This window comes from Oncorhynchus mykiss, chromosome 23, assembly GCF_057628025.1.
Source record: "Oncorhynchus mykiss isolate SJ-2025 chromosome 23, ASM5762802v1, whole genome shotgun sequence".
NCBI classification, from domain to species: domain Eukaryota; kingdom Metazoa; phylum Chordata; class Actinopteri; order Salmoniformes; family Salmonidae; genus Oncorhynchus; species Oncorhynchus mykiss.
The window spans coordinates 54,296,442-54,367,028 of NC_143044.1; the positions used below are offsets into that span (position 1 = coordinate 54,296,442).

At 45.4% G+C, this 70,587-nt stretch overlaps 4 protein-coding genes across 12 annotated transcripts in view; 3 read left to right on the forward strand and 1 right to left on the reverse strand.

Moving 5' to 3' along the window:
• The first annotated feature begins 18,126 nt into the window (after positions 1–18,126).
• LOC149972634 (uncharacterized) lies at positions 18,127–29,108 on the forward strand. The gene is made up of 7 exons (XM_090217698.1): positions 18,127–18,370; positions 21,271–21,402; positions 23,006–23,181; positions 24,208–24,395; positions 25,930–25,990; positions 26,192–26,465; positions 26,667–29,108. The coding sequence occupies exons 1-7, from the start codon at positions 18,263–18,265 to the stop codon at positions 27,555–27,557; spliced, it is 1,830 nt and encodes a 609-aa protein (XP_090073824.1). The 5' UTR covers positions 18,127–18,262; the 3' UTR covers positions 27,558–29,108.
• Positions 28,396–36,336, reverse strand: LOC118936584 (uncharacterized). 2 transcript variants are annotated; one of them, XM_090217694.1, is made up of 4 exons: positions 36,076–36,336; positions 34,072–35,954; positions 32,493–33,784; positions 28,396–30,776 (listed from the first exon to the last, which is right to left on the reverse strand). In XM_090217694.1, exons 1-3 carry the CDS (start codon positions 36,266–36,268, stop codon positions 32,543–32,545), a joined length of 3,318 nt encoding a protein of 1,105 aa, XP_090073820.1. In that variant the 5' UTR covers positions 36,269–36,336; the 3' UTR covers positions 28,396–30,776; positions 32,493–32,542. The 2 variants fall into 2 exon arrangements, with proteins under 2 accessions (XP_090073820.1, XP_090073821.1); XM_090217695.1 differs by having other exon boundaries at positions 34,072–35,060; positions 36,076–36,268.
• Positions 36,320–44,991, forward strand: LOC110531516 (uncharacterized). Of its 2 annotated transcripts, none has more exons than XM_090217696.1 (4): positions 36,320–37,883; positions 38,740–39,461; positions 42,468–43,503; positions 43,871–44,991. In XM_090217696.1, the coding sequence occupies exons 1-4, from the start codon at positions 37,703–37,705 to the stop codon at positions 44,053–44,055; spliced, it is 2,124 nt and encodes a 707-aa protein (XP_090073822.1). In that variant the 5' UTR covers positions 36,320–37,702; the 3' UTR covers positions 44,056–44,991. The 2 variants fall into 2 exon arrangements, with proteins under 2 accessions (XP_090073822.1, XP_090073823.1); XM_090217697.1 differs by having other exon boundaries at positions 43,895–44,991.
• A 19,490-nt stretch (positions 44,992–64,481) lies between these two features.
• xpo1b (exportin 1 (CRM1 homolog, yeast) b) overlaps positions 64,482–70,587 on the forward strand; it is a 75,624-nt gene continuing 69,518 nt past the window's right edge. For 2 of the 7 annotated variants that reach the window (XM_090217699.1, XM_090217705.1), the window contains exons 1-2: positions 64,498–64,625; positions 67,595–67,726. In XM_090217699.1, coding sequence (XP_090073825.1) covers positions 64,623–64,625; positions 67,595–67,726 — 135 coding nt within the window. In that variant the 5' untranslated portion in view covers positions 64,498–64,622. Of the gene's footprint in view, positions 64,626–64,689; positions 65,623–67,594; positions 67,727–70,587 lie in introns of those variants that run through there. The other 5 variants (XM_090217701.1, XM_090217704.1, XM_090217700.1 and 2 more) reach the window with 3 other exon arrangements.

The following is a 70,587-nucleotide window of genomic DNA, read 5'->3' on the forward strand; positions in this document are numbered from 1 at the left end:
TTATCCTGTTGAACCTAAACCCATACAGGACAGTCCTAAGCCAGTGTTATCCTGTTGAACCTAAACCCATACAGGACAGTCCTAAGCTGTTGCACATATCAGGAGTCAGCCGTATACATGAATAAAGTAGAAACATATATTGTCTATATAGTCTGTCTGTCTACCTTCCCTTCTGTCTCTTCGTCTGCCTATCTGTCCGTCTGTCTGTCTGTCTACCTTCCCTTCTGTCTCTTCGTCCGTCCATCTGTCCGTCTGTCTGTCTACCTTCCATTCTGTCTCTTCGTCCGTCCATCTGTCCATCTGTCTGTCTGTCTGTCTGCCTGCCTGTTTGCCTGTCTGTAAGGCTGCGTTTACACAGGAACTCCAATTCTATATTTTTTTCCAACTAATTGGTCTTTTGACCAATCAGATCAGCCTCTTTTGCCAATAATTGGGCACCAGATCAAAGCTGAGCTGCCTGTGTAAACGCAGCCTGGGCTTCTAAGAAGAGAGGTATGGATCTGAGAAGAGTTACATGTTGTATTTAGTGCTCTGTAAAACACTGCTAGCGTTCTCAGTCCATGACACTTCTCTACCAGAGGAAAACAAGCAAGCTCATTCACGGTCAGTCTGGAGGAGCCGTGCATGTATTTTCCCCTTGTGACATCCAGACTGCATACTGCCTGTTAATTGTTTACTGTAGTCTGTGTTTTGGCTAAAGGCTGTTCCTGTACTAGACTACAGTAGTCTATAGGGCACCAGGCAGGAGCGCCACAAACTAAGACAACCTTTCTGACTCCAGAGTAGTGTGTGAGTGTTTGTGTGTGTGTGTGTGTGTGTGTGTGTGTGTGTGTGTGTGTGTGTGTGTGTGTGTGTGTGTGTGTGTGTGTGTGTGTGTGTGTGTGTGTGTGTGTGTGTTTGTGTGTGTGTATGTATTTAGGCATGTGTGTGTGTGTGTGTGTGTGTGTGTGTGTGTGTGTGTGTGTGTGTGTGTGTGTGTGTGTGTGTGTGTGTGTGTGTGTGTGTGTGTGTTTGTGTGTGTGTATGTATTTAGGCGTGTTTGTGTTTGTGTTTGTATGTGTGTATGTATTTAGGCGTGTGAGTGTTTGTGTTTGTATGTGTGTATGTATTTAGGCGTGTGTGTGTGTGTGTGTGTGTGTGTGTGTGTGTGTGTGTGTGTTTGTGTGTGTGTGTGTGTGTGTGTGTGTGTGTGTGTGTGTGTGTGTGTGTGTGTGTGTGTTTGTGTGTGTGTGTGTGTGTGTGTGTGTGTGTGTGTTTGTGTGTGTGTATGTATTTAGGCGTGTTTGTGTTTGTGTTTGTGTGTGTGTATGTATTTAGGCGTGTTTGTGTTTGTGTTTGTATGTGTGTATTTATTTAGGCGTGTGAGTGTTTGTGTTTGTATGTGTGTATGTATTTAGGCGTGTGTGTGTGTGTGTGTGTGTGTGTGTGTGTGTTTGTGTGTGTGTGTGTTTGTGTGTGTGTGTGTGTGTGTGTGTGTGTGTGTGTGTGTGTGTGTGTGTGTGTGTGTGTGTGTGTGTGTTTGTGTGTGTGTATGTATTTAGGCGTGTTTGTGTTTGTGTTTGTATGTGTGTATTTATTTAGGCGTGTGAGTGTTTGTGTTTGTATGTGTGTATGTATTTAGGCGTGTGTGTGTGTGTGTGTGTGTGTGTGTGTTTGTGTGTGTGTGTGTTTGTGTGTGTGTGTGTGTGTGTGTGTGTGTGTGTGTGTGTGTGTGTGTGTGTGTGTGTGTGTGTGTGTGTGTGTGTGTGTTTGTGTGTGTGTGTGTTTGTGTGTGTGTGTGTGTGTGTGTGTGTGTGTGTGTGTGTGTGTGTGTGTGTGTGTGTGTGTGTGTGTGTGTGTTTGTGTGTGTGTATGTATTTAGGCGTGTGAGTGTTTGTGTTTGTATGTGTGTATGTATTTAGGCGTGTGTGTGTTTGTGTGTGTGTATGTATTTAGGCGTGTGTGTGTATGTATTTAGGCGTGTATTTGTGTGTGTGTATGTCTTTAGGCATGTGTGTGTGTGTTTGTGTGTGTGAACTTGCGTGCATACATGCGTGTGTGTGCTTCCGTGTGCGTGTGTGGCTAGTAGTGTCCCATGCTAAGGTCAACAAGCTCTCACAGTCTCACTACACAATTAGACGTTTTTGCACTTTTCTCCAAACGTCACATTTCGAAGTTGAGAGTTAAGGTTTAGGATACGGTCAAAACATTCATTAGTCCTTCATTCCAAACACACGACCATCTGATCCGAGGTCATGGAATTACGCCCATCCACCACCCCCGTCTACAATGCCCTAGGAAAACCCAAACATACGTGATGGCAATAGTGCTCACTGTTGCCCCCTAGTGGCTGGTTCTGAAGGCATTTCCCGATGTTCTCAGGACATGGACAGACGTCCAATTTCGATGTCAATCTTGAGTGATCTGCCTGGCTTTGGCACACAGGCTTTATTTAGCCGATAATACAATCAGCCTCTCATTTCAACCCAGGCTCCGTCATGGAGCTTGTTCGAGGGAGTTAACAAGTCTGGCTTGTTGCTAAGCTACAGGCTGGATATAACAAACAAACATGGGTTACTGGGCTCCCGAGTGGCGCAGCAGTCTAAGGTACTGTATCTCACTACAAACCCCGGTTCAATTCCAGGCTGTATCACAACCAGCCCTGATTGGGAGTCCCATACGGCGGTGCACTATTGGCCCAGCGTCGTCCGGGTTAGGGTTTGGCCAGGAGAAGGCCGTCATTGCGAACAAGAATGTGTTCTTAACTGACTTGCCTAGTTCAATAAAAATGTAATTAAAAAAATGACTTACCTGGGAGGGGAGACACCTTGGTCACCTAGGAGATTCATCCAGGGTGAGGCTCGGCCATCACACTCGAATTCCCCAAATGTGGGAATCTAGACCGCATCATTTGTGGTGAAGGGCGGTAGGTAGCCTAGCTAGACGTTAGAGTATCGGGCCAGCAGTGAAACGTTGCTAGTTCCAATAGCCTAGCAGACAAATGGAAAATATCTATGTGCCCTTGAGCAAGGCACTTAACCCTAATTATTATGTACTATGTGTTTTTAAGCAGATTGATTGACCAATTGATGGGACGATCTAAACAGATTGTAACGTATAGAAGTAGTGGTAGGTAGTGCTGGGAGAGCATGTGGTGAGTCTGGGAGCTTGTTATACCGTAGGTTCCTATTATGCAAACATTTAGCAGACTTACAGGTGTTAACCACGTTCTCCAAACTGTGGTAGGTTTAACTATACAGCAGACATACAGGTGTTAACCAGCGTTCTCCAAACTGTGGTAGGTTTAACTATACAGCAGACACATATGCCTGCCAGCTGCAACCATCCATCCATCAATCAATCAAATGTATTTATAGAGCCCTTCTTTACAACAGCCGTTGTCACAAACTACAGAAACCAAGCCTCAAACCCCACAGAGCAAGCAATGCAGTTGTAGAGCCACAGTGGTTGAGAAAAGGTGGAACCTTGGAAGAAACCTAGAGAGGAACCAGGCTCTGAGGGGTGGCCAGTCCTCTTCTGGCTGTACTGGGTAGAGAGGAACCAGGCTCTGAGGGGTGGCCAGTCCTCTTCTGGCTGTACTGGGTAGAGAGGAACCAGGCTCTGAGGGGTGGCCAGTCCTCTCCTGACTGTACTGGGTAGAGAGGAACCAGGCTCTGAGGGGTGGCCAGTCCTCTCCTGGCTGTACAGGGTAGAGAGGAACCAGGCTCTGAGGGGTGGCCAGTCCTCTCCTGGCTGTACTGGGTAGAGAGGAACCAGGCTCTGAGGGGTGGCCAGTCCTCTTCTAGCTGTACTGGGTACAAAGGAACCAGGCTCTGAGGGGTGGCCAGTCCTCTCCTGGCTGTACTGGGTACAAAGGAACCAGGCTCTGAGGGGTGACCAGTCCTCTTCTGGCTGTACTGGGTAGAGAGGAACCAGGCTCTGAGGGGTGGCCAGTCCTCTTCTGGCTGTACTGGGTAGAGAGGAACCAGGCTCTGAGGGGTGGCCAGTCCTCTCCTGACTGTACTGGGTAGAGAGGAACCAGGCTCTGAGGGGTGGCCAGTCCTCTTCTGGCTGTACTGGGTAGAGAGGAACCAGGCTCTGAGGGGTGACCAGTCCTCTCCTAGCTGTACTGGGTAGAGAGGAACCAGGCTCTGAGGGGTGACCAGTCCTCCTCTGGCTGTACTGGGTAGAGAGGAACCAGGCTCTGAGGGGTGCCCAGTCCTCTCCTGGCTGTACTGGGTAGAGAGGAACCAGGCTCTGAGGGGTGCCCAGTCCTCTCCTGGCTGTACTGGGTAGAGAGGAACCAGGTTCTGAAGGGTGGTCCTCTTCTGGCTGTGCCGGAGATTATAAGACTAAATGGCCATTAAGGCCAGATCGTTCTTCAAGATGTTAAAACGTTCATAGAAAGACCAACGGGGTCAAAAAGTAATCACAGTGGCTGTAGAGGGTGTAAGAGGTCAGCACCTCGAGAGTTAATGTCAGTTGGCTGTTCATAGAAGAGCATATCTCATTAACACCTGCTCCTCTCTCTGAATCACTGTGTGTGTGTGTGTGTGTGTGTGTGTGTGTGTGTGTGTGTGTGTGTGTGTGTGTGTGTGTGTGGTTGAAGGGAGTTTCCTCTTCTTGAGAAACCGAAACATACTTGCTACCTAACGTCTACACACACACACACACACACACACACACACACACACACACACACACACACACACACACACACACACACACACACACAGCTAGATTCCCAGAAGTGGAGGCCAAGCTGAAGATGACTGTTTGCTCAGTCCGACCCAGATATACATTTGTTTGTCACCTTGGCTCTTTGTTCATATGTAAGTGATGTACACTGAGTGTACAAAACAATAGGAACACCTTCCTCATATTGAGTGGCGCCCCCTTTTGCCCTCAGAACAGCCTCAACGTGGACCAGCTTCACAGTGGAACGCCTTTGATAAAACTCAAAACTGACAACACTTGTAATGCTTATGTTGAGAACCATTGAATGACTCATTCACTCAGAACCAATGTTTTTAGTGAAATACCATGAGAACACTGGGAACCATGAGAACACTGAGAACCATGAGAGCCATGAGAACCCTGAGAACCATGAGAACCTGAGAACCATGAGAACACCGAGATCCATGAGAACACTGAGAACACTGAGAACACTGAGAACCATGAGAACACTGAGAACACTGAGAACCATGAGAACACTGAGAACACTGAGAACCATTAGAACACTGAGAACCATGAGAACACTGAGAACCATGAGAACACCGAGATCCATGAGAACACTGAGAACACTGAGAACACTGAGAACACTGAGAACCATGAGAACACTGAGAACACTGAGAACCATGAGAACACTGAGAACACTGAGAACCATGAGAACACTGTGAACCATGAGAACATTGAGAACACTGAGAACCATTAGAACACTGTGAACCATGAGAACATTGAAAACACTGAGAACCATTAGAACACTGAGAACCATGAGAACACTGAGAACCATGAGAACACTGAGAACACTGAGAACCATTAGAACACTGTGAACCATGAGAACATTGAGAACACTGAGAACCATTAGAACACTGAGAACCATGAGAACACTGAGAACCATGATTTAGGTGCAATCTTACTGGCAGCAATATCCTTGCCTGTGAAGCCGATGATGACGGCATGTGTTTCCTTACAGGTAACCATGGTTGACAGAGGCAGAACAATGAATCCAAGCACCAGCCTCCTTTTGTTCCAGCCTCCTTCAGTCTATTATTCGACCTCAATCAGCATGACAGAGTGATCTCCAGCCCTGTCCTCGTCAACACTCACACCTGTGTTAACGAGAGAATCACTGACATGATGTCAGCTAGTCCTTTTGTGGCAGCGTTGAAATGCAGTGGAAATGTTTTTTGGGGGATTCAGTTCATTTGCATTGTAAAGAGGGACTTTGCAATTAATTGCGATTCGTCTGATCACTCTTCATAACATTCTGGAGTATATGCAAATTGCCATCGTACAAACTGAGGCAGCAGACTTTCTGAAAATTAATATTTGTGTCATTCTCAAAACAATAGTTAGTCTGTTGGCTCGAGCACACTTTCCAATACAGTCTGTTGGCTCGAGCACACTTTCCAATACAGTCTGTTGGCTCGAGCACACTTTCCAATACAGTCTGTTGGCTCGAGCACACTTTCCAATACAGTCTGTTGGCTCGAGCACACTTTCCAATACAGTCTGTTGGCTCGAGCGCACTTTCCAATACAGTCTGTTGGCTCGAGCACACTTTCCAATACAGTCTGTTGGCTAGAGCACACTTTCCAATACAGTCTGTTGGCTAGAGCACACTTTCCAATACAGTCTGTTGGCTAGAGCACACTTTCCAATACAGTCTGTTGGCTCGAGCACACTTTCCAATACAGTCTGTTGGCTCGAGCACACTTTCCAATACAGTCTGTTGGCTCGAGCACACTTTCCAATACAGTCTGTTGGCTTGAGCACACTTTCCAATACAGTCTGTTGGCTCGAGCGCACTTTCCAATACAGTCTGTTGGCTCGAGCACACTTTCCAATACAGTATGTTGGCTCGAGCACACTTTCCAATACAGTCTGTTGGCTAGAGCACACTTTCCAATACAGTCTGTTGGCTCGAGCACACTTTCCAATACAGTCTGTTGGCTCGAGCACACTTTCCAATACAGTCTGTTGGCTCGAGCGCACTTTCTAATACAGTCTGTTGGCTCGAGCACACTTTCCAATACAGTCTGTTGGCTCGAGCACACTTTCCAATACAGTCTGTTGGCTCGAGCACACTTTCCAATACAGTCTGTTGGCTCGAGCGCACTTTCCAATACAGTCTGTTGGCTCGAGCACACTTTCCAATACAGTCTGTTGGCTCGAGCACACTTTCCAATACAGTCTGTTGGCTCGAGCACACTTTCCAATACAGTCTGTTGGCTAGAGCACACTTTCCAATACAGTCTGTTGGCTCGAGCACACTTTCCAATACAGTCTGTTGGCTCGAGCACACTTTCCAAGACCAGAGGAGGCACATTTGCTATTTAACACAACAGTTACTGTGACAAGATCAGTAGAGTTGAAAATACCATGGAAACACATTGAACTTTAACATTGAACTTTAACACTGAACTTTAACACTGAACTTTAACACTGAACTTTAACATTGAACTTTAACACTGAACTTTAACACTGAACTTTAACACTGAACTTTAACACTGAACTTTAACAATGAACTTTAACATTGAACTTTAACACTGAACTTTAACACTGAACTTTAACACTGAACTTTAACACTGAACTTTAACACTGAACTTTAACATTGAACTTTAACATTGAACTTTAACACTGAACTTTAACACTGAACTTTAACATTGAACTTTAACATTGAACTTTAACATTGAACTTTAACACTGAACTTTAACACTGAACTTTAACACTGAACTTTAACATTGAACTTTAACATTGAACTTTAACATTGAACTTTAACACTGAACTTTAACACTGAACTTTAACATTGAACTTTAACACTGAACTTTAACACTGAACTTTAACACTGAACTTTAACACTGAACTTTAACATTGAACTTTAACACTGAACTTTAACACTGAACTTTCTATTTTACTCAACTGGTGGAAACACACCACTGGTAGGAAAATTAGCATATTTATTTGTTTTGTGCAGATACTTTAATATTCACATGAAAATGTGTCCCCAGATGGATCCTGATTAGTAACCAGGTTTCCATCCCATCTTTTTATGTGAGTAAAGTAGCCAACATGTCGGTAGAAAAATGTCAAGACAAACCTGGTGGAGATAGAGCACGTCAGTAAACTCTCCGCATGTTGACAACAGTTACCGTGACAACTATCAGTAAGTTGAACGTGCAATGGTGCTTAAGATTGTTGGCTAGAGCGCACGTGCCAATACAGTCTGTTGGGTAGAGTGCACGTGCCAATACAGTCTTTTGGGTAGAGTGCACGTGCCAATACAGTCTGTTGGCTAGAGTGCACGTGCCAATACAGTCTGTTGGCTAGAGCGCACATGCAAATACAGTCTGTTAGCTAGAGTGCACGTGCCAATACAGTCTGCTAGCTAGTGTGCACGTGCAAATACAGTCTTTTGGCTAGAGCGCACGTGCCAATACAGTCTGTTGGCTAGAGTGCACGTGCCAATACAGTCTGTTGGCTAGAGTGCACGTGCCAATACATTCGGCACACTCAGTAGAGGTGCGTGGGTAAAATCACTGGGGAAACCAAGCCAGAAAAACAACCTATGTGTTGTGATAATTGTGTTGTTTACTCTATAACCTGTTATATCCCTTGCCACTCTGATATACAGGCCTAAAGGCCGAGACAATAAGAAGACACAGTGGCAGAATCTTGTCAGAATCATCTGACATGTAACAGACAGTTACATGACCTACAGCTTGGTCAAGCGACTTAATGTTTCTGACATTTTCAGACCACTGAACAACTATTGATTTAGAACCACAGAGAGTTACCGCAAGTCACAAAGAAAACAGGATCTGCCTCCACTATTCCAGCACCATTTCACACTGAAAGAGTTTAACATCATCAAACCACAGATCCTATCCGTGTCCTCAGAGCATGCGCAGACCAGCTGGCTGGTGTGTTTACGGACATATTCAATCAATCCTTATCCCAGTCTGCTGTATTGTTCCTGTTCCCAAGAAAGCTAAGGTAACTGAGCTAAACGACTACCGCCCCGTAGCACTCACTTCCGTCATCATGAAGTGCTTTGAGAGACTAGTCAAGGACCATATCACCTCCACCCTACCTGACACCCTAGACCCACTCCAATTTGCTTACCGCCCCAATAGGTCCACAGATGACGCAATCACCATCACACTGCCCTAACCCATCTGGACAAGAGGAATACCTATGTAAGAATGTTGTTCATCGACTACAGCTCAGCATCTAACACCACAGTACCCTCCAAACTAGTCATTAAGCTCTAGACCCTGGGTCTCAACCCCGCCCTGTGCAACTGGGTCCTGGACTTTCTGATGGGCCGACCCCAGGTGATGAGGGTAGGAAACAACATCTCCACCCCACTGATCCTCAACACTGGGGCCCCACAAGGGTGTGTTCTCAGCCCTCTCCTGTACTCCCTGTTCACCCATGACTGCGTGGCCATGCACGCCTCCAACTCAATCATCAAGTTTGCAGACGACACTACAGTGGTAGGCTTGATTACCAACAATGACGAGATGGCCTACAGGGAGGAGGTGAGGGCCTTCAGAGTGTGGAAAATAACCTCACACTCAACGTCAACAAAACAAAGGAGATGATCGTGGATTTCAGAAAACAGAAGAGGGAGCACCCACCTATCCACATCGACGGGACAGTAGTGGAGAGGCCCACAGAGGCCCAACAGCGCCTCTTCAACCTCAGGAGGCTGAAGAAATGTGGCTTGTCACCAAAAACACTCACAAACTTTTACAGATGCACAATCGAGAGCATTCTGTCCGGCTGTATCACCGCCTGGTACGGCATCTGCTCCGCCCACAACCGTAAGGCTCTCGAGAGGGTAGTGAGGTCTGCACAATGCATCACCGGGGGAAAACTACCTGCCCTTCAGGACACCTTCACCACCCGATGTCACAGGAAGGCCAAAAAGATCATCAAGGACAACAACCACCCGAGCCACTGCCTGTTCACCCCGCTATCATCCAGAAGGCGAGGTCAGTACAGGTGCATCAAAGCTGGGACCGAGAGACTGAAAAACAGCTTCTATCTCAAGGCCATCAGACTGTTAAACAGCCACCACTAACATTGAGGGGCTGCTGCCAACAAACTGACTCAATTCTAGCCACTTTAATAATGGAAAAATTGATGTAATAAATGTATCACTAGCCACTTTAAACAATGCCACTTTATATAATGTTTACTTACCCTACATTACTCATCTCATATGTATATACTGTCTAGCACATATGTATGAAACTGTCTATCACTCTGTCATACAGTACAGACAGTCTACCACTCTGTCATACAGTACAGACAGTCTATCACTCTGTCATATAGTACAGACTGTGAACTGTCTATCACTCTGTCATACAGTACAGACAGTCTATCACTCTGTCATACAGTACAGACTGTCTATCACTCTGTCATACAATACAGACAGTCTATCACTCTGTCATACAATACAGACTGTCTATCACTCTGTCATACAGTACAGACTGTCTATCACTCTGTCATACAGTACAGACAGTCTATCACTCTGTCATACAGTACAGACTGTCTATCACTCTGTCATACAGTACAGACTGTGAACTGTCTATCACTCTGTCATATAGTACAGACTGTCTATCACTCTGTCATACAATACAGACTGTGAACTGTCTATCACTCTGTCATACAGTACAGACAGTCTATCACTCTGTCATACAGTACAGACTGTCTATCACTCTGTCATACAATACAGACAGTCTATCACTCTGTCATACAATACAGACTGTCTATCACTCTGTCATACAGTACAGACTGTCTATCACTCTGTCATACAGTACAGACAGTCTATCACTCTGTCATACAGTACAGACTGTCTATCACTCTGTCATACAGTACAGACTGTGAACTGTCTATCACTCTGTCATATAGTACAGACTGTCTATCACTCTGTCATTTAGTACAGACTGTCTATCACTCTGTCATACAATACAGACTGTCTATCACTCTGTCATACAATACAGACTGTCTATCACTCTGTCATACAGTAGACAGTCTATCACTCTGTCATACAGTACAGACAGTCTATCACTCTGTCATACAATACAGACTGTGAACTGTCTATCACTCTGTCATACAGTACAGACTGTCTATCACTCTGTCATACAATACAGACAGTCTATCACTCTGTCATACAATACAGACTGTCTATCACTCTGTCATACAATACAGACTGTCTATCACTCTGTCATACAGTACAGACTGTCTATCACTCTGTCATACAATACAGACTGTCTATCACTCTGTCATACAGTACAGACTGTCTATCACTCTGTCATACAGTACAGACTGTCTATCACTCTGTCATACAATACAAACTGTCTATCACTCTGTCATACAATACAGACTGTCTATCACTCGGTCATACAGTACAGACTGTCTATCACTCTGTCATACAGTACAGACTGTCTATCACTCTGTCATACAGTACAGACTGTCTATCACTCTGTCATACTGTACAGACTGTCTATCACTCTGTCATACAGTACAGACTGTCTATCACTCTGTCATACAGTACAGATAGTCTATCACTCTGTCATACAGTACAGACTTGAATGTTTTGTTGTTCTACACTACCTGGCTAAAATGCTTGATTGTTAGCATAACTTCCTTTCATGGGCAACGTTAGCTAGTTTAACATTAGCCTTCTACGTCTAGCTACATATCGAACTTCCATCCTCTCAGTCCAGGGGCACAATGTACGAATTTATGGTCGGATCAGAATCGGCATTCTATAATCATTGGCCAATACGGAGAATTAATTCAAATCACACGTCAAAATCGCTATCTCCATCCATAGCTAATTCAGGAAAGGGACACTTTTAGCTAGCTAGCCACCAGAGGACAACAGCAACACAACAACAGGCAACAATTCAAGTTGTGTCTGTCGATTATGTATTTTTCTTGATGTGATGTGATGGGAGTGAAGACAAATCAAAAATGGGCTACAATTGACACTCAGTTTAGCTTAACACTGATTGGCTATTATTTTATACTATTTTTTAATGAAGGGAGGCCAAGTGCATTCAATGAGCATTCTGTATTGTGCTACAGGTGGCAACAGTGTCATACTCTTTATGACCAGACAGCATCCGATAGATGGCTTACACATACATGGCCAGAGGGGGCGCTGTTTTGCTCACTAGGATGCTGTATCCGGGGGAGAAACATTCAGCCTCTTGCAAAGTGAAGGACAATTATAAACACAGAGGGATGAAAGATAACTTATTTATTTTTATTTTTTATTTTTGAGGGACGCCTGGCTTCCCTTGGTATCCATGAATACACGACACTGGGCACACTCGCTATATAACGCAATATTTTTTGGGGGTGAGAAACCCTTTTAACTTTTTATTCGATACACAGGAATTTAACAGCATAAGTTATTTTAATGTGCACTATGTCATCACGCACAGCCTTTTATCCACATGTCAATTTAATGGAAAATGCGCATATTGTTTTTATGCAGATTTTTCGAACATTCGCATTGAAAATCTGTCGCTAATTAGATGGAAACCGAGATACTTTCACCATTCATTCATCCCAGCCAAATCTCAGGAGGAATTTTAAAAAACAGACACTGACCCCCTACTGATGTGTGAATACTTGTATTTCTAATTCACACTATAGGCCAAACTGAGATGTACTGGACTGACTTTCATATATGTTCCATTGAGAAGACACTTCTAACAAAAGCTTTTTATTGTCATGAATAAAATGTCCTGCATTTTATGTATGGGTGGTCCCACTATCTTGGACGCACCATGCTCTACCAACTGAGCTGAAGAGCTGTTTTCACATGGTACTTTTTAGCAAGGTTCCAGCCACTGTGTTGGATAACTCAACCTGGTCTCAGAGCATTACGTATTGTTCTGTATGGAAATCCAGTACGCACCGTTTATGTTATGTTACGAATTCTAGATAGGTGGCTAATGTAAGGGTTAAGCTGGGCTAGAGGTTAAGATTAGGAGTTAGGCTAAAGAGCTAAGGTTAGGGTTAGGGGAAGGGTTAGTTAAGTAGTTGCAAAGTAGCTAAAAAAGTAGTAAGTAGTTGAAAAGTTGCTAATTAGGTCAAATGCGAAAGTTGTCTGTGATGAGATTCGAACTCGCAACCCTTGGGTTGCTAGACATTCACATTATACCCCCAACCGCACTTTTTTAAAAAACATTTTACATACACTCACCCACCATACCAAACGCAGCATATCATACTAAATGGAGTGTGTCATATTTTTGGATTTATGTGCAGAATAATAAGAAATGCTCTGAGACCAGGCTGGCTGACTATGCAGGTGGTTTGAGTCAGCTTGGTTCGTCTCAGTAGTGTGAAAAGCCCTCTTTAGTTACTGGTCGACTGTGTCATCGACTGACAGATTGCTATATAACATGTGATGTGGTCGGCTGATAGGTATAATACCTATCCAGGTGTAGTGAGATCTGGTATGTGTCAGAAAGGCACAGGCAGAGGAACGTGCCCTCTTTCTATATGACTCAAGGCTCCACACCAAAACCCACTTCCTGCTGAAACTACACTGAACAAAAATAGAAACTCAACGTGTAAAGTGTTGGTCCCGTGTTTCATGAGTTGAAATAACAGATCCTCGAAATGTTCCATACGCATAAAAAGCTTATTTCTCTTCAACTTTGTGTACAAATGAGTTTACATCCTTGTCAGTGAGCATTTCTTCTGTGGCAAGATAATCCATCCACATGACAGGTGTGGCATATCAAGAAGCTGATGAAACGGCACGATCATTACACAGGTGCACCTTGTGCTGGGGGACCATAAAAGGCCACTCTAATATGTGCAGTTTTGTCACAAAAAAACACACAGCCACAGATGTCTCAAGTTTTGAGGGAGCGTGCAATTGGCATGCTGACTGCAGGAATGTCCTCCAGAGCTGTTGCCAGAGAATTTCATGTTAATTTCTCTACCATATGCCACCTCCAACGTTGTCATAGAGAATTTGGGCCATACGTTTGACAGGCCTCACAACCGCAGACCACATGTATGGGGGACAACAAACACAATTGCATTTTATCAACGGTAATTTTAATTGACAGAGATACCGTGACAAGATCCTGAGGCCCATTGTGAGGCCCATTTTGTTTAAGGTATCTGCGACCAACAGATGCATATCTGTATTCCCAGTCATGTAAAATCCATAGATTAGTGTCTAATGAATTTTTCTCAATTGACTGATTCCCTCAAATGAACTGAAATTGTTGCGTGATGTGTTGATATTCTTGTTCAGTTTAGTTCACTGCGAGTGAAGCAGCTATAGAGGGAGAGAGTTTGGGGGACACACACACACAGGAATACTAGTAATCACAGAGCATTAGTCTTAGATTTAGATTTTTCCTCCTTGTATATAGCATCACATAAAGTCATCATCATTCAGCCATATCTTTCTTATGATGGTTGATCTTGTTAGCAAGTCTCCTCGTGGAGTCTGCTACGTTATCTGCCATGTAATGCAGTGCAAGGTGAATGCACCACCATGTGGCTAGTTCTGACATTACAACCCCATTCATTGTTGAATAGCAGAGGCAGATAATACAGAGGCCAGTCAGTTCGAGTCTGTCTGCTGGAACAACGTTTCCACCAGGAGTAGCAAATTAAACTGGTGTAACGCCCCCATGTACCTCTCTCTCTCTGTCTCTCTTCTCTCTCTATCTCTCTCTCTCTCTCTCTCTCTGTCTCTGTCTCTCTCCTTCCTCTCTGTCTCTCTCCTCTCTCTCTCTCTCTGTCTCTCTCCTCTCTCTCTCTCTCTGTCTCTCTCTTCTCTCTCTCTGTCTCTCTCCTCTCTTTCTCTATCTCTCTCCTCTCTCTCTCTCTCTCTCTGTCTCTCTCCTTTCTCTCTCTCTCTCTGTCTCTCTCCCCTCTCTCTCTATCTGTCTCTCTCTCACTCTCTGTCTCTGTCTCTCTCCTCTCTCTCACTCTCTTCTCTTCTCTTCTCTCTCTCTCTCTCTCTCTCTCGCTCACTCCCTGTCTCTCTCCTCTCTCTCTCTCTCTCTCTCTCTCTCTCTCTTCTCTCTGTCTCTCTCCTCTCTCTCACTCTCTGTCTCTCTGTCTCTCTCCTCTCTCTCACTCCCTGTCTCTCTCCTCTCTCCCTCTCTCTCTGTCTCTCTCCTCTCTCCCTCTCAGAATTGATTGACATATTCCAAAAAGCTTTGAGACTGGACCCAGATGGACAGAGACGTTGCTGTAAAGAGATTAGTTGTGACACCCATCTGCCTGGTTTACATCCATCAGACTAGCTGAATTACAGTGACTGAGCTGAGTAGCCTTGGCAGGCTCTGCTAACTGAGTAGCTTTGGCAGGCCCTGCTAACTGAGTAGCCTTGTCAGGCCCTGCTAACTGAGTAGCCTTGGCAGTCTCTGCTAACTGAGTAGCGTTGCCAGGCCCTGATAACTGAGTAGCCTTGGCAGGCCCTGCTAACTGAGTAGCCTTGGCAGGCCCTGCTAACTGAGTAGCCTTGGCAGGCCCTGATAACTGAGTAGCCTTGGCAGGCCCTGCTAACTGAGTAGCCTTGGCAGGCCCTGCTAACTGAGTAGCCTTGGCAGGCCCTGCTAACTGAGTAGCTTTGGCAGGCCCTGCTAACTGAGTATTTTTGTCAGGCCCTGCTAACTGAGTAGCCTTGCCAGGCCCTGCTAACTGAGTAGCCTTGGCAGGCCCTGCTAACTGAGTAGCCTTGTCAGGCCCTGCTAACTGAGTAGCCTTGGCAGTCTCTGCTAACTGAGTAGCGTTGCCAGGCCCTGATAACTGAGTAGCCTTGGCAGGCCCTGCTAACTGAGTAGCCTTGGCAGGCCCTGCTAACTGAGTAGCCTTGGCAGGCCCTGATAACTGAGTAGCCTTGGCAGGCCCTGCTAACTGAGTAGCCTTGGCAGGCCCTGCTAACTGAGTAGCCTTGGCAGGCCCTGCTAACTGAGTAGCTTTGGCAGGCCCTGCTAACTGAGTATTTTTGTCAGGCCCTGCTAACTGAGTAGCCTTGCCAGGCCCTGCTAACTGAGTAGCCTTGGCAGACCCTGCTAACTGAGTAGCCTTGGCAGGCCCTGCTAACCGAGTAGCCTTGCCAGGCCCTGATAACTGAGTAGCCTTGCCAGGTCCTGCTAACTGAGTAGCCTTGGCAGGTCCTGGTAACTGAGTAGCCTTGGCAGGTCCTGGTAACTGAGTAGCCTTGGCAGGTCCTGGTGACTGAGTAGCCTTGGCAGGTCCTGGTAACTGAGTAGCCTTGGCAGGTCCTGGTAACTGAGTAGCCTTGGCAGGTCCTGGTAACTGAGTAGCCTTGGCAGGTCCTGCTAACTGAGTAGCCTTGGCAGGTCCTGGTAACTGAGTAGCCTTGGCAGGTCCTGGTAACTGAGTAGCCTTGGCAGGTCCTGGTAACTGAGTAGCCTTGGCAGGTCCTGGTAACTGAGTAGCCTTGGCAGGTCCTGGTAACTGAGTAGCCTTGGCAGGTCCTGGTACACCCTTATAAAATAGGGTTCCAAAAGTGTGCTTCGTCTGTCTGCGTAGGAGAACCCTTTTTGGTTCCAGGTAGAACCCTTTTTGGTTCCAGGTAGAACCCTTTTTGTTTTCAAGTAGGACTCTTTCTGGTTCCATGTAGAACCCTCTGTGGAAAGGGTTGTACCTGGAAACAATAGGGTTTGTACCTGGAACCAAAAATACCTATTGAAAGGGTTCTCATATGGGGACAGCCGAAGAACACTTTTAGGTTCTAGATAGCACCTTTCCTTCTGTGTAGCTCAGTAGCCCCTGGCACTGTCATCTGGGGTGAATCAACACACACATAACTTAACCATTCTGCAGGGTTTTGTTCCAGCCCTAAATTGGACTTATGCTTCACGACTGTCTTACTGCCGCAGCAACAGAACAGAAGGTGTGTCTATATACTGCCTCGTTGACATCTATCAGCCTGGGGTCATTAGTGTACGGTGAGTAGGCCCTGGCAGCCTTCACTGTCGTCTGGGGACAATCATCACACAGGAGGAGAACGTTACATGAGGTGACCAACAGTGATGGAGGCTAGTGGACGGTAAACTGGAGTGGCCTCAGGAAAACTCAGGTCAACTCGGGTAATATCAAGTCAACTCAGGTAAAGCCAAGTCAACTCAGGTAAAGCCAAGTCAACTCAGGCAAAGTCAAGTCAACTCAGGTAAAGCCAAGTCAACTCAGGCAAAGCCAAGTCAACTCAGGTAAAGCCAAGTCAACTCAGGCAAAGCCAAGTCAACTCAGGCAAAGCCAAGTCAACTCAGGCAAAGTCAAGTCAACTCAGGCAAAGTCAAGTCAACTCAGGCAAAGTCAAGTCAACTCAGGCAAAGCCAAGTCAACTCAGGCAAAGCCAAGTCAACTCAGGCAAAGCCAAGTCAACTCAGGCAAAGCCAAGTCAACTCAGGCAAAGCCAAGTCAACTCAGGCAAAGCCAAGTCAACTCAGGCAAAGCCAAGTCAACTCAGGCAAAGTCAAGTCAACTCAGGCAAAGCCAAGTCAACTCAGGTAAAGCCAAGTCAACTCAGGCAAAGTCAAGTCAACTCAGTTAAACTATTTTTTATATCACTACATCCCATGCAGGGTTTTGTTCAAGACATACTCTAAAGAATTCTACTAAATCTGCCCGCTAGGACCTTGATTGGCTGAATCAGTTGTGTTTGTGTTGGGTTGCTCTGGAATATCATTTTGCAATTCAAATTGGTCTGTATCTGACATGACACCTTAGTCCCTATATAGTGCACTACTTTTGACCCGAAGCCAAACGTAGGTGGAATAGGGTGCCATTTCAGATTCAATCTTGGACTTTTGCTTCCTGACTTACTGTTTGCCACGGCAACAGAGCAGAAGGTGTGTCTACGTGCTGCCTCCCTCCTAAACCAGATCCAATCAGATCAACACTTCAACTGTAATTAAGCGTGTTTGTTAATCTGTGAATGTGATTGGAAACGTTGACTGTCTGGACACATACAGGCTGGGTATCTCACTGGGAATCATGTCTGTAGGTCTTACAGCGCGGTTAAGCCCTGACTCGGCCATATGGAGAACAGCTGGTGAATTACATTCAACCTGTGTGTTCTGTGTCACTCCTGACATAGTAAAATCACGATTCCTGCGTGGCTTTAAGACTGAGGATCATCCTGTTTTTGTGTGCGTGTGTGTGCGTGTGTGCGCGTGTGTGTGCGTGTGTGTGCGTGTGTGTGTGTGTGTGTGTGTGTGTGTGTGTGTGTGTGTGTGTGTGTGTGTGTGTGTGTGTGTGTGTTACTTCTTGACCCCAGTCAGTGGGCCATTCCCTTGTGAGATCAGCAGCACACTACATAGTGATGTAACCCGATGGTACGAGACATGCTTTTGGGAATAAAATAACTGACATCGAATAATATAAAACAACAACAACAACAACAACAACAACAACAACAACAACAACAACAACAACAACAACAACAACAACAACAACAACAACAACAACAACAACAACAACAACAACAGGAGAAGTAACAGGCTTGGACAGGAGGAACACAGAGATGGCTGTGCTGTACCGTTCACCTTCACTGCAGAGCAGCGAGCTCCTGGCGCTGTACGGACGAGAAGCGGACCCTTACAGGGGAAGAGACCGGGACCCTGGCTATGAGGTGAGGAGACCAGTTGAAACGTATGGGGTACACCACAAAGCAGGTTCAAAGAGTTAGCCAGCTAACTATCCAGAACGACATGCAGAGCCCTCTGTAATTACAGGGACACAGCACCATGTTTTCTACTTTTGGCTCTATATTCCAACAGTTTGGATTTTAAATCAAACAATTCCCGTGTTAAAGTGCAGACTGTCGGCTTACATTTTGGGCATTTTCATCCATATCAGGTGAACCATTACACTACTTTTTGTACATAGACACATGGACAGTGCAGATAGCCCGGTTAGCCAATGTGTGGGGGCACTGGTTGGTCTGGCCAACTGAGGTAGTATGTACGTGTAGATATGGTTAAAGTGACTATGTATATATAATAAACAGAGAGTAGCAGTAGCATAAAAGTGGGGTTGGAGGGTGGTGGGACACAGTGCAGATAGCCCGGTTAGCCAATGTGCGGGGGCACTGGTTGGTCTGGCCAACTGAGGTAGTATGTACCTGAATGTATAGTTACAGAAATGAATGGTAAATAATGTATTGTGTCATTTTGGAGTCACTTTTATTGTAAATAAGAATAGAATATGTTTCTAAACACTACATTAATGAGGACACTACCATGATTACAGATAGTCCTGAATTAATCATGAATAATGATTAGAGAGAAAGTTACAGATGCACAAATATCATACCCTCCAAGACATTCTAATCTCTCACCATTACAATAACAGGGGACGTTAGCATTTTTTGGGGGGTATGATATATAGTATCAGTCATAAGTTTGTACACACCTACTCATTCCAGGGTTTTTCTTAATTTTTTACTGTTTTCTACAATGAAGAATAGTAGTGAAGACATCAATACTGAAATAACACATATGGAATCATGTAGCAACCAAAAATATATTTAAACAAATCAAAATATGTTTAATATTTAAGATTCTTCAAAGTATCCACCCTTTGCTTTGATGACAGCTTTGCACACTCTCTGCATTCTCTCAACCAGCTTCATGAGGTAGTCACCTGGAATGCATTTCTATTAACAGGTGTTCCTTCTTAAAAGTTCATTTGTGGAATTTCTTTCCTTGTTAATGTGTTTGAGCCAATCGGTTGTGTTGTGACAAGGTAGGGGTGGGTATACAGAAGATATTTGGTAAAAGACCAAGCACAGCTCAAATAAGCAAAGAGAAATGACAGTCCATCATTACTGTAAGACATGAAGGTCAGTCAATCTGGAAAATGTCAAGAACTTTGAAAGTTTATTCAAGTGTAGTCGCAAAAACCATCCAGCGGTACGATGAAGCTGGCTCTCATGAGGACCAGATTTGAGATGTTTGGTTCCAACCGCCGTGTCTTTGTGAGATGCAGAGTAGGGGAACGGGTGATCTCCGCATGTGTGGTTCTCACCGTGAAGCATGGAGGAGGAGGTGTGATGGTGTGGGGGTGCTTTGCTGGTGATACTGTCAGTGTTTCATGAGCTGAGATAAAAGATACCAGAAATGTTCCATACGCATGAGAAGCTTTACTTCTCTCAAAAATGTTTTGTTCACATTTGTTTACATCCTTGTTAGTGAGCATGTTTTCTTTGCCAAGATAATCCATCCACATGACAAGTGTGGCATATCAAGAAGCTGATTAAACAGCATGATCATTACACAGGTGCACCTTGTGCTGGGGACAATAAAAGGCCACTCTAAAATGTACAGTTTTGTCACACAACACAATGCCACAGATGTCTTAAGTTTTTGAAGGAGCGTGTAATTGGCATGCTGACTGCAGGAATGTCCACCACGGCCCCATGTCTCAAGGATCTGTACACAGAATGCCCCAGTTCTTCCATGGCCGGCATACTCACCGGACATGTCACCCATTGAGCATGTTTGGGATGCTCTGGATCGACGTGTACGGCAGCGTGTTACGCTTTCCCGCAAATATCCAGCAACTTCACACAGCTTTTGAAGAGGAGCGGGTCAACATTCTACAGGCCACAGTCAACAGCCTGATTAACTCTATGTGAAGGAGATGTGTTGCGCTGCATTAGGCAAACGATGGTCACACCAGATACTGACTGGTTTTCTGATCCACGCACCTACCTTTTTTTAAAGGTATCTGTGTATCTGATGCATATCTGTATTCCCAGTCATGTGAAATCCATAGATTACGGCCTAGTGAATTTATTTAAATTGACTGATTTCCTTATATGAACTGTAACTCAGTAAAATTGTTTCATGTTGCGAATATATATTTTTGTTCATTGTATATACATTTTTTAAGAAATGTTTGAAATGGTCAAATTGACTCAACAACCAAAAACACATATTTAGGTTTGTTTGGATTTCGTTTTGAATCAGAAAATCTATAGTTTCTGGCTGTTTATCAAAGTTAACTATTTTTCCAACACAAATTGTTAGTGGGTGTTAATTCATGTTAAATCTTCACTGTAGTGGGTGTTAGTTCATGTTACATTTTCACCGTAGTGGGTGTTAATTCAAGTTAAATCTTCACTGTAGCGGGTGTTAAATCTTCACTGTACTGGGTGTTAATTCATGTTAAATCTTCACTGTAGTGGGTGTTAATTCATGTTAAATCTTCACTGTATTGGGTGTTAATTCATGTTAAATCTTCACCGTAGCGGGTGTTAGTTCATGTTAAATCTTCACTGTAGTGGGTGTTTATTAATGAATTAGGAGTCTAATACAGTACTATAAGGTCTTATTGTGTGTTTATTCATGACTTAGGAGTCTAATACAGTACTATAAGGTCTTATTGTGTGTTTATTCATGACTTAGGAGTCTGATACAGTACTATAAGGTCTTATTGTGTGTTTATTAATGACGTATGAGTCTGATACAGTACTATAAGGTCTTATTGTGTGTGTACTGTACATAATATTCTGAATGAATCTTTCAGGAGTATGATGTGGATTCAGAGGGCAGCGAGGAGGGGAGAGACGACATGCGGAGCGCTCTCTCTCTGGAGGAAGGATACGGCGTGGAGAGAGGGGAGCGCTCAGGCCTGGGACGCGTCTACTTCTCCAACCAGGTAGCCTAGAATAGATACTGCTCCGTGCTCTTTGCACCTGGGCCCTTTTTACTGTAAATTCATGACCATTCCTTTACTGTTTCTACTGTTCCTCTGTATATGTGTAGGCTTTGCCTGTTGTTTCATTAACAACGGATGTTGAAATCTAAATTGCTGCTATGGGACAGTAGTGCCTGGTTTCACGCTATCATGTCAACCCAAACTTTAATCTAATGGCTTGGCAATTTTTACCTTAATCTGATCTTTTCCAGCTACTATGGCTTGGCTTGGTTTGGTTTGACTTGGTTTGGTTTGGTTTGGTTTGGCTTGGCTTGGTTTGGTTTGGTTTGGCTTGGTTTGGTTTGGTTTGGTTTGGCTTGGCTTGGTTTGGTTTGGCTTGGTTTGGTTTGGTTTGGTTTGGTTTGGTTTGGCTTGGCTTGGTTTGGTTTGGCTTGGTTTGGCTTGGTTTGGTTTGGTTTGGTTTGCTTTGGCTTGGTTTGGTTTGGCTTGGCTTGGTTTGGTTTGGCTTGGTTTGGTTTGGCTTGGCTTGGTTTGGTTTGGCTTGGCTTGGTTTGGTTTGGCTTGGTTTGGTTTGGCTTGGTTTGGTTTGGTTTGGTTTGGTTTGGCTTGGCTTGGTTTGGTTTGGCTTGGTTTGGTTTGGCTTGGTTTGGTTTGGTTTGGTTTGGTTTGGCTTGGTTTGGTTTGGTTTGGCTTGGTTTGGTTTGGCTTGGTTTGGTTTGGCTTGGTTTGGTTTGGTTTGGCTTGGTTTGGTTTGGTTTGGCTTGGTTTGGTTTGGTTTGGTTTGGCTTGGTTTGGTTTGGTTTGGTTTGGCTTGGTTTGGTTTGGCTTGGTTTGGCTTGGTTTGGTTTGGTTTGGTTTGGTTTGGTTTGGCTTGGTTTGGTTTGGCTTGGTTTGGTTTGGCTTGGTTTGGCTTGGTTTGGTTTGGCTTGGTTTGGCTTGGTTTGGTTTGGCTTGGTTTGGCTTGGTTTGGTTTGGCTTGGTTTGGTTTGGTTTGGTTTGGTTTGGTTTGGCTTGGTTTGGTTTGGTTTGGCTTGGTTTGGTTTGGTTTGGCTTGGTTTGGTTTGGTTTGGCTTGGTTTGGTTTGGTTTGGTTTGCTTTGGTTTGGTTTGGTTTGGCTTGGTTTGGTTTGGTTTGGTTTGGTTTGGCTTGGTTTGGTTTGGCTTGGTTTGGTTTGGCTTGGTTTGGTTTGGTTTGGTTTGGCTTGGTTTGGTTTGGTTTGGCTTGGTTTGGTTTGGCTTGCTTTGGTTTGTCTTGGCTTGGTTTGGTTTGGTTTGGTTTGGTTTGGTTTGGCTTGGTTTGGTTTGGTTTGCTTTGGTTTGCTTTGGTTTGCTTTGGTTTGTCTTGGTTTGGCTTGCTTTGGTTTGGCTTGGTTTGGTTTGGTAGTGTGAAAAGGGTCACAAGATGGCCTGAATCAAAGGTTAGGATTCTATCCAATCAGTGCGCGCTTGACATATAAGGTCATTTCAGATTGAGCCAACAAATGCCGCGTTTATCATGAATGTGGTCTCCTCGGGCCTTGGGAGCATTGTCTTTAAAAGGATCATAGCCGGGCGGTCGGATTGAATCCCAGTCCTAAATGTGGGCGTTCCTCTTCCCACACCAGGACTACTACCAGAGGCTGGAGCAGCTGCAGAGAACCCACCTGAGGAACATGGCTGAGCTGGAGAAGATGTATATCTGTAAAAGGTCAAAGGTCAACAAGAAGGACGATGAGGAGGAGTATGAGGAGGACAAGTGTTTGGAGAGAGAGGGCAGAGACATACAGGATCTCCAACCCAGGTCTGATATCATAGCTTTTATTACTGTACCTTTTGAAAGGGAACTTCGTTTTTAGTTAAGTGGTTGTAGGCTATGTAACCTTGTGCTGCCTTTTTACAAGGCGGGGAAAAATGAAGTGTTTATTATACTGAACCAAAATATAAATCCATCATGTAAAGTGTTGATTCCATGTTTCATGAGCTGAAATAAAAAAAATCCCAGAAATGTTCTATATTCACAATAAGCGTATTTCTCTCAAATGTTGTGCACATATTTGTATACATCCCTGTTAGTGAGCCTTTCTCCTTTGCCAAGGTAATCCTGACAGGTGTGGCATATCAAGAAAATGATTAAACAGCACGATCATTACACAGTTGCAGGGGACACTAAAAGGCCACTCTAAAATGTGCAACACAATGCCACAGATGTCTCAAGTGTTGAGGGAGCGTGCAATTGGCGTGCTGACTGCAGGAATGTCCACCAGAGCTGTTGCCAGAGAATTTAATTTAGAAGTACGTCCAACCAGCCTCACAACCGCAGACCACGTTTAACCATGCCAGCCCAGGACCTCTACATCTGGCTTATTCATCTGAGACCAGCCACCCGGACAGTGGATGAAACTGAGGAGTACGTCTGTCTGGAATAAAGCCCTTTTGCAAGGAAAAACAAATTCTGATTGGCTGGGTCTGGCTCTCAAGTGGGTGGGCCTATGCCCCCCCAGGCCCACCCATGGCTGCGCCCCTGCCCAGTCATGTGAAATCCATAGATTAGCGCCTAATTAATTTATTTCACTTGACTGATTTCCTTATATGAACTGTAACTCAGTAAAATCTTTGAAATGGTTTCATGTTGCATTTATATTTTTGTCCAGTGTATTATTTGGGGGAACAAAAACATCCATGTTTGTTTTGTTGTGCTTTAGAAGAAGGTATTTTAGCGTTTCACATCCTAAGGGGAGCTTTAACCGAGATGCGCTTAAGACTTTTTTTTACGGTAGCAACAATGAAAGCTCATCTTAAATGAAGCTCAATCTCTCCTGTCTCTCAGTGTCACGTGGGAAAGCCAGAGCTCTGGCTCTATGCCAGTGAGGCGACTGCAGAGAATCCTTTCAGACGAGGAGCTGAACTTCCACGAGGAGACGTCCGGCGACGTGTCTGACCAATCAGGAGACGGTGTTGGTGGAGACGGAGAAGAGGAGGATAACCATTATGAACTGCTGCTGGAAGAGAGAGAAGGTCAGTGGGGGAAAAGAGCCAGAAACAGCATGTCATGAATAGGCCACCTGTTATAATACAATATGCTAATCTTCTCCTACAGTTGTCAATATTTTTGTAAATAATTCAGCAAAAAGTTCTAAATGGAAATACAGTAAGTCTCAAAACAAAACCCAACACCAAACAGGCTACCTAAATATGGTTCCCAATTAGAGACAATGACTAACACCTGCCTCTGATTGAGAACCATATCAGGCCGAACATAGAACTAGACAAACTAGACATGTAACATAGAATGCCCACTCAGATCACACCCTGACCAACCAAAACATAGAAACATACAAAGCAAACTATGGTCAGGGTGTGACAGTCTGTGTATAAACAGTGCCTTCAGAAAGCATTCAGATCCCTTGACTCATTCCATGTTTTGCTGTGTTACAGCCTGAATTCATAATTTATTCAATACATGTTTTTCTTCACCCATCTACACACAATACCCCATAATGACAAAGTGAAAACATGTTTTTCTTTAAAAGAGAAATACATTTATTGGAAATTAAATACAGAAATACAGTGTCTCATTTACAAAAGTATTGACACCCCTGAGTCAATACATGTCGGAATCCCCTTTGCCAGCGGTCACACCTGTGAGTCTTTCTGGGTAAGTCTCTAAGAGCTTTGCACACCTGGATTGTATAATGTCTTCTTGGTAAGCAACTCCAGTGTAAATATGGCGTAGTGTTTTCGGTTATTGTCCTGCTGAAAGGTGAATTAATCTCCCCAGTGTCTGTTGGAAAGCAGACTGAACCAGGTTTTCCACTAGGATTTTCCTGCGCTTATCTTCCTGTGCTTATTTAGTTTATTTTTTTATCCTGAAAAACGTCCAATCCTTAATGATTACAAGTATACCCACAACATGATGCAGCTGCCACTAGGCTTGAAAATATGGAGCAAAAATATATGTGTTGCATTTGCCCCAAACATAATACTTGTTGCAAACAGGATCCATGTGTTGGAATATTTGTATTCTATTCAGGCTTCCTTCTTTTCACTCTGTCTATTAGGTTAGTAGTGTGGAGTAACTACAATGTTGTTGATCCATCCTCAGTTTTCTCCTGTTTTAAAGTCTCCATTGACCTCATGGTGAAATCCCTGAGAGGTTTCCATCCTCTCCGGCAACTGAGTTAGGAAGGACACATGAACGTATGTGACGTGTTAAGCACTCCTGAACTTATTTAGGCATGCCGTAACAAAGGGGTTGAATACTTATTGACTCAAGACATTTCTGCTTTTCATTTTTAACTGAATTAGTCAAAAATGTGAAGGAAAAAAATACATTTCCACTTTGACATTATGGGGTATTGTGTGTAGGCCAGTGACACAAAAAGCTGAACTTTATCCATTTTAAATTCAGGCTGTTACACAACAAAATGTGGAAAAAGTCAAGGGGTGTGAATACTTTCTGAAGGCACTGTAAGTCAACACAAAACCACTCAATCCATCCGTCAAGGTCACATTTTTAATAGTTCACTATTTTGTCTCTTTCTGATTGTAGAGGACAGCCATAGCCCCAGGGCCTGGAGAAGGAAGGACAAACCCCTCAGGAACAGTCTCAGGTAAAGAGAGAGAATGTGACTTCCTCTGGGGTTTTCTACTTTACATTGTTCTTAACTGTATGAATTTAAAAAAAAAAAAATGTAATCAATGTGCTCAACTCTTATCCTCTTGCGTAAATACGTGAAAGGGTGCTTGGAGCCAAAGGCCTGAAAGCATTCCCTAGAAGATATACGTTGCAATTCAAGCTTTCTTTTACACAGGGACAGTCAGTCCTGCTGTCCAGAGAGTGTGACCACCACCACCGCCCGTAAGCAGCCATCATCTAGGAGCCAGCTCCAGATCCAGCTCCAGCTGAGAGGCTGCTTCCCCAAGAGCCAGGGCAGAAACCAGGGAGGAAACCTGAGCAAGACAGGGAGGAGAACCAGAGGCGAGAGCTATAGGGGGGATGGAGGTCCTGATAACTCCAGGGGGACTGTGACTGTCCCCGAGCCGTTCAGGATGATGATGAGGGAGGAGGAGAAGAAGAGGAGGAAGGTGAGGAGGTGTTTGTTTAGTTGTATTGTTCTCTAAAGAGTCTTGAATGAATAATGTAACACAGCATTCCATAGGGAATGTTCTACCTGTCATAAATACAGTATATGTATGCCAGACGTGCTGAGCAAATGTCCCTCTGGGTGTTTGGGCTAAAAGTACTATATAAAACTAATGTAATATTGATGCATTATTGTCATTAAGGTCAGGACGCGTTCGGAGGTGGAGCTGGAGAACTTGCTGCTGCGCCGGGAGCTGGACGAGCTGAGGGAGTGTGGCATGAAGTTCCGGGCCTCGCCGGCGCCCGCCCACACTCGCCTGCCGCTCTACGACGTCATCAGCCGACGCCTCGGTTACCATCCCGGTAACCACAGAGTTAACTTCGGTAATTATCGGTGTGTCACGGTCAGCGGTGGCAACCAGCGGGCCTCCTCCTGCTCACCCCAGAGACCGTTCAGCTTCCTGGAGAGAGAGAGGAGGAAGAGGGAGCAGAGGATTGAAGTGGAACTGGGGAACCTGGTGGCCAAAGAGGAGAGGAAGGCGTTCAAGGCCAGGCCGGTGCCCAGGTCTGTATACTACAGCCACAGCGCCACCCACAGGCAGCAGAGCAAAGTGCAGCAGCAGCTGACGAGTCAGAAGAAACTGAAGAATATGACCCACCAACACAGCACGCGATCTACACCAGGCTTGAGGGCCGAGGGTCCAGGAGAGAAGAGGGGGGACACAGAGGAGGGCGAGGACCAGGGCCTAACGCTTGTGGAGAAAGAGAAGAGTTTTCGCCTAAAAAAGGAGGGACTCCCGTCCTACGACAGCAATAGCTACTGGCGGTCTCAGAGCCGGAGCAGGCGTCCGTCGATCAAGATGGGGACGGGGGGACCTAGGAAGCAGCTTGAGCTCCAGATAGACATGGAGTCGGAGAGGAGGAAGGATAGAGAGAGGGAGTTGTCTTACATCGACCCACTCTGTACCCCTGGCAGCCCCAACAACCTCTGTTCGTCTCTCCTCAGTCAGGAGGACTTCCCTCTCCCAGCAGGCAAAACAGACTACATCAGCGTGTGTAAAAGCTGTGATCAAGTCGTCGAAAGTGTTCTGTAAAGGGTTCATTCATTTTGGTCAAAGTCAAGACCTGTATCAAGTGTTCTGTAAAGGGTTCATTCATTTGGTCAAAGTCAAGACCTGTATCAAGTGTTCTGTAAAGGGTTCATTCATTTGGTTAAAGTCAAGACCTGTATCAAGTGTTCTGTAAAGGGTTCATTCATTTGGTTAAAGTCAAGACCTGTATCAAGTGTTCTGTAAAGGGTTCATTCATTTGGTTAAAGTCAAGACCTGTATCAAGTGTTCTGTAAAGGGTTCATTCATTTGGTTAAAGTCAAGACCTGTATCAAGTGTTCTGTAAAGGGTTCATTCATTTGGTTAAAGTCAAGACCTGTATCAAGTGTTCTGTAAAGGGTTCCTTCATTTGGTCAAAGTCAAGACCTGTATCAAGTGTTCTGTAAAGGGTTCCTTCATTTTGGTCAAAGTCAAGACCTGTATCAAGTGTTCTGTAAAGGGTTCCTTCATTTTGGTCAAAGTCAAGACCTGTATCAAGTGTTCTGTAAAGGGTTCCTTCATTTTGGTCAAAGTCAAGACCTGTATCCTCCACCACTAAACATGTTAACTCCTGTCTCTCTGGGTCATCCTTTACGTGTACAGAGCCTTCAGAAAGCATTCATATCACTTGACTTATTCCACATTTTGTTGTGTTACATCCTGAATTAAAAATGGATTCAATATTTTTCCCCCCCCATCTACATACAATACCCCATAATGACATCACAATACCCCATAATGACATCACAATACCCCATAATGACATCACAACACCCCATAATGACATCACAACACCCCATAATGACATCACAATACCCCATAATGACAAAGTAGAAACATGTTCTTAGAAATATTAGCACATTTATTGAAAATGAAATACAGAAATATGTCATCGAATTTGTAAAATAAAAAACTGTTTCCACTCTGAGATATTGTGTGTAGGTCAGTGACGAAAAAGTCAAGGGGTGCGAATACTCGGTCTCTAATAATGTAACAGAGTTAAGACATGACAGATCATTATACGACAGTGGTTTCATACATAAACTAGATGTTTTAGGAGACATCTGAGACTGTATTTGTGTGTTCTAATAACGACACTGATCATGTCTTGATAAACTGTCTTGAATGTACATGTTTGAACGAAGCCCTTGTTTTGTGTGTAGCAGTGTGTTTTCCCTTCTGATTCTGTGAACATTTCAACCAGGATTTCTGGAAAACCTGTGATTTTTGCTAACCGTAGTCCAACACTAGGTTATTCAGCGAGCTAAGGAAAACAGTTTGTAATGTAGTAAGTAGTTGTAGTAAATGGTTTTAGCCAGGTAACATTTAATTGATCATGTCCTGAGAGGCAGACCTGCAACTGGAAAGTCACAGGTTTGAATCCCAAGTCTGAACGGAATAATTCTGGTAGGCTTCTGTGTATCCTAGACGCCGCCTCCTGCTGCTGTTGTGCCCTTGAGCAAGGCACGGAACCACTGAACTGCTCCAGGGACGCTTCAATAACTGTTTCTCAGGGGTTGAAAAACAAGTTTAAAAAAGGGGGCCATTTTCTCACGACTTCAAATCGTCGTGTTGTTTCTGTCTGTAGAAAGATCGTATTCAATATTTTTAAATAATAAACATGTTTGATTCTTTCATTCTCTTAATGTTGGAGTATAATTTGACTTCCAGTATTTAAGTAAAATAATATTGTCCAACCCATTGGTTATCTAACGGCACCCCCACATGCCATGTCTTAAAATATGCATATAGACGGATTCAAAGGTAAACTTACATTGTAAACCTCTGACAGACAGATTTCTAACTCTGACCATAACGTCTGAACTTTATAGCACACCCAGAACGCACCAATTATTGAGTCAAAGAACAATAACATTTTGTTTGGCTAAGGTGTTGGGTTGCCAGTCAGATTTCTAACTCTGCCCATAACTTCTGAACTTTATAGCACACCCAGAACGCACCAATTATTGAGTCAAAGAACAATAACATTTTGTTTGGCTAAGGTGTTGGGTTGCCAGTCAGATTTTTAACTCTGCCCATAACTTCTGAACTTTATAGCACACCCAGAATGCACCAATTATTGAGTCAAAGAGCAATAACATTTTGTTTGGCTAAGGTGTTGGGTTGCCAGTCAGATTTTTAACTCTGCCCATAACTTCTGAACTTTATAGCACACCCAGAATGCACCAATTATTGAGTCAAAGAGCAATAACATTTTGTTTGGCTAAGGTGTTGGGTTGCCAGTCTCTGGACCTGAGTTTGAGTCCAGGTCAGGGGTGCTGCCCTCTGAATTCCCTGCAGTACTCTGTCTCTGTTTGACTCTATTTACATAAAACTTAATGCCCGACCAGTTTCTGCTTTTGAGCGCCACAGGTTCTGACTGGAGGCATTTGAGGCAGTCCTTCTTTTCAGGAACTTGGCAACTCTTTATGAACGGCATCATGTGTTTCTCTAATGCTGCTACCTCATCAACGATCCACTTTGATCTCACAGTGTTGCTTTGGGTTGGCTGGGCACCTGTGCGACGGGTCGGCTGGGTGCCTGTGCGACGGGTCGGCTGGGTGCCTGTGCGACGGGTCGGCTGGGTGCCTGTGCGACGGGTCGGCTGGGTGCCTGTGCGACGGGTCGGCTGGGTGCCTGTGCGACGGGTCGGCTGGGTGTCTGTGCGACGGGTCGGCTCGGTGCCTGTGCGACGGGTCGGCTGGGTGCCTGTGCGACGGGTCGGCTGGGTGCCTGTGCGACGGGTCGGCTGGGTGCCTGTGCGACGGGTCGGCTGGGTGCCTGTGCGACGGGTCGGCTGGGTGCGTGTACGACGGGTAGGCTGGGTGCCTGTGCGACGGGTCGGCTGGGTGCCTGTGCGACGGGTCGGCTGGGTGCGTGTGCGACGGGTCGGCTGGGTGCGTGTGCAACGGGTCGGCTGGCCAGGCGCCTGTGTTACAGTGGTCGGCTGGGTGCGTGTGCAACAGGTCGGCTGGCCAGGCGCCTGTGTGACAGGGGTCGGCTGGGTGCGTGTGCAACAGGTCGGCTGGCCAGGCGCCTGTGTGACAGGGGTCGGCTGGGTGCGTGTGCAACAGTTCGGCTGGCCAGGCGCCTGTGTGACAGGGGTCGGCTGGGTGCGTGTGCAACAGGTCGGCTGGCCAGGCGCCTGTGTGACAGGGGTCGGCTGGGTGCCTGTGCAACGGGTCGGCTGGCCAGGCGCCTGTGTGACAGGGGTCGGCTGTGGACCTGTTGAGAAAAGATTGCAAAAATAACAGAAAGAACATAAATAAACATGACCATTTCCAGGCAAATTACCTGTATAAACCATCCACTTGGAGAGCTAGCCTGACATACAAGGTGTAACAAGCCATCCACTTGGAGAGCTAGCCTGACCTACAAGGTGTAACAAACCATCCACTTGGAGAGCTAGCCTGACCTAAAGGTGTAACAAACCATCCACTTGGGAGAGCTAGCCTGACCTACAAGGTGTATAAACCATTCACTTGGAGAGCTAGCCTGACCTACAAGGTGTAACAAACCATCCACTTGGAGAGCTAGCCTGACCTACAAGGTGTAACAAACCATCCACTCGGAGAGCTAGCCTGACCTACAAGGTGTAACAAACCATCCACTTGGAGAGCTAGCCTGACCTACAAGGTGTAACAAACCAACCACTTGGAGAGCTAGCCTGACCTACAAGGTGTAACAAACCATCCACTTGGAGAGCTAGCCTGACCTACAAGGTGTATAAACCATCCACTTGGAGAGCTAGCCTGACCTACAAGGTGTAACAAACCATCCACTTGGAGAGCTAGCCTGACCTACAAGGTGTAACAAACCATCCACTTGGAGAGCTAGCCTGACCTACAAGGGGTAACAAACCATCCACTTGGAGAGCTAGCCTGACCTACAAGGTGTAACAAACCATCCACTTGGAGAGCTAGCCTGACCTACAAGGTGTAACAAACCATCCACTTGGAGAGCTAGCCTGACCTACAAGGTGTAACAAACCATCCACTTGGAGAGCTAGCCTGACCTACAAGGTATAACAAACCATCCACTTGGAGAGCTAGCCTGACCTACAAGGTGTGACAAACCATCCACTTGGAGAGCTAGCCTGACCTACAAGGTGTAACAAACCATCCACTTGGAGAGCTAGCCTGACCTACAAGGTGTAACAAACCATCCACTTGGAGAGCTAGCCTGACCTACAAGGTGTAACAAACCATCCACTTGGAGAGCTAGCCTGACCTACAAGGTGTAACAAACCATCCACTTGGAGAGCTAGCCTGACCTACAAGGTGTAACAAACCATCCACTTGGAGAGCTAGCCTGACCTACAAGGTGTGACAAACCATCCACTTGGAGAGCTAGCCTGACCTACAAGGTGTAACAAACCATCCACTTGGAGAGCTAGCCTGACCTACAAGGTGTATAAACCATCCACTTGGAGAGCTAGCCTGACCTACAAGGTGTAACAAACCATCCACTTGGAGAGCTAGCCTGACCTACAAGGTGTAACAAACCATCCACTTGGAGAGCTAGCCTGACCTACAAGGTGTAACAAACCATCCACTTGGAGAGCTAGCCTGACCTACAAGGTGTATAAACCATCCACTTGGAGAGCTAGCCTGACCTACAAGGTGTAACAAACCATCCACTTGGAGAGCTAGCCTGACCTACAAGGTGTAACAAACCATCCACTTGGAGAGCTAGCCTGACCTACAAGGTGTAACAAACCATCCACTTGGAGAGCTAGCCTGACCTACAAGGTGTAACAAACCATCCACTTGGAGAGCTAGCCTGACCTACAAGGTGTAACAAACCATCCACTTGGAGAGCTAGCCTGACCTACAAGGTGTAACAAACCATCCACTTGGAGAGCTAGCCTGACCTACAAGGTGTAACAAACCATCCACTTGGAGAGCTAGCCTGACCTACAAGGTGTGACATTCGACTTACATTTATTTTGGGATTCACTGAGAGTGGACAGTGCTCCAGCCAAAACAACCTCATTCCACTTGAAACTTTTGAATTTGCCAGCAGACTTTGTGTCGTCCTGACGTCAGTGCACAGGATTCCACAGCGCTGCCAATGTTCATTAAGTTGTATCCCATTTGAACAGCCAGGGTCGGACGGTCGTACGTTTTGTTCTCCTCGTTGTAGCCAGCAACAGCTCTCACTGCCGTGATGACGTGAGGTAAATTACTAGGTATGACCAAGTCCTCAAAGCACATCAGAGGTGTACACGTCCTGGCCGTGATGAGGAGTCTTGCCACCTCTCTCATTCTTCGTTGAATGTATCGGTTTCTTCTGTCATCTGGCTGTGGTTGGTTGTACAGCTCCTCTCCCATGAGGAGGATACATTTGTCATTTCTAACCACAAATGAAACTCGGTCGGAGTTCATACCACAAACTATCTTCCAAAGACCTGTGCTGACGTAGTCGGGTTGAGGACGCATCTTAAACGCCATCGCTGACTGAATCCTCATCTTTGGTCCAGGTTTTGGTTCTTCAGCTTTGGGGTTCAAAGGGCAGTATCTGACATGCTTCCGTAGTGACTTTCGAATGTACAGACCTTGACAGTGCAAGCAGTGGGTATAACATCGAGTGGATCCTGGCACTTTGGGACGGGAACAGGAGGCCATCTCTCCACTCCCACGTCTTGCTACGGCAGCATTACGCACAACGCCTCCCTTTTTATTCAGAAGACGTAAGACTTTTCTCTCTCTGGACTTCTTTCTAAAGCTGAAGGCCTCGTCCACTTCATCCCGATGCACAATCCGCAGGTGTCTCGCGATTTTAACATAAGCCTTTCCACAGTACCGACAACACTGTTTCTTAGACCTTCTACTGTCGGTTACAGACGTTGGTATGACGTGTGTGGAGCTTGGAGCTGCTGATGGGGTAGTCACCCTACTGCACACAACCTCTGGTGAAGCACTCTGCACCCTCTGACATATCCTCTTAGCTGGATTATGAGCCCCAGAGTGTGTTTGGATGTTCATGTCTTTGTTGCCGTCTGAAGGGCTGATCTCAGTCCCCGGGTTGTTTTCATCACATAAGTTGGACAAATCAGATGGTTCATTCAACACACCACTAGAATGGCATGTTCTCTTCGCTGGTTTACGTGCCTCAGAGTCTTCTTTAGTGCAGGAGCTACTGTCTGAAGAGTTGCTGTCTGTTACGGAGATGTTTTCCTCACTCCAGGTAGAGAAACTAGATGCTTCATTTGATTCCACGTTACTAGAACCCTAAGAGGGGAAACAAAAAGGAGAGATGAATGTAATATGAAAACTCTCAGACAGCAGAGATCCCGTTTTGGAACGTAGAAATGTTCGTAGAGTTTAGCATTTTAAACAATGTATATCCTTCATATTTAAATGACTTTACATTTATTCATGTTTATATTTTTCAGTATTCATTTTCTGTAAGGAAATTGCTATCAACATCTCATGTAGTCTCTGGAATTAAATGCTGCTTTGTCATGTGTGCTGAGTGCCATTGAACATGTTTAATAATAAATTAAATATCATCTTACTTGTTCTGAAGAAGTGCTGGGACTCTGATGAACTTTACCGTTTTGACTCTGAGCGGCAGAACAGTCTGGATTTACTGCAGAGAGGAGCTGAGAGTCCCTGGTTGGTTCTGATACTCTGTTTTCACTCTGAGCTGCAGAACAGTCTGGATTTACTGCAGAGAGGAGCTGAGCGTCACTGGTTGGTTCTGATACTCTGCTGTCAGATTCCAGCTGCTGTTCCTCCTGATTCATCCAGAGTTCCTCTTGTTGTGTGGGCTCTGGTTCCTCCAGACCCAGCCTGGGACTTCTCTCCTGCTGCTCTGGTGGAACCTCCTCTTTAGAGACAGGGAGAGAGGGCTGCTGGGAGTCTGGAGAGAAGGGAGGGGGAATGGGTCTCTCCATCCCATCAACACGTTCTTCTATGTTTCCTACCTGGGCTTCAGACCAGTCTGGATTTGCTGCAGAGAGGGTTGGTTCTGATACTCTACAAAGGCTTGTTGATTCTGATAGCCCAATGTAAAGCTGCTCTTCCTCCTGCCTGGTCCCGAATTCCTCCCGTTTGTCTTTAACCTTTATGGGCTCTGGGTCCTCCTGCTGCAGACTGGGGCTCCTCTCTTGCTGCTCAGGGGGAACCTCCTCTTCAAAGACAGGGAGTTCTGGAGGGTTGGAAGGTAGAATGGGTCTCTCCAACCCATCAACATATTCTTCTATCTTTTCACTCTTAGCTGCAGAACAGTCTGGATTTGCTACAGACGTTGATTCTAATTCTTTGCAAAGACTAGTTGGTTCTAAAACTCTGCAGAGGCTGGTTGGTTCTAATACTCTGATTTCAGACTCCAGACCTTGAGGCTGGTCTTCCTCTTGACTGGTCCTGAGTTCCTCCTGTTCCTCTTTAATCTGTGTGGGCTCTGGGTCCTCCTGCCCCTGACTGGGGCTCCTCTCTTGCTCACAGTGCTGCTGTTCAGGGGGAACCTCCTCTTCAGAGACAGGGAGAGAGAGCTGCTGGGAGTCTGGAGGGAGGAGAATAAGAATAAGCATCTCCACTGCCCCATCAACACATACTCTGTTTTCACCCAGAGCTGCAGAACAGTCTGGATTTACTGCAGAGAGGAGCTGAGAATCACTGGTTGGTTCTGATACTCTGTTTTCACTCTGAGCTGCAGAACAGTCTGGATTTACTGCAGAGAGGAGCTGAGAGTCACTGGTTGGTTCTGATACTCTGTTTTCACTCTGAGCTGCAGAACAGTCTGGATTTACTGCAGAGAGGAGCTGAGAGTCACTGGTTGGTTCTGATACTCTGCTGTCAGATTCCAGCTGCTGTTCCTCCTTATTCATCCAGAGTTCCTCTTGTTTTGTGGGCTCTGGTTCCTCCAGACCCAGCCTGGGACTTCTCTCCTGCTGCTCTGGTGGAACCTCCTCTTTAGAGACAGGGAGAGAGGGCTGCTGGGAGTCTGGAGACAAGGGAGGGGGAATGGGTCTCTCCATCCCATCAACACGTTCGTCTATGTTTTCTGCCTGGGCTTCAGAGAGGAGCTGATAGTCCCTGGTTGGTTCTGATATGCTGTAATCCTCTCCATCAGGTTCTGTTTTGTTCTGTTCAGTTGTGTTGGTGGGTAGAGAGTCCCTCGCTCTGTTCTCCAAGGTTTGGTCAAGATGTGAGGGCAGAGGTGGGTCCTGTTTATAGTCACTTTTCATACAGGCAGGGATCAAGACGTCTTTGGTATCAGGTTCCAGCCCTTGAGGCTGGTCCTCCTCTTGACTGGTCCTGAGTTCCTCCTGTTCCTCTTTAATCTGTGTGGGCTCTGGGTCCTCCTGCCCCTGACTGGGGCTCCTCTCCTGCTCACAGTGCTGCTGCTCATGTGGAACCTCCTCTTCAGAGACAGGAAGAGAGAGCTGCTGGGAGTCTAGCGGGAGGGAAAAGAAAACCAATAATGATTACATTTGTATAATTATTTGATCAATAAGTGTTGCTCACAGTAACTATATGATTCGTGCATTTTGAGTTGTCATTATTTAATTGCAAACCTTCGCGGTGTAACTTGATTTCGGAGTTGAAAACCAAATCCAACAGGCTCTGTAGACGTTTGTTCTCCTCGTTTGAACGGGAGATTTCTTCCAGGTACTCGCCTATATTTTGTTCAAGTACAACGGATATCTCCATAGCTACCGCTGTTAATCGTTCGGTAATAAACACATTCAAGAACTGTAATTGTGACATTTTATATTCACGACGTAAACAAACCAAAGCACTAGCCGTTCACGTTCTGCTTCTTCTTCTTCTATTTTGTTTTAAGGCATTTGTTACACAATTTAAAGGATGCACTACCACCACCTACTGGAAGTAAATATGCCTCCAACTTCAAAACCTTTCTTTCATACGACGTGACAAATTCGTTCAAATTTCACCCCCCCAGTATTTGTTATCCTCCGTGGATCGTCCATAAGAGGTTGATGGGTTACTGCAGGTAGCTAGCGTTCTACAACATGCAACATTGAAGTTAGGTTACAAAACACCATAGAAGAATAAAAAGCACAAAAACGGGGAATAAGAGCTCCAGAATTAGTTTAGAGTGAGAGTGTCAGGGTGAAGTAGCTGCGGTGAGGATCGCCGAGTTCGTCCCAGCGTCCCAAGGATGATTTTGGCCCAGTGGGAGTGACATTTGTGAAGAGAATGGATCCTTGCTTTTTGGTTGATCCATAAGTGGTTTCAAATTGGGTGGGATGAGAGGTTGGGGACTGTTGAATTGGTGATGGTAACTTGGAGTGGACTCATGATGATTTATTGGGTTTCCTCCACCCAGAGGGCGAGGGCGCTCTGGATTACGAGATAAGGGATAAGGATTGTGATGGGTTTCTCTCTCTGGAGCATGGCGCTGTTGAAAGGATGGAATATGTTGTTTCTTAACATGACAGTGCATGTTGTATTTGATTGAGCTCTGTTTAGATTAGGCTATTTCATCTGAGAAACCTGTATGATGTGAAAAGTTGTGGGGGTGATCATGGGGCTGGAGATGGGAGGTGTCCGGTGAGAGAAAGGCAGATTGAGGTTGCCAGGGTTACAGTAGTACAGGAAGTGTGGTATGCTGAAGCAGGGAAGAGAGTGGTTGAGGAACATGGGTACAGGGTGAGGGATGCTGAGAGGATTCCTGTGAGAGATCAAGAGACTGTGATGGGAAGAATATTTGCTTCAGCAAGGTGGGCTTTTTATCATTTATAGCCGTGGTTGTCAATTGTACTGCAGAAATGAATTGAAAGTCACAGAAAATAGAGGTTGTGGTGGCAGCGGTAGAGAAGTACTTGGGATTGGGAGGATTTACTGCAGAACAGCTGCAGGGGGAGTGGTAGGGTTTTGTCTTCTCAACCCACTGGTCTAGAGTTGGACTAGATAGGGTTCAATAGTGGAATGGGTGGCAATTTCCATTTTCCCCAATATTGTATTATTGCATCAAATGTAATGTAGGTGGACCGTGAATGGCCTCACACCACTCTCTTCCCTACAGTAGGTGGCGGTGTATGCACCTTAAAGTTGGATGCAATCCGACAACCAAATCCAAAAGAAGAAGAATTAAAGCAGGAAGTGAATAGCTCGAGCGTTGGTTTATTTTCCTCGTTGACATGTGGCTCTATAGACCGTAAAATTCCCAAATTACAGATGGAGTTGAATACGTTTCTTACTCAGCGGTTAACAGCGGCCGCTGTGGAGATATCGGCTGTCTTTGAAAAAAAGATTGTCGAGTACCAGGTTGAAATCTCCCGTTCGAAGGAGGAGAACAAACGTCTACAGCGGCTGTTGGATTTGGTTTTCCACCCGGAAATCAAGTTACATCGAGCAGGTTTGTAATAATAGCTACTGTGGGAAACAAAATTATTCATCAAATAATTATACTCATTTAGTCATTCACACACACAGTTAGACTGCAGTATATTAACCCGTCTGTCTCCACACCCGGGGGACCCAAACAGTAGTAACATAACAAAATCACCACTTCCATAAATATTGTTTTTTTTATTTGTGTGTTTTTTAATTCTATTAAATACATTGGAATGGTTAGGGTTAAATGTGAGTCAACCCTGCTTTGAGTCGATAGGATTGTAAACATTTTTAAAACCCTTTTATTGACATGACAGTATCTCTACTCTAGCCGACACAGTGAGTTTGGGATCTGTACTAACGGTCCACTCAGTCTTATCTGTTTAACTCCGTATGAAATGATTTCAAATAGTATTTGAACCCAGGTCTGAAGATCACACAGATCACTAGCCAGAGGGAACAAGAAGCATCGTGTGTGTGCGCGTGTGCACACCAGCCTCAGCGGGGTGATAGAAACCTTAAACATCCCTTTTCCAGGGATACAGTATCTTCAACCTATCACCCCCATTTTTTTTCTCGTGTATTACCTTATATGACCAGTATATAACTGTATCAGAGGAGGCTGGTGGGAGGAGTTTTAGGAGGATGGGCTCATTGTAATGGCTGGAATGGAATAAATGGAACAGTATTAATCATATGGAAACCACACGTTGGACTCAGTTCTATTGATTCCTCCTATAGCACCTCCCACCAGCCGCCTCTGAACTGCATTGTTAAGGAAGAGCTTGCAATCACTGTTTACACCTGCTGCATCCTGCTGCATCCTGCAGTACGTGAATAAACTCTGATTTGATTTGTTTTCCTTTTCTTCCCTCCAGACTCCCAGCAGCTCTCTCTTCCTGCCTCTGAAGAGGAGGTTCCTCCTGAACAGCAGCACTGTGAGCAGGAGAGTAGCCCCCGTCAGTGGCAGGAGGACCCAGAGCCCACACAGATTAAAGAGGAACAGGAGGAACTCAGGACCAGTCAAGAGGAGGACCAGCCTCAAGGGCTGGAACCTGATACCAAAGACGTCTTAATCCCTGCCTGTGTGAAAAGTGACTATGAACAGGACCCACCTCTGCCCTCACATCTTGACCAAACCTTGGAGAATAGAGCGAGGGACTCTCTACCCACCAACACAACTGAACAGATCAAAACAGAACCTGATGAAGAGGATTACAGCATATCAGAACCAACCAGGGACTCTCAGCTCCTCTCTGAAGCCCAGGTAGAACACATAGAACAATGTGTTGATGGGATGGAGAGACCCATTCCCCCTCCCTTCTCTCCAGACTCCCAGCAGCCCTCTCTCCCTGTCTCTAAAGAGGAGGTTCCCCCAGAGCAGCAGGAGAGAAGTCCCAGGCTGGGTCTGGAGGACCCAGAGCCCACAAAACAAGAGGAACTCTGGACGAATCAGGAGGAACAGCAGCTGGAATCTGACAGCAGAGTATCAGAAACAACCAGTGACTCTCAGCTCCTCTCTGCAGTAAATCCAGACTGTTCTGCAGCTCAGAGTGAAAACGGTAAAGTTCATCAGAGTCCCAGCACTTCTTCAGAACAAGTAAGATTATATTTAATTTAATGTATTAGTATACATGTAGAACAGCACAAAAAGGCAGCATTTAATTGTAGCGAAAACAGCCAAATGATTACATGAGATTCTGAAAGCAATTTCTTTACAGAAAATGAATACTAAAAAAAAATAATATGAACATGAATATATACATTTAAAATATAAAGTATATGGACAATTCCAGCATTATGGACATTACATTTGCAAGCAAAATCACAACCGTAATATCTCACACTCACAGAAAATTGACAAAGTAAATAGAATGATGTGTGTCTATAGTACTCCTTGGGTGAACCCAAAACAGACTTCTAAATCCTGTCAAGTTGGACAAATTAATGAAATGTATGTCAAAACAAAAAAAATGAACGATTGCAAAGTGAAACAAACCATACAACTCTATGCACAAGGACGACTTTTTGTAGATGCGAATTCTGGTAACAGAATGACGGGCACCAACGGCACCAACCGTCATTCTGTTACCAGACTTTCTATCTGCACTGGGCTTCCAGTACATGTGTTTTTGTAAAATATTCTGTGGAAATTGTTCAAAGTTGTCCGTGTGCATACAGTCGTTGTACGGTTTGTTTCACCTTGCAATCATTGGTTTTTTGTTTGACATTCACTATATATACAAAAGTATGTGGACACCCCTTTAAATTAGTGGCTTCGGGCTATTTCGGCTACACCCGTTGCTGACAGGTGTGTAAAATTGAGCACACCGCCATGTCATCTCCATTGAAAAACATTGGCCTGTGGAATGGCCTTACGGAAGAGCTTAGTGACTTTCAACGTGGCACCGTCATAGGATGCCACATTTCCAACAAGTCGGTTTGTCAAATTTTTGCCCTGCTAGATCTGCCCCCGGTCAACTGCAAGTGCGGTTATTGTGAAGTGGAAACGTCAAGGAGTAACAACGGCTGAGCCACAAAGTGGTAGGCCACACAAGCTCACAGAGCAGGACCGCCGAGTGCTGAAGCACGTAGAGCTTAAGAATCGTCTGTCCTCGGTTGCAACACTCACTACAGAGTTCCAAACTGCCTCTGGCAGGTGTCCACATCTAGTGGAAAGCCTTCCCAGAAGAGTGGAGGCTGTTATAGCAGTTATAGCAGAAAGGGGGGGACCAACTCCATGATTTTGGAATGAGATGTTTGACGAGCAGGTGTCCACATAACTTCTGGTCATGTAGTGTACATTTTAATGTGAAAAATCTGAGTCTCTTTCCCATGGAATTGTCCACTTACTTATTGGTAAAGTATTCAGACCACATTTTCCACATTTTGTTACGTTACAGCCTTATTCTAAAATGGATTAAATAGTTTTTTTCCCCCTCATCAATCTACACACAATACCCCATAATGACAAAGCAAAAACAAGTTTTTATAAATTTGCGCAATCACATATACACAAGTATTCAGACCTTTTACGCAGTACTTTGTTGAAGCACCTTTGGCAGCATTTACAACCTCAAGTCTTCTTGGGTATGACACTACAAGCTTGGCACACCTGTATTTGAGGAGTTTCTCCCATTCTTCTCTGCAGATCCTCTCAAGCTCTGTCAGGTTGGATGGGGAGCGTCGCTGTACAGCTATTTTCAGGTCTCTCCCGAGATGTTCCAAGTCTGGGCTCTGGCTGGGTCACTCAAGGACATTCAGAGACTTGTCCAGAAGCCACTCCGGCGTTGTTGTCTGTTGGAAGGTGAACCTTCGTCCCAGTCTGAGGTCCTGAGTGATCTGGACCAAGTTTTCATCAAGGATCTGGGGCGGCAGGGTAGCCTAGTGGTTAGAGCGTTGGACTAGTAACCGGAAGGTTGCGAGTTCAAACCCCCGAGCTGACAAGGTACAAATCTGTCGTTCTGCCCCTGAACAGGCAGTTAACCCACTGTTCCCAGGCCGTCATTGAAAATAAGAATTTGTTCTTAACTGACTTGCCTGGTTAAATAAAGGTAAAATAAAAAATAAAAAAATCTCTCTACTTTGCTCCGTTAATGTTTCCTTCAATCTTGACTAGTCCCTGCCACCGCCATGCTTCACTGTAGGGATGGTGCCAGGTTTCCTCCAGATGTGATGCTGCCACCACCTTGCTTCACTGTATGGATGGTGCCAGGTTTCCTCCAGATGTGACGCTTGGCATTCAGGCCAAAGAGTTCAATCTTGGTTTCATCAGACCAGAAAATATTGTTTCTCATGGTCTGAGAGTCTAGGTGCCTTTTGGCAAACTCCAAGTGGCACTCCTTTTTACTGAGGAGTGGCATCCGTCTGGCCACTCTGCCATAAAGGCCTGATTGGTGTAGTGCTGCAGAGATGATTGTCCTTCTGGAATGTTCTCCCATCTCCACAGAGGACCTCTAGAGCTCTGTCAGAGTGACGGGTTGTTGGTCACCTCCCTGACCAAGGCCTTTGTCCCCTGATTGCTCAGTCGGGCGGCCAGCTCTAGGAAGAGTCTTGGTGGTTCCAAACTTCTTCCATTTAAGGATGATGGAGGCCACTGTGTTTTTGGGGACCTTCAATACTGCAGAAATGTTTTGGTACCCTTCCCCAGATCTCTGCCTCGACACAATCCTGTCTCTGAGCTCTACGGACAATTCCTTCCACCTCATGGCTTGGTTTTTGCGCTGACAATTTCGAGTCTCATAGCAAAGGGTCTGAATACTTATGTAAATATACATCTGCAAAAATGTCTAAACCTGTTTTTGCTTTGTCATTATGGGGTATTGTGATGTCATTATGGGGTATTGTGATGTCATTATGGGGTATTGTGATGTCATTATGGGGTATTGTGTGTAGATTGAGGGTGAAAAATATTTTGCCAATTTTAAAATAAGGCTGTAATGTAAAAAAAAATGGGAGAAAAGTCAAGGTGTCTGAATACTTTCCGAATGCACTGTACAATGTTTAATATGATAACTCTACAAACATATCTACGTTCCAAAACGGGATCTCTGCTGTCCGAGAGTTTTCATATTACATTAATCTTTCCTTTTTGTTCCCCTCTTAGGATTCTAGTAACGTGGAATCAAATGAAGCATCTAGTTTCTCTACCTGGAGTGAGGAAAACATCTCCGTAACAGACAGCAACTCTTCAGACAGTAGCTCCTGCACTAAAGAAGACTCTGAGGCACGTAAACCAGCGAAGAGAACATGCCATTCTAGTGGTGTGGTGAATGAACCATCTGATTTGTCCAACTTATGTGATGAAAACAACCCGGGGACTGAGATCAGCCCTTCAGACGGCAACAAAGACATGAACATCCGAACAGACTCTGGGGCTCATAATCCAGCTAAGAGGATATGTCAGAGGGTGCATGATGTTGCCGTAGCAAGACGTGGGAGTGGAGAGATGGCCTCCTGTTCCCGTCCCAAAGTGGCAGGATCCACTCGATGTTACACCCACTGCTTGCACTGTCAAGGTCTGTACATTCGAAAGTCACTACGGAAGCATGTCAGATACTGCCCTCTGAACCCCAAAGCTGAAAAACCAAAACCTGGACCAAAGATGAGGATTCAGTCAGCGATGGCGTTTAAGATGCGTCCTCAACCCGACTACGTCAGCACAGGTCTTTGGAAGATAGTTTGTGGTATGAACTCCGACCGAGTTTCATTTGTGGTTAGAAATGACAAATGTATCCTCCTCATGGGAGAGGATCTGTACAACCAACTACAGCCAGATGACAGAAGAAACCGATACATTCAACGAAGAATGAGAGAGGTGGCAAGACTCCTCATCACGGCCAGGACGTGTACACCTCTGATGTGCTTTGAGGACTTGGTCATACCTAGTAATTTACCTCACGTCATCACGGCAGTGAGAGCTGTTGCTGGCTACAACGAGGAGAACAAAACGTACGACCGTCCGACCCTGGCTGTTCAAATGGGATACAACTTAATGAACATTGGCAGCGCTGTGGAATCCTGTGCACTGACGTCAGGACGACACAAAGTCGCGGAGTCTGCTGGCAAATTCAAAAGTTTCAAGTGGAATGAGGTTGTTTTGGCTGGAGCACTGTCCACTCTCAGTGAACCCCAAAATAAATGTAAGTCAAATGTCACACCTTGTAGGTCAGGCTAGCTCTCCAAGTGGATGGTTTGTTACACCTTGTAGGTCAGGCTAGCTCTCCAAGTGGATGGTTTATACACCTTGTAGGTCAGGCTAGCTCTCCAAGTGGATGGTTTGCCAGACATCCCTAATAATATTCAATTTTTTTTTATAAAGGAAATTTGCCTGGAAATGGTCATGTTTATTTAGCCTATTCATTTTTTTCTCTCTGTCTTTCTCTGGTTGTTTCAGCTGCAACATTGTCAACTCCTGTTGAGCCAAAAAGTGAAATATGAAAATCGTGGTATTATTTTTAATTCGTTGCTGCCATTTTTGCAATCTTTTAAGCAACCTTTTCTCAACAGGCGCCCAGCCGGCCCGTCGCACAGGCGCCCAGCCGGCCCGTCGCACAGGCGCCCATCCGGCCTGTCTCCCAGCTGAGCCGGCGCCCAGCAAACCCGTCGCACAGGCGCCCATCCGGCCTGTTTCCCAGCTGAGCCGGCGCCCAGCCAACCCAAAGCAACATTGTGAGATTAAAGTGGATCGTTGATGAGGTAGCAGCAGTAGAGAAACGCATGATGCCGTTCATAAAGAGTGGCCAAGTTCCTGGAAAGAGGGACTGCCTCAAATGCCTCCAGTCAGAACCTGTGGCGCTCAAAAGCAGAAACTGGTCGGGCATTAAGTTCTATGCAACTAGAATCAAACAGAGACAGAGTACTGCAGCAAACTTGGGAGACCGCGGCCCTGACGGGTACTTCAAATCAGGTCCAGAGACTGTCAACGCAACACCTTAGCCATTGCGTTTCCCAGTCAGACTTCGAACCAGCCAGGGATTTGAACCAGCAACTTTGTGTGTGGTGGTGGGGGGGTTACAGGTACCAATATTTAAATTCATATTCTGTTCCTATATTTTATATTCATTAGTTCACACATTGTACCTGTGGGTTGCCACTAAAAACATTTGAAGAAGAAATGAACTTCGCCATTTCCTGGTTGGTAAAATTCTAACGGTAAACCTAATTTCAGTTTGTGACAAAACCAGCCAGTATAGTGTAGAGGATCATGGTCCGTCTAAACCGCTGTGAAATATATTTTCCATAAACAAAAATATTGTATTTTTTTCGTCTGTTTTGAAGCTGGTGTACGAAACTTAAGAACGGGAAGCATAGAAATAGGGCACATAGAACAGATCTACCGGCTTCCTAGACTTGCTTTCAGTGAGAGTGACAGATCTATAACTGTAAGTAGAGATGGAGTCCTCCATCGGGATCTTGAGAGGCAGTAGGGCTTATTTGGTTTCGATGCATTTTTTGTAATTTGAGATTAAACTGAATTTTTATCTATGATCTTCAATGCATTTGGGAGCAATAGAGATACATTGTCTAGATATAGTACAATATCGTCTGCGTATTGGTGTTATTTTATTTGATTAATGAATGGCCTGGGCCAGGGGGTTCCCATGGATAATAAAATAACAAAGGAGAAATTGATCGCCTAGTCTGCTTCTTCTAGTGATTCTGAACAGAGCAGATATTGCCTGTTATAACTATGGCTGAGGGGATTGGCATATTAATTAAATTAGAGCCATTTTTCAAGACCGACCAGAGATCTAGCCATTCTAGTTGAGTAAAAGCTTTTTCTGTATGGAGAGATGATACAGCCCAAGGACCTGTTGATTCTGATGAAGCATCGAAGATATGGAATAGTCGACGGATCTAATCCGAGGATAAATATATATATATATATATATATATATATATATATATATATATATATATATATATATTTTTTTTTATAAACCCGCTTCGGTCCTTGTGGACCAATTTGGATACGTAAGTCTTGTGACGGGATGACAATTTTAGTAGGCAGTTTTAATATCTGTGTTTATCGAAGATAGGGGGCGATAGAGAGTACACTGGGTGACATCCTTTCTTTATTTTTGTAAAGGTGAAATTAGTGCTCTATTTACATTTCTCCCAAATGAACCTTTGTGTGAACCGCTGTGTTAATCATTTTAGAGCAATAGTGGACCTAATTGAGACCAGCGACATGTTGGTTCCAGGCCTGTCTCTCTAACGCGAGGCTACCTGATACCCCTAAGGACATGTTACATAAACTCAATCTATTTTCAGATCAAACTACTGTATTTTCCTGTATTAATGTTACTATTGAATGATTATCATTGTGAAATCTTCTGCTTTGTTGTACATTTCCACTTTTATGGATTGAATTGGGCAGGATGCATTCCTTTCTCTAATGTTATAGAGATACCCATATCAGATTTAATGCCAGAGATCATGTCACATTGCTACTTAAAGCCCCATGCAGTATTTAAAAATATATATTTAAATCATCACTGTATGATTACTAAATCACTGTTTATTTCAGTAAAATAACACCATATTTTAAAAAATGATTTATTTCCCCGTACCTCCTTTTTGCCATTGAAATGCTCAGTCTGGGTGTGGTGATACAAAGGTAAATATATTTACATACACAGCCCTGATTGGCGGACCGGCTCGTCTAGACTAGAGCCGGGGTGCTCAAACCTTTGGGGTTGGTGAAATATGATCTGAGTGGTGGACCAATGGGCGGAGTAAATAGATATGGTCTGAGTGGTGGACCAATGGGCGGAGTAAATAGATATGATCTGAGTGGTGGGCCAATGGGCGGAGTAAATAGATATGGTCTGAGTGGTGGACCAATGGGCGGAGTAAATAGATATGGTCTGAGTGGTGGACCAATGGGCGGAGTAAATAGATATGGTCTGAGTGGTGGACCAATGGGCGGAGTAAATAGATATGGTCTGAGTGGTGGACCAATGGGCGGAGTAAATAGATATGATCTGAGTGGTGGACCAATGGGCGGAGTAAATAGATATGGTCTGAGTGGTGGACCAATGGGCGGAGTAAATAGATATGGTCTGAGTGGTGGACCAATGGGCGGAGTAAATAGATATGGTCTGAGTGGTGGACCAATGGGCGGAGTAAATAGATATGGTCTGAGTGGTGGACCAATGGGCGGAGTAAATAGATATGATCTGAGTGGTGGGCCAATGGGCGGAGTAAATAGATATGGTCTGAGTGGTGGACCAATGGGCGGAGTAAATAGATATGGTCTGAGTGGTGGACCAATGGGCGGAGTAAATAGATATGGTCTGAGTGGTGGACCAATGGGCGGAGTAAATAGATATGGTCTGAGTGGTGGACCAATGGGCGGAGTAAATAGATATGATCTGAGTGGTGGACCAATGGGCGGAGTAAATAGATATGGTCTGAGTGGTGGACCAATGGGCGGAGTAAATAGATATGGTCTGAGTGGTGGACCAATGGGCGGAGTAAATAGATATGGTCTGAGTGGTGGACCAATGGGCGGAGTAAATAGATATGGTCTGAGTGGTGGACCAATGGGCGGAGTAAATAGATATGGTCTGAGTGGTGGACCAATGGGCGGAGTAAATAGATATGATCTGAGTGGTGGACCAATGGGCGGAGTAAATAGATATGATCTGAGTGGTGGACCAATGGGCGGAGTAAATAGATATGGTCTGAGTGGTGGACCAATGGGCGGAGTAAATAGATATGATCTGAGTGGTGGACCAATGGGCGGAGTAAATAGATATGATCTGAGTGGTGGACCAATGGGCGGAGTAAATAGATATGGTCTGAGTGGTGGACCAATGGGCGGAGTAAATAGATATGATCTGAGTGGTGGACCAATGGGCGGAGTAAATAGATATGGTCTGAGTGGTGGACCAATGGGCGGAGTAAATAGATATGATCTGAGTGGTGGACCAATGGGCGGAGTAAATAGATATGATCTGAGTGGTGGGCCAATGGGCGGAGTAAATAGATATGATCTGAGTGGTGGACCAATGGGCGGAGTAAATAGATATGATCTGAGTGGTGGACCAATGGGCGGAGTAAATAGATATGATCTGAGTGGTGGGCCAATGGGAGGAGTAAATAGATATGATCTGAGTGGTGGACCAATGGGCGGAGTAAATAGATATGATCTGAGTGGTGGACCAATGGGCGGAGTAAATAGATATGATCTGAGTGGTGGGCCAATGGGAGGAGTAAATAGATATGATCTGAGTGGTGGACCAATGGGCGGAGTAAATAGATATGGTCTGAGTGGTGGACCAATGGGAGGAGTAAATAGATATGATCTGAGTGGTGGACCAATGGGCGGAGTAAATAGATATGATCTGAGTGGTGGACCAATGGGCGGAGTAAATAGATATGGTCTGAGTGGTGGACCAATGGGCGGAGTAAATAGATATGGTCTGAGTGGTGGACCAATGGGCGGAGTAAATAGATATGATCTGAGTGGTGGACCAATGGGAGGAGTAAATAGATATGGTCTATTTAGAAATATAATATGTAAACAATAACTTTTTATGGTCTTGAAGCAATATCTTTTTTTTAAGCAATCATAGAATTAGTGGCCCTAACAACACGTTATCATTACCTTATTACCTAGAGGGGACCCTAATGCTGCGTTTAGACGAGAGACACAAAAATCGTCGGCATAGTGGCATAGCAGTTACGGTCGAACAATGACATCCGGTTTGCCGTCTTCCTTGTACCAGGTAAACGCAGCTGAAGCGCGATTTGGTAGAGAGAAACAAATACATTTTTAAAAGTACATTTCCTGCAATTCTGCATATTGTGCCATGGGTTGAAGAGAACAATTATACAATTGTATAACACATTTCATGTAATTCCCCTCATTTTGCCATGAGGTGGGGAAAAACCAGTAAGTTGAGAGCCCAACTGATAGAAATCTGAAACCTTTGGTCGGGCCAAACGAAATGTTATCGTGGGCCAAGTTTGACAAGCAGGCCCCAGTTTAGTCAGTCCTGCTCTAGAGCCTACCCGCGTACCCCTCCAAAGTAGGAGGATACATCTGCAAATAAAGGATGATTGGTCATTGGTCAGAATCAATCCGATCAGATTGTGATGTCATGATATGGACCAGAACAGGCTGAAATTCCAGGATTTCTTTTCAAACAGCTCTTACACAAAGGGCATGATCATCATTAGTTACCTCTTTGTTGTAAAAATATAATTTAAAAAAAAAACTGGAAAATCACGTTAGCTAATTAGCACAGGTGGTCATGTCTGACTTCTGTAAACGAGCGTCGTAACATGGAGACCTGGCCGTGGGAACACTAACTCTATGAAGGTGTGTAGGAATTTAACCTTTTAAAAAAAGAAAAAGGTATTATTATTTCTCGCTGATATTAAAGTTACGTTGCCTCTGTTTCCCAAAAATCATACCGCAAGCAGGGTAGCCTAGTGGTTAGAGCGTTGGACTAGTAACCGGAAGGTTGCAAGTTCAAACCCCCCGAGCTGACAAGGTACAAATCTGTCGTTCTGCCCCTGAACAGGCAGTTAACCCACTGTTCCTAGGCCGTCATTGTAAATAAGAATTTGTTCTTAACTGACTTGCCAGGTTAAATAAAGGTTAAAAAAATAAAAAGCGGGGCGTGTTCATGTTTAGAGCGAGAGTCAGGGTTCTTAACGAAGGTCCCCAGGAAGAAGATGCCTTCAGCAATAGACACTGAAGGTAGTTGGTGTCTATGAATGGAGGTAGTTACAGCTAGCGAGGCTAACTTTTAGCAAACTAAACTGGTAATCAGAAAGGTAGCCTGTGAAAATCATCTGAGCATATATCTAACCAATAAGGCCTGGATACAGCCCTTAGCCGTGGTATATTGGCCATATAGCACAAACCCCTGAGGTGCCTTAATGCTATTATAAACTGGTTAAATATTTGTTTTGTCATACCCGTGGTATACGGTCTGATATATCATGGCTGTACCATGTCCTGCCGTAGCAGGGCCCCTCTGTGTGGAGGACTGTAGCAGGGCCCCTCTGTGTGGAGGACTGTACCATGTCCTGCCGTAGCAGGGGCCCTCTGTGGAGGACTGTACCATGTCCTGCCGTAGCAGGGCCCCTCTGTGTGGAGGACTGTAGCAGGGCCCCTCTGTGTGGAGGACTGTACCATGTCCTGCCGTAGCAGGGCCCCTCTGTGTGGAGGACTGTAGCAGGGCCCCTCTGTGTGGAGGACTGTACCATGTCCTGCAGTAGCAGGGGCCCTCTGTGGAGGACTGTAGCAGGGCCCCTCTGTGTGGAGGACTGTAGCAGGGGCCCTCTGTGGAGGACTGTACCATGTCCTGCCGTAGCAGGGGCCCTCTGTGGAGGACTGTACCATGTCCTGACGTAGCAGGGGCCCTCTGTGGAGGACTGTACCATGTCCTGACGTAGCAGGGGCCCTCTGTGGAGGACTGTACCATGTCCTGACGTAGCAGGGGCCCTCTGTGGAGGACTGTACCATGTCCTGACGTAGCAGGGGCCCTCTGTGTGGAGGACTGTACCATGTCCTGACGTAGCAGGGGCCCTCTGTGGAGGACTGTACCATGTCCTGACGTAGCAGGGGCCCTCTGTGGAGGACTGTACCATGTCCTGACGTAGCAGGGGCCCTCTGTGGAGGACTGTACCATGTCCTGACGTAGCAGGGGCCCTCTGTGGAGGACTGTACCATGTCCTGACGTAGCAGGGGCCCTCTGTGGAGGACTGTACCATGTCCTGACGTAGCAGGGGCCCTCTGTGGAGGACTGTACCATGTCCTGACGTAGCAGGGGCCCTCTGTGGAGGACTGTACCATGTCCTGACGTAGCAGGGGCCCTCTGTGGAGGACTGTACCATGTCCTGACGTAGCAGGGGCCCTCTGAGAGCTACACTCTCTGAAACGCTGGTGTTCCAATCTCACCTTCAGCTCCTACACAGGGGGAGGGAGGAACGATGGATAGGTTTTACACAGGGGGAGGGAGGAACGATGGATAGGTTTTACACAGGGGGAGGGAGGAACGATGGATAGGTTTTACACAGGGGGAGGGAGGAACGATGGATAGGTTTTACACAGGGGGAGGGAGGAACGATGGATAGGTTTTACACAGGGGGAGGGAGGAACGATGGATAGGTTTGGAGAGAGAGAGAGAAAGGAACGTTGGTTAGGTTTTACACAGGAGAGAGAGGAACGTTGGTTAGGTTTTACACAGGAAAGAGAGAGGAACGTTGGTTAGGTTTAACACAGGAGAGAGAGGAACGTTGGTTAGGTTTTACACAGGAGAGAGAGGAACGTTGGTTAGGTTTTACACAGGAGAGAGAGGAACGTTGGTTAGGTTTTACACAGGAGAGAGAGGGAGAGGAACGATGGATAGGTTTGGAGAGAGAGAGAGAGAAAGGAACGTTGGTTAGGTTTTACACAGGAGAGAGAGGAACGTTGGTTAGGTTTTACACAGGAGAGAGAGGAACGTTGGTTAGGTTTTACACAGGAGAGAGAGGAACGTTGGTTAGGTTTTACACAGGAGAGAGAGGAACGTTGGTTAGGTTTTACACAGGAGAGAGAGGAACGTTGGTTAGGTTTTACACAGGAGAGAGAGGAACGTTGGTTAGGTTTTACACAGGAGAGAGAGAGGGAGAGGAACGTTGGTTAGGTTTTACACAGGAGAGAGAGGAACGTTGGTTAGGTTTTACACAGGAGAGAGAGGAACGTTGGTTAGGTTTTACACAGGAGAGAAAGGAACGTTGGTTAGGTTTTACACAGGAGAGAGAGGAACGTTGGTTAGGTTTTACACAGGAGAGAGAGGAACGTTGGTTAGGTTTTACACAGGAGAGAGAGAGGGAGAGGAACGTTGGTTAGGTTTTACACAGGAGAGAGAGGAACGTTGGTTAGGTTTTACACAGGAGAGAGAGAGGGAGAGGAACGTTGGTTAGGTTTTACACAGGAGAGAGAGGAACGTTGGTTAGGTTTTACACAGGAGAGAGAGGAACGTTGGTTAGGTTTTACACAGGAAAGAGAGGAACGTTGGTTAGGTTTTACACAGGAGAGAGAGGAACGTTGGTTAGGTTTTACACAGGAGAGAGAGGGAGAGGAACGTTGGTTAGGTTTTACACAGGAGAGAGAGAGGGAGAGGAATGTTGGTTAGGTTTTACACAGGAGAGAGAGGGAGAGGAACGTTGGTTAGGTTTTACACAGGAGAGAGAGGGAGAGGAACGTTGGTTAGGTTTTACACAGGAGAGAGAGGGAGAGGAACGTTGGTTAGGTTTTACACAGGAGAGAGAGAGAGAGGGAGAGGAACGTTGGTTAGGTTTTACACAGGAGAGAGAGGGAGAGGAACGTTGGTTAGGTTTTACACAGGAGAGAGAGGGAGAGGAACGTTGGTTAGGTTTTACACAGGAGAGAGAGGGAGAGGAACGTTGGTTAGGTTTTACACAGGAGAGAGAGGGAGAGGAACGTTGGTTAGGTTTTACACAGGAGAGAGAGGGAGAGGAACGTTGGTTCGGTTTTACACAGGAGAGAGAGGGAGAGGAACGTTGGTTAGGTTTTACACAGGAGGGAGAGAGGGAGAGGAACGTTGGTTAGGTTTTACACAGGAGAGAGAGGAAGAGGAACGTTGGTTAGGTTTTACACAGGAGAGAGAGAGAGAGGAACGTTGGTTAGGTTTTACACAGGAGAGAGAGAGAGAGGAACGTTGGTTAGGTTTTACACAGGAGAGAGAGGGAGAGGAACGTTGGTTAGGTTTTACACAGGAGAGAGAGGAACGTTGGTTAGGTTTTACAAAGGAGAGAGAGGGAGAGGAACGTTGGTTAGGTTTCACACAGGAGAGAGAGGGAGAGGAACGTTGGTTAGGTTTTACACAGGAGAGAGAGGAAGAGGAACGTTGGTTAGGTTTTACACAGGAGAGAGAGAGAGAGGAACGTTGGTTAGGTTTTACACAGGAGAGAGAGAGAGAGGAACGTTGGTTAGGTTTTACACAGGAGAGAGAGGGAGAGGAACGTTGGTTAGGTTTTACACAGGAGAGAGAGGAACGTTGGTTAGGTTTTACACAGGAGAGAGAGGGAGAGGAACGTTGGTTAGGTTTCACACAGGAGAGAGAGGGAGAGGAACGTTGGTTAGGTTTTACACAGGAGAGAGAGGGAGAGGAACATTGGTTAGGTTTTACACAGGAGAGAGAGGGAGAGGAACGTTGGTTAGGTTTTACACAGGAGAGAGAGGGAGAGGAACGTTGGTTAGGTTTTACACAGGAGAGAGAGGGAGAGGAACGTTGGTTAGGTTTTACACAGGAGGGAGAGAGGGAGAGGAACGTTGGTTAGGTTTTACACAGGAGGGAGAGAGAGAGAGAGGAATGTTGGTTAGGTTTTACACAGGAGAGAGAGGGAGAGGAACGTTGGTTAGGTTTTACACAGGAGAGAGAGGAACGTTGGTTAGGTTTCACACAGGAGAGAGGGAGAGGAACGTTGGTTAGGTTTTACACAGGAGAGAGCGGGAGAGGAACGTTGGTTAGGTTTTACACAGGAGGGAGAGAGAGAGAGGAACGTTGGTTAGGTTTTACACAGGAGAGAGAGGAAGAGGAACGTTGGTTAGGTTTTACACAGGAGAGAGAGGGAGAGGAACGTTGGTTAGGTTTTACACAGGAGAGAGAGGAACGTTGGTTAGGTTTTACAAAGGAGAGAGAGGGAGAGGAACGTTGGTTAGGTTTCACACAGGAGAGAGAGGGAGAGGAACGTTGGTTAGGTTTTACACAGGAGAGAGAGGGAGAGGAACGTTGGTTAGGTTTTACACAGGAGAGAGAGGAAGAGGAACGTTGGTTAGGTTTTACACAGGAGGGAGAGAGGGAGAGGAACGTTGGTTAGGTTTTACACAGGAGGGAGAGAGAGAGAGAGAGGAACGTTGGTTAGGTTTTACACAGGAGAGAGAGGGAGAGGAACGTTGGTTAGGTTTTACACAGGAGAGAGAGGAACGTTGGTTAGGTTTTACACAGGGGGAGGGAGGAACGATGGATAGGTTTTACACAGGGGGAGGGAGGAACGATGGATAGGTTTTACACAGGGGGAGGGAGGAACGATGGATAGGTTTTACACAGGGGGAGGGAGGAACGATGGATAGGTTTGGAGAGAGAGAGAGAAAGGAACGTTGGTTAGGTTTTACACAGGAGAGAGAGGAACGTTGGTTAGGTTTTACACAGGAAAGAGAGAGGAACGTTGGTTAGGTTTAACACAGGAGAGAGAGGAACGTTGGTTAGGTTTTACACAGGAGAGAGAGGAACGTTGGTTAGGTTTTACACAGGAGAGAGAGGAACGTTGGTTAGGTTTTACACAGGAGAGAGAGGGAGAGGAACGATGGATAGGTTTGGAGAGAGAGAGAGAGAAAGGAACGTTGGTTAGGTTTTACACAGGAGAGAGAGGAACGTTGGTTAGGTTTTACACAGGAGAGAGAGGAACGTTGGTTAGGTTTTACACAGGAGAGAGAGGAACGTTGGTTAGGTTTTACACAGGAGAGAGAGGAACGTTGGTTAGGTTTTACACAGGAGAGAGAGGAACGTTGGTTAGGTTTTACACAGGAGAGAGAGGAACGTTGGTTAGGTTTTACACAGGAGAGAGAGAGGGAGAGGAACGTTGGTTAGGTTTTACACAGGAGAGAGAGGAACGTTGGTTAGGTTTTACACAGGAGAGAGAGGAACGTTGGTTAGGTTTTACACAGGAGAGAAAGGAACGTTGGTTAGGTTTTACACAGGAGAGAGAGGAACGTTGGTTAGGTTTTACACAGGAGAGAGAGGAACGTTGGTTAGGTTTTACACAGGAGAGAGAGAGGGAGAGGAACGTTGGTTAGGTTTTACACAGGAGAGAGAGGAACGTTGGTTAGGTTTTACACAGGAGAGAGAGGAACGTTGGTTAGGTTTTACACAGGAGAGAGAGAGGGAGAGGAACGTTGGTTAGGTTTTACACAGGAGAGAGAGGAACGTTGGTTAGGTTTTACACAGGAGAGAGAGAGGGAGAGGAACGTTGGTTAGGTTTTACACAGGAGAGAGAGGGAGAGGAACGTTGGTTAGGTTTTACACAGGAGAGAGAGGGAGAGGAACGTTGGTTAGGTTTTACACAGGAGAGAGAGGGAGAGGAACGTTGGTTAGGTTTTACACAGGAGAGAGAGAGAGAGGGAGAGGAACGTTGGTTAGGTTTTACACAGGAGAGAGAGGGAGAGGAACGTTGGTTAGGTTTTACACAGGAGAGAAAGGAACGTTGGTTAGGTTTTACACAGGAGAGAGAGGAACGTTGGTTAGGTTTTACACAGGAGAGAGAGGAACGTTGGTTAGGTTTTACACAGGAGAGAGAGAGGGAGAGGAACGTTGGTTAGGTTTTACACAGGAGAGAGAGAGGGAGAGGAACGTTGGTTAGGTTTTACACAGGAGAGAGAGGAACGTTGGTTAGGTTTTACACAGGAGAGAGAGGAACGTTGGTTAGGTTTTACACAGGAAAGAAAGGAACGTTGGTTAGGTTTTACACAGGAGAGAGAGGAACGTTGGTTAGGTTTTACACAGGAGAGAGAGGGAGAGGAACGTTGGTTAGGTTTTACACAGGAGAGAGAGAGGGAGAGGAATGTTGGTTAGGTTTTACACAGGAGAGAGAGGGAGAGGAACGTTGGTTAGGTTTTACACAGGAGAGAGAGGGAGAGGAACGTTGGTTAGGTTTTACACAGGAGAGAGAGGGAGAGGAACGTTGGTTAGGTTTTACACAGGAGAGAGAGAGAGAGGGAGAGGAACGTTGGTTAGGTTTTACACAGGAGAGAGAGGGAGAGGAACGTTGGTTAGGTTTTACACAGGAGAGAGAGGGAGAGGAACGTTGGTTAGGTTTTACACAGGAGAGAGAGGGAGAGGAACGTTGGTTAGGTTTTACACAGGAGAGAGAGGGAGAGGAACGTTGGTTAGGTTTTACACAGGAGAGAGAGGGAGAGGAACGTTGGTTCGGTTTTACACAGGAGAGAGAGGGAGAGGAACGTTGGTTAGGTTTTACACAGGAGGGAGAGAGGGAGAGGAACGTTGGTTAGGTTTTACACAGGAGAGAGAGGAAGAGGAACGTTGGTTAGGTTTTACACAGGAGAGAGAGAGAGAGGAACGTTGGTTAGGTTTTACACAGGAGAGAGAGAGAGAGGAACGTTGGTTAGGTTTTACACAGGAGAGAGAGGGAGAGGAACGTTGGTTAGGTTTTACACAGGAGAGAGAGGAACGTTGGTTAGGTTTTACAAAGGAGAGAGAGGGAGAGGAACGTTGGTTAGGTTTCACACAGGAGAGAGAGGGAGAGGAACGTTGGTTAGGTTTTACACAGGAGAGAGAGGAAGAGGAACGTTGGTTAGGTTTTACACAGGAGAGAGAGAGAGAGGAACGTTGGTTAGGTTTTACACAGGAGAGAGAGAGAGAGGAACGTTGGTTAGGTTTTACACAGGAGAGAGAGGGAGAGGAACGTTGGTTAGGTTTTACACAGGAGAGAGAGGAACGTTGGTTAGGTTTTACACAGGAGAGAGAGGGAGAGGAACGTTGGTTAGGTTTCACACAGGAGAGAGAGGGAGAGGAACGTTGGTTAGGTTTTACACAGGAGAGAGAGGGAGAGGAACATTGGTTAGGTTTTACACAGGAGAGAGAGGGAGAGGAACGTTGGTTAGGTTTTACACAGGAGAGAGAGGGAGAGGAACGTTGGTTAGGTTTTACACAGGAGAGAGAGGGAGAGGAACGTTGGTTAGGTTTTACACAGGAGGGAGAGAGGGAGAGGAACGTTGGTTAGGTTTTACACAGGAGGGAGAGAGAGAGAGAGGAATGTTGGTTAGGTTTTACACAGGAGAGAGAGGGAGAGGAACGTTGGTTAGGTTTTACACAGGAGAGAGAGGAACGTTGGTTAGGTTTCACACAGGAGAGAGGGAGAGGAACGTTGGTTAGGTTTTACACAGGAGAGAGCGGGAGAGGAACGTTGGTTAGGTTTTACACAGGAGGGAGAGAGAGAGAGGAACGTTGGTTAGGTTTTACACAGGAGAGAGAGGAAGAGGAACGTTGGTTAGGTTTTACACAGGAGAGAGAGGGAGAGGAACGTTGGTTAGGTTTTACACAGGAGAGAGAGGAACGTTGGTTAGGTTTTACAAAGGAGAGAGAGGGAGAGGAACGTTGGTTAGGTTTCACACAGGAGAGAGAGGGAGAGGAACGTTGGTTAGGTTTTACACAGGAGAGAGAGGGAGAGGAACGTTGGTTAGGTTTTACACAGGAGAGAGAGGAAGAGGAACGTTGGTTAGGTTTTACACAGGAGGGAGAGAGGGAGAGGAACGTTGGTTAGGTTTTACACAGGAGGGAGAGAGAGAGAGAGGAACGTTGGTTAGGTTTTACACAGGAGGGAGAGAGAGAGAGAGGAACGTTGGTTAGGTTTTACACAGGAGAGAGAGGGAGAGGAACGTTGGTTAGGTTTTACACAGGAGAGAGAGGAACGTTGGTTAGGTTTTACAAAGGAGAGAGAGGGAGAGGAACGTTGGTTAGGTTTCACACAGGAGAGAGGGAGAGGAACGTTGGTTAGGTTTTACACAGGAGAGAAAGGAACGTTGGTTAGGTTTTACACAGGAGAGAGAGGGAGAGGAACGTTGGTTAGGTTTTACACAGGTGAGAGAGAGGGAGAGGAACGTTGGTTAGGTTTTACACAGGAGAGAGAGAGGGAGAGGAACGTTGGTTAGGTTTTACACAGGAGAGGGGAACGTTGGTTAGGTTTTATACAGGAAAGAGAGGGAGAGAGAGGAATGTTGGTTAGGTTTTACACAGGAAAGAGAGGAACGTTGGTTAGGTTTTACACAGGAAAGAGAGAGGAACGTTGGTTAGGTTTTACACAGGAGAGAGAGGAACGTTGGTTAGGTTTTACACAGGAAAGAGAGGAACGTTGGTTAGGTTTTACACAGGAAAGAGAGAGGAACGTTGGTTAGGTTTTATACAGGAAAGAGAGAGAGAGGAACGTTGGTTAGGTTTTATACAGGAAAGAGAGGGAGAGAGAGGAACGTTGGTTAGGTTTTATACAGGAAAGAGAGGGAGAGAGAGGAACGTTGGTTAGGTTTTACACAGGAGAGAGAGGAACGTTGGTTAGGTTTTACACAGGAAAGAGAGAGCGGAACGTTGTTTAGGTTTTACACAGGAGAGGAAAGTTGGTTAGGTTTTACACAGGAAAGAGAGAGAGAGAGCGGAACGATGGTTAGGTTTTACACAGGAGAGAGAGAGCGGAACAATGGTTAGGTTTTACACAGGAAAGAGAGAGCGGAACAATGGTTGGGTTTCTTCATTCCTCCACCCATTTGCTTCACCCTTTGCTCTCTCAGGCCGTGGATGTGTTGGATGTCTCTGGTCTGCTCCAGAAGGGCCCTAAGTTCCTGGTTCCCCTTTACTCTTTCAGGCCGTGGATGTGTTGGATGTCTCTTGTCTGCTCCAGAAGGGCTCTAAGTTCCTGGTTCCCCCGGGCCGCCGGGACTCTATCTGTCTCCAGCTGCTGCCTCAGGGTCTGCTGCCTCAGGGTCCTCTCCCTGGCCCATAGCCTTCTCCGTGATGCCTCCAGCTCCAGTCTGTCTAATTGGGACTGCTCCCAAAGCCACCTTCTCCTGCTTGTTCTTCTTCTCCCTCATCCTCCTCAGTCTCCCCTCCTCCTACTCCTCATTCTCCTACTCCCTCACCGCGCTCCTCTCCCTTGGGATCCCTCCATTCTCCCTGAACAGAATTCCCACCAAGCCGCCCGGGCAACGAAGGAGTGGCTTCGTAAGAAGTATTTCAAGGTCCTGGAGTGGCCTAGCCAGTCTCCAGATCTCAACCCCATAGAAAATCTTTGGAGGGAGTTGAAAGTCTGTGTTGCCCAGCAACAGCCCCAAAACATCACTGCTCTAGAGGAGATCTGCATGGAGGAATGGGTCAAAATACCAGCAACGGTGTGTGAAAACCTCGTGAAGACTTACAGAAAACATTTTTTATTTTACCTTTATTCTACCAGGCAAGTCAGTTAAGAACAAATTCTTATTTTCAATGACGGCCTAGGAACAGTGGGTTAACTGCCTGTTCAGGGGCAGAACGACAGATTTGTACCTTGTCAGCTCTGGGGGTTTGAACTTGCAACCACTAGGCTACACTGCACTCTAACCACTAGGCCACCCTGCCGTCCCTACACTCTAACCACTAGGCTACCCTGCCGTCCCTACACTCTAACCACTAGGCTACCCTGCCGTCCCTACACTCTAACCACTAGGCCACCCTTCCGTCCCTACACTCTAACCACTAGGCCACCCTGCCGTCCCTACACTCTAACCACTAGGCTACCCTGCCGTCCCTACACTCTAACCACTAGGCTACCCTGCCGCCCCTACACTCTAACCGCTAGGCTACCCTGCCGTCCCTACACACTAACCGCTAGGCTACCCTGCCGCCCCTACACTCTAACCGCTAGGCTACCCTGCCGTCCCTAAACTCTAACCGCTAGGCTACCCTGCCGTCCCTACACTCTAACCACTAGGCTACCCTGCCGTCCCTACACTCTAACCACTAGGCCACCCTGCCGTCCCTACACTCTAACCACTAGGCTACCCTGCCGCCTTGAGGGACATGTGTAAACCATAAAGCACAACCAGACAGTATATCAACTGTCTGTACTCGTTCATCAACTGTACCCCCACCCAAACCATCACCCTGCCTCAGTGCTTGAGGCGTCACTACAGACACCCTGATTCAAATCCAGGCTGTATCACAACCGGCTGTGATTGGGAGTCCCATAGGGCGGCGCACAACCGGCCGTGATTGGAAGTCCCATAGTTCGGCGCACAACCGGCTGTGATTGGGAGTCCCATAGGGCGACGCACAACCGGCCGTGATTGGAAGTCCCATAGTTCGGCGCACAACCGGCCGTGATTGGAAGTCCCATAGGGCGACGCACAACCGGCCGTGATTGGAAGTCCCATAGTTCGGCGCACAACCGGCCGTGATTGGAAGTCCCATAGGGCGGCGCACAATCGGCCCGACGTCATCCGGGTTTGGCCGGGGGTAGGCCGTCATTGTAAAATAAGACTTTGTTCTTAACTGACTTGCCTAGTTAAATAAATAACATATCCCTTCCCCCTTCTATTGTTTATTGTCCTGTTTGGAAGTTTGTCACTGTGTTGTTGTCTTTGTAAATGGAAAATAAAAAGTAGAAATAGGAAAGGAAGAAAGTGTCCGTCTCTCAATAGTGCAAAACGAATAGCCTGTTTTCCACCACAATGGATCTAATGAAGTCAATCAGTCCTCATCTCCTATCTCCTATCTCCTATCTCCTATCCTTCAAAGTAGCTCTTGCACGTAAGGTTTTTGTTTCAACCACTAGTAGGCGCTGTAGGCTTTAATTTGCACAGCAATCTCACCAGTTCACTTCTGAAGACACAAGGTGGCGCTGTTTATAGTTTACTGAGTGAGAGGCGTGTATATACACACCACTACTACACACTGTTTATAGTTTACTGAGTGAGAGGCGTGTATACACACACCACTACTACACACTGTTTATAGTATTTTCCTCAAAACATTACAATATGGAAACAGTGTGTACTAATACCATACTACTATTAAATTACTCAAATTATTTTCTATGATTTTCAACAATTGAGGATCCCTAACACATCTACTACCATGTAATTTATCACAAACAGCTTCCATATACACCGGTTTGAAAACAACACCACAATAACAACCTGACAAGTGTCAGACACAGACTTTATCGCCCCTCTACTTTGCAGGCTAGTATCAATCTACTTGCTCTCCCAAACCGTGCCAGAGTTCCAATATCTCCACTAGTCTGTATTATATCTCATAACACACTGCACTGGCTGGGCAACAACAACAACAGAAGTCAATATAGGTTTGTTGTGGTGGAACTCCTAGAACACCAGGGTCAGAACCCTATTATGATGTAATGAATAATGTATGTAAATGAGCTGTCCCCAATCACAACCAGACAGAACAAGATTTGACCAGTCTAATCCTGAGTGAGCGGGTTTGGTTGCTCACTTCCAATTCACGCACATGTGTAACAATGAATTCCTGTGCGAGAGAGTGAGAGCTGTTGACAGGGGAAAGGAGGAAGGGAGAGGCACAAATCACAGGCAGCCTAACCATTTTTCATTTTCAAATAATACCGCTCTCTCTCTCTGAAGTCAAAAAGTGACTTTTTTTCTCTGACAGGTTCATTTGAATAGTTTTATTGGGACAAGTCATGACAGGATAGTTAAATGATGCATACTATAGAAACATAGAATAGAATAGGTAGAATATATCTCTATAATATGATACAAAGCTGAAGAATGGAGTGAAAGGTATGGAGGGACTTTTAAATGTTCAGTGACAGCTGCAGAGTTCATTGGTCAGTCAATATTTGCAAACATTACTCAGTCAATATAGTGCACTTATAATACGTTTAGAGGTGGCTATGTCCCTTTTTAAAAGACGAATAGAGGTATATCCCTCTATGTAAACTAAATAACCCTCAAACAAAACCACGAGAGTACGAGAGAAGTCCAGATATTTCACACGGGTGTAAATCATATGCTGCCTGATTTGTCTGCCAATCTGTTAATATATTATATTCAAATCAGACAAGCTGTCGTTACAAGCGCAGGCTTGTTACTGTGCCTGCAGCTTGTCACGTCAGTAGGATCTGTAGTTCGCCTCATTGATTAATGAAGATAATCCATGACAACGTGTTCATGTACACAACAGTCTTCTTCTCTCTGTAGGCCGCCTGATGAAGGCTAGCTAATGATAAACGTCTTGGTTTTGTATCCATAAAGAACAATGTTTCCATCAATTTCAATTGCCTTTATAAGTTGTGACGGAATAATACCTGACATATATGTTCCTCTTATCTAGTCACTGAACCCTTTGCAATGTAAACAACAGAAACTGAACTTATATAGCTTTCATTTAACCAGGTTAGAATCCCTTTGAGAATTAGAAACCTATTTTCTCTTGAGGCAGATCTAAATCTCAGAATCTTATTTCAACAGTCCGTGCACACAGTGCATCCCAAATGGCACCCTATTCCCTTTATAGTGCACTACTGTCAACCAGGGCCCTAGATAATGCACTACTGTCAACCATGGCCCTATATAATGCACTACTGTCAACCAGGGCCCTAGATAATGCACTACTGTCAACCATGGCCCTATATAATGCACTACTGTCAACCATGGCCCTATATAATGCACTACTGTCAACCATGGCCCTATATAATGCACTACTGTCAACCAGGGCCCTATATAATGCACTACTGTCAACCATGGCCCTATATAATGCACTACTGTCAACCAGGGCCCTATATAATGCACTACTGTCAACCATGGCCCTATATAATGCACTACTGTCAACCAGGGCCCTACATAATGCACTACTGTCAACCAGGGCCCTATATAATGCACTACTGTCAACCAGGGCCCTGTATAATGCACTACTGTCAACCAGGGCCCTATATAATGCACTACTGTCAACCAGGGCCCTATATAATGCACTACTGTCAACCAGGGCCCTATATAATGCACTACTGTCAACCAGGGCCCTATATAATGCACTACTGTCAACCAGGGCCCTATATAATGCACTACTGTCAACCAGGGCCCTATATTATGCACTACTTTTGACCAGAGCCCTATATAATGCACTAATGTCAACCAGGGCCCTAGATAATGCACTACTGTCAACCATGGCCCTATATAATGCACTACTGTCAACCATGGCCCTATATAATGCACTACTGTCAACCATGGCCCTATATAATGCACTACTGTCAACCAGGGCCCTAGATAATGCACTACTGTCAACCAGGGCCCTAGATAATGCACTACTGTCAACCAGGGCCCTAGATAATGCACTACTGTCAACCAGGGCCCTATATAATGCACTACTGTCAACCAGGGCCCTATATAATGCACTACTGTCAACCAGGGCCCTAGATAATGCACTACTGTCAACCAGGGCCCTATATAATGCACTACTGTCAACCAGGGCTCTATATAATGCACTACTGTCAACCAGGGCCCTATATAATGCACCACTGTCAACCAGGGCCCTATATTATGCACTACTTTTGACCAGAGCCCTATGGGACTAGGATGCCATTTGAGCCGTCCGTTTGTCTACCTGTTAAATTTAAACCTGACGGAGCTGAGATCACTGAGGGAGGTTACTCAAACGCTGATTTTTTTCTCAAGTTCCTGGAAAGCCGACAGCCCTGTTTGTTTTTCTTTCAAGGTGGAATTTCTTGGAATTTCACATCGACTTCAAGAGAACGGGAAGATGAGAGAAAATCTAAGCCAGAGGGGACTATACACACTCTTTCAAACATTTACTGAATGACCTGCATGGCTGAGGACTTATCTTGGCCTGTGTGTATATTTCTGTATATGGTTTACCTAAATGACTCTTCATTGCTGTTATCTTTCAGGCTTGGCTCTAGTAGGCTAGTGAAGGCATCACGTTCACACATAGACAGGAAGATAACCATTTTTTTCTGTGTGTAGCCAGCACATATTGTTAAAATATGCTTAAACCCAAAAAGCTTTGAATGAACAAATATTCTTCAACCCAAAACGCTTTGTAGAATATGGGTGAATTATCTAATATGATTCAACCCAAAACGCTTTGTAGAATATGGGTGAATTATCTAATATGATTCAACCCAAAACGCTTTGTAGAATATGGGTGAATTATCTAATATGATTCAACCCAAAACGCTTTGTAGAATATGGGTGAATTATCTAATATGATTCAACCCAAAACGCTTTGTAGAATATGGGTGAATTATCTAATATGATTCAACCCAAAACGCTTTGTAGAATATGGGTGAATTATCTAATATGATTCAACCCAAATAGCTTTGTAGAATATGGGTGAATTATCTAATATGATTCAACCCAAAACGCTTTGTAGAATACAGGTCAATTAACATTTGACCAAAAAAAAAGAAAAATGTGAACTTCCACTGGACACCTGCTTCGTCGAACATCTCATTCTAAAACCATGTGCATTACTATGGAGTTGGTCCCTCCTTTGCTGCTATAACATCCTCCACTCTTATGGGAAGGCTTTCCACAAGCTGTGAGTGTTGCAACTGAGGACAGGCAATATTTGTGCGCTACGCCCTTCAGCACTCGGTGGTCCCATAGAACTTGTGTGGCCTACCACTTAGGGCTGAGCCGTTGTTGCTCCTAGACGTTTCCACTTCACAATAACAGCACTTACTTGACACGGGCAGCTCTAGCAGGGCAGAAATTTGTCAAACTGACTTGTTGTCAAGGTTGCATCCTATGACAGTGCCATGTTGAATATCACTGAGCTCTTCAGTACGGGCCATTCTACTGCCAATGTTTGTCTATGGAGATTGCATGGCGGTGTGCTCAACAGGTGTGGCTGAAATAGCCGAATCCACTAATTTGAAGGGGTGTCCACATACTTTTGGTCATGTAGTGTGCATTGTAAAATGGCAATCAAACTTGTGCAGAATAGCATGCAATGACAGTGTGCACGGTCTGCTTAATTGATGACCATGTTTGTTTGTGTGCAAAAGTATATAAAATGAAAACCACACACTGATTATTGCACGTGTGTAATAGCCATGTAATGATTGAAAATCTGTTATTAATGTCTCTCTCTATGATAGCTCAAATCACACTGAGCACATTGAATTTGAGGGTAACAGCGTTGTGTTGCTGGGTAAGGTAGCCTATAGAATAATGGCACGTACGTCCTTCTGAATCCTCGCTCTCATTTATGTTAGCGGATGACTTTACTAGTACGGCTTGCCGACACTAAATCCAGTATTTTTCCATCAAGTGGCACGCTGGGTCACGTGACAGTTAGGGTTTAAAAAAAACGCTGTCATGTTTGCATCCTTTACAGAGAGTAGCAATGATACTACATATTTGTTTAACTTCTCCTAAATTGCAATCGGGACTAATGTTACATGGTCTTTGATGCTAACGTCATGTTCTGAACTGAAGAGGGACACCACATAGCGTGGACATTTCCCTTCCATGTCATTTTTGTAAACTTGTGCAGTGCGCGGATTCATCGTAACCACTCCCACTCGTGGCTGGTGGAAAATTACCAGCAACAGGCTCACGAGTCAGGCGATTGTATTGTGGACTGTATCTCCTTTACCTAATGTAAACACGTTTCCTCTTTGTATCTCGTGTAGGTTGCACAGCACAGACTAGCGAATTGCAATGTCATGATCACAACAAAACAGCGTGATGGTGAACTGGGTCGATCACGAAATGAAATGCTGTTGATAAGTCACACATCCTTTTGCAATGGATACAGTGTTGGAAAATCATATTTCTCTAAACGTCAATCAAGTCAAGGCTATTGAACAATACCAGCGACACTTCTCAAGTTGCAAAGTGATTGTTGATTGTTAACAAACGCGCACACAATGGCAAAACAATATTGAAAGCACTATTTGCCATTCACGTTGGAGGCATTGAAAAGTCCATTCTGCTTGATCGGAGTCCGCCCTCTTTTTTCTGACCACGGGCGGAGCAGTCGCGTGGGTGCCTGGACGAATTTAAATTGATTGACAACGGAGTTACCCAATAGAGTTTAAGCAACGATGTCCGTAAAAAACAACCCCACCAATGGGAGTGTAAAATGGGCGTGACGTTAGTCCAAACTTTCCGCGGCGCCATCGGCTGAAAACTAAACCGAGATGGAATCTCCCAGTCTGAACCGGTTTCAACCGGTTATGTGAGTTAGTTGCTTCAACGAGGAGAAGAGGCGCAGGAATACAATCTCTCAAACCGCCCCGCTGCAACAAAAAAAAACAACATTATAGTTAAAGAATTAAATTGTAAATTAAGGTTTATTTTTATTTCGTAAAATGAATCGGAGTATATTATTGAGCGTACCGTGATAATAGTTGCGGAATCCACATCTGTGATCCTTATTAACTAGCCATCAATATACACCTTCTGGAATTGGAGCCAGCTAACGTGTCAGAGATAACAGTAACGTTAGCCAGTCTATTTCTGACTAAACAACGATATTGTATATAACCTTGTAGCAAGCTTCCCTGTGGGGAAAAAAGCCAATCTTCTTTCAGTCAGAGGCTTGGACTTTTGGTAGGTAACTCAGGGGTGCAAAGTAGCATTTGACTTGGGGGGGGTAAAAAATATATATATTTTAGACTTTAATTTCACTTTTGGAATGTAAAATCCAGAGAGCATCCAGTAATAAAGTGTAACTACTAGTTAGGTAAGTAAGTGGTAACGTTGCTGTGTGATGCACTTTACAAGGGATGCTGGTGTGTGAGAAAGTCCGCTAGTGTTGGGTGTGAGTGGTGTGTGGTGATGATAGCAAGCAATGCTGAGGACCAGGGGGACGACAAACAAAAAAATAATGAATTAATTCATCCAGTCCTTCCTCAGAAACAGCGTCCGTGGTGTGAGCGGATGCATTTTGTTGCTAGTTTTCTAACGTTAATTGTGCTAACTTTACCAGTGATGCGCCGTGTTTGGACGGCAAAGTTAGTTGTTATTTTAGTAAGGCATAAAAACATTACGATGCATAAGGGTCATAGTTACTTTTCAAACTTATTTAAAAAAAAAATAAGCTATTTTGTTAGACGTGTATTACTTGCTGTACAGCTAACTGTCTGGGTAGTAAAAGGACGCAAGCCTTCCCTTTGATAAGCGTGGAGTGGGAGGGGTAGGGGAGGCGTGTGTCTGGGAGTCAGGGTGATGATAGCCTGCTATGGAGGACCACACGTTTTCTCTGGAGGCATAGACTTCCTTTTGTCTTGGTATCAACGACAGTCCTATCAATAGCTTGATACCGAATCAGAATTTAGCCAGGGCAATGCGCTGGTGGTGCTGTGTGTATTTACTATTTTACATTTTTTTAATCGAATTGAGATCGTTGAATTTTCCCCCATTTGAAACGAACTTGTAAACCAGCCTTACCTGTATCGAGTTTCGCTAACTTGTTATCGTTTACGAAGTGTTGCAGGTTATGGATAAATGTCACGTGGGCTGCTTAGCGCATGTTTTATTGCCGCGTTCAAATCTACTGGGAACTATTACATCTCTGACTTAAGTTGTCGGGGAAAAAAACGAGCTCTGACTGGGAAAAATCGATTTGAATGGTCATCAAACTCGGGATGTCGGGCCTCTTTCTAGAGCTCCGACTTTCCCACCCGAAGATCAATGATGTCATGATTTGACTTTGTATTTTTCCATGCACCCAGTTGTTTTGAACGCGGCATTATATAGACCTGGAACGCACCCAATACTACCTAACGTTAACTACACGGTCACACGGTAGCTATCAACCGAAGTTGGTGGTTGTGTTAAGCGAGATAAACTGATTGATCGCATCGGATATAAGACGATAAAACAGCTTATTTCAGTATTCTTCTACATTCGTCAGTGTTTACTGTAAAATTTTAAGGTGTGTTTGAACTTCAAAATAGCCACGCCTGGCAGGTGCAGATGTAAACAAAGTGACGTTCTGTGGCACGTGGTTCGATTGTGTCCTGGAGGTGGCATGATAATGTGATATTTTCAGTATGTCACACATGTTTGTTTGTTAAACGATATCAGAAAAAGCTTTTTATGAATTGTCAAAATACAACTGTCAGAATGTTCCTTTATGGAAAGGGTATATGCCTGATCTAAACTTAGCTGTCATTGTGTTTTGTTTTTCAGTGTATTTTCTTATTTATAGCTTTGAGTAGTTTGTGTGACAAGATATAACTTATTGGAAAAAGTGAGCAAGGGGCCAGCTCATGTCATGCTTGTTTACTGGTGGAGATGATGAGGAGGGGTGTATCACAGGAGGTTGCTGTGAGGAGGACAGCTCATACTAATGTCTGGAATGGAATGGTATCAAACACATGGAAACCGCGTGTTTGATGAGTTCGATATCTTTACATTTATTCCTTTGCTGCCATCACTTTGAGCCATCCTCCCCAATTTAAAGAGCCACCAGCGTCCTGTGTGTGTGTGTGTGTAACTGACTGGGGATGGGAAGCAGGGGAAGGGGGTTAGGAGAGGTGGTTAGCTGGTTGGAATGCTCCATTCATTCACATGACTCTCTGCCTGTTGCTGTTGAATGTTTTCTCTGCCTCTGTCAGTCATTACACACACACACACACACACACACACACACACACACACACACACACACACACACAGTCTAACCCCCTCTTTGCTGTCCATCCTTACAGAGCTCCATGCCAGCAGTTATGACAGTGTTAGCAGACCATGCAGCGCAGCAGCTGCTAGACTTCAGCCAGAAACTAGACATCAACCTGTTGGACAACGTGGTCAACTGTCTGTACCACGGGGTCGGAACACAGGTAAGTAGTACTGACACTTGACCCCCCCCCCCCCTTACTACCACTGACTTCCCCCCCTTACTACCACTGACTCCCCCCCCTTACTACCACTGACTTCCCCCCCTTACTACCACTGACTTCCCCCCCTTACTACCACTGACTTCCCCCCCTTACTACCACTGACTTCCCCCCCTTACTACCACTGACTTCCCCCCCTTACTACCACTGACTTCCCCCCTTACTACCACTGACTTCCCCCCCTAACTACCACTGACTTCCCCCCTTACTACCACTGACTTCCCCCCCCTTACTACCACTGACTTCCCCCCCTTACTACCACTGACTTCCCCCCCTTACTACCACTGACTTCCCCCCCTTACTACCACTGACTTCCCCCCCTTACTACCACTGACTTCCCCTCCTTACTACCACTGACTTCCCCCTTACTACCACTGACTCCCCCCCTCCCCCTTACTACCACTGACTTTCCCCCCTTACTACCACTGACCCCCCCCCTCCCCCTTACTACCACTGACTCCCCCCCTCCCCCTTACTACCACTGACTCCCCCCTTACTACCACTGACTTCCTCCCGTACTACCACTGACTTCCCACCACTGACTACCCCCCTTACTACCACTGACTCCCCCCCCTTACTACCACTGACTTCCCCCCCATTACTACCACTGACTCCCCCCTCTCCCCCTTACTACCACTGACTTCCCCCCCCTTACTACCACTGACCCCCCCCCCCCCTCCCCCTTACTACCACTGACTTCCCCCCCTTACTACCACTGACTTCCCCCCTTACTACCACTGACTTCCCCCCTTACTACCACTGACTTCCCCCCCTTACTACCACTGACTTCCCCCCCTTACTACCACTGACTTCCCCCCTTACTACCACTGACTTCCCCCCCTTACTACCACTGACTACCCCCCTTACTACCACTGACTTCCCCCCCTTACTACCACTGACTTCCCCCCCTTACTACCACTGACTTCCCCCCCTTACTACCACTGACTTCCCCCCTTACTACCACTGACTTCCCCCCCTTACTACCACTGACTTTCCCCCCTTACTACCACTGACTTCCCCCCCTTACTACCACTGACTTCCCCCCCTTACTACCACTGACTTCCCCCCCTTACTACCACTGACTTCCCCCCCTTACTACCACTGACTTTCCCCCCTTACTACCACTGACTTCCCCCCCTTACTACCACTGACTTCCCCCCCTTACTACCACTGACTTTCCCCCCTTACTACCACTGACTTCCCCCCCTTACTACCACTGACTTCCCCCCTTACTACCACTGACTTCCCCCCCTTACTACCACTGACTTCCCCCCTTACTACCACTGACTTCCCCCCCTTACTACCACTGACTTCCCCCCTTACTACCACTGACTTCCCCCCTTACTACTCTGACTGGGATATATGGTTGTCCCAACTAGCTATCTTCAGATGAATGTACTGACTCTGACTGAGATATGTGGTTGTCCCACCTAGCTATCTTCAGATGAATGTACTAACTGTAAGTCACTCTGGATAAGAGTGTCTGCTAAATGACTCACTAACTGTAAGTCACTCTGGATAAGAAGAGTGTCTGCTAAATGACTCACTAACTGTAAATCCCTCTGGATAAGAGCGTCTGCTAAATTACTAAAATGTAACTGTAAGTTGTCAAGTAACCCAAAAGTTAATGGAGTTTTGCGGGATTTGTAATTTTGCTATGATGGTCGCTTGCCCGGGTGCCTTACTCAGTTTTACTTATAGTTTTTTGGGGACAGATAGAAGAACAGGGAGAGATACTAGTTACTATTGCAGAAAATAATGTCTGAAATTGTAATGTATTAACAGGGACAGCTTTTCTATCACACTTTTTCATTGGTTGAAGGGTTTAAGTTGAAATGCATCTGCCTTTTTAAATGTTGAGTGTGTTTGTGCAGGGCATAAAATGTACCAGTCACTCATGTTTTGGTGTACCAGCCACTCACATTTTTTACCAGACAAAATATATTTTTCTGTTAAAAATGTCAGAAATGGATGAGAATGCTTTATAATGTGTCGAAAACAATAAATGTATTACTAGTAAGAAGTAATGTGGTATAGTTCTTATTTCTTTCATTTTTTAAAACCAATATGCCAACGTTTATATGTATATCTCCGTTCAAAAGTTTGGGGTCACTTAGAAATGTCCTTGTTTTTGAAAGAAAAGCACATTTTTTGTCCATTAAAATAACATCAAATTGATCAGAAATACGGTGTAGACATTCTTAATGTTGTAAATGACTATTGTAGCTGGAAACGGCTGACTTTTAATGGAATATCTACATAGGGGTACCGAGGCCCATTATCAGCAACCATCACTCCTGTGATCCATTGGCATGTTGTGTTAGCTAATCCAAGTTTATCATTTTAAAAGGCTAATTGATCATTAGAAAACCCTTTTGCAATTATGCTAGCTGCCCTTCTAGGCAAGAGTTGCTCTGTCTAGTGTCTGTGTTATTTTGCCCATCTTAATCTTTTATTTTTATTGGCCAGTCTGACATATGTCTTTTTCTTTGCAACTCTGCCTAGAAGGCCAGCATCCCGGAGTCACCTCTTCACTGTTGATGTTGAGACTGGTGTTTTGCGGGTACTATTTAATGAAGCTGCCAGTTGAGGACTTGTGAGGCGTCTGTTTCTCAAACTAGACACTCTAATGTACTTGTCCTCTTGCTCAGTTGTGCACCGGGGCCTCCCACTCCTCTTTCTATTCTGGTTAGAGCCAGTTTGCTCTGTTCTGTGAAGGGAGTAGTACACAGCGTTGTACGAGATCTTCAGTTTCTTGGCAATTTCTCCGGTGGAAGAGCCTTCATTTATCAGAACAAGAATAG

What these genes read in the sequence shown, in the direction of transcription:
- LOC110531516 (XM_090217696.1), top strand. Translation starts at nt 37,703, where the DNA reads ATGGAGTTGAATACGTTTCTTACTCAGCGGTTAACAGCGGCCGCTGTG. An exon ending in AATCAAGTTACATCGAGCAG is followed by an intron (nt 37,884 to 38,739) that starts GTTTGTAATAAT and finishes TCTTCCCTCCAG; the next exon opens with ACTCCCAGCAGCTCTCTCTT. An exon ending in CAGTGAACCCCAAAATAAAT is followed by an intron (nt 43,504 to 43,870) that starts GTAAGTCAAATG and finishes TTTTCTCAACAG; the next exon opens with GCGCCCAGCCGGCCCGTCGC.
- LOC118936584 (XM_090217694.1), bottom strand. Translation starts at nt 36,268, where the DNA reads ATGTCACAATTACAGTTCTTGAATGTGTTTATTACCGAACGATTAACA. An exon ending in AATCAAGTTACACCGCGAAG is followed by an intron (nt 35,955 to 36,075) that starts GTTTGCAATTAA and finishes CCCTCCCGCTAG; the next exon opens with ACTCCCAGCAGCTCTCTCTT. An exon ending in CCAGCACTTCTTCAGAACAA is followed by an intron (nt 33,785 to 34,071) that starts GTAAGATGATAT and finishes TTCCCCTCTTAG; the next exon opens with GGTTCTAGTAACGTGGAATC.
- LOC149972634 (XM_090217698.1), top strand. Translation starts at nt 18,263, where the DNA reads ATGGCTGTGCTGTACCGTTCACCTTCACTGCAGAGCAGCGAGCTCCTG. An exon ending in GCGTCTACTTCTCCAACCAG is followed by an intron (nt 21,403 to 23,005) that starts GTAGCCTAGAAT and finishes TTCCCACACCAG; the next exon opens with GACTACTACCAGAGGCTGGA. An exon ending in CCCCTCAGGAACAGTCTCAG is followed by an intron (nt 25,991 to 26,191) that starts GTAAAGAGAGAG and finishes TCTTTTACACAG; the next exon opens with GGACAGTCAGTCCTGCTGTC.